The sequence below is a fragment of the Dendrobates tinctorius genome, unplaced genomic scaffold (genome assembly GCF_039654945.1).
Source record: "Dendrobates tinctorius isolate UK_male_01 unplaced genomic scaffold, ASM3965494v1 ptg000232l, whole genome shotgun sequence".
NCBI lineage: Eukaryota > Metazoa > Chordata > Amphibia > Anura > Dendrobatidae > Dendrobates > Dendrobates tinctorius.
This window is the reverse complement of record NW_027361899.1, coordinates 12,975,083-13,047,171: the sequence shown is the minus strand read 5'-3', so window position 1 is coordinate 13,047,171 and position 72,089 is coordinate 12,975,083. Positions and strand designations below refer to the sequence as shown.

The following is a 72,089-nucleotide window of genomic DNA, read 5'->3' as shown; positions in this document are numbered from 1 at the left end:
ATCAGGCCAGCCATCTGGAATTTCCACGTTGACTCGTGTGCATTTGTGAGGATTGGTATTAACTCATTAAGGACGCAGCTTATTACAACTAGAGATGAGTGAACTTGTTCAGAAAACGTTCGCCAATCTCAAATTTGGCACGAATGTTGCACATTTGGATTCGAACATTTTTCTCAAATTTGGCAAAATTCAGCCAAAGTTCGGCAAATGATCGCTTTTCCACTAATGCTTTTGTTAGGACTTTGGCTAGGATAGTGGTGCTGTATGATGAGCGGGGGGACGTGTTTGATGTGGGGAGAGGTCAGAGGAGCGCAGGGCTGTTATTCTTTTTTTTTTTTTATTAACCTTATATGAGTTGATTCCGGCAGCCAATCAATCAGGGAGCAGAAACCATCCACAATGTCCAGACACAAGGGCTTGTGTCATTGGCTGACTTGTGTCCCTCTCCATATAAAAAGTGGATATGTGGCTTCGGCGCCATTTTGTGCATGTAACAGCGTAGTAGGGCTGCTGCTGCTGCTGCACATAACAGATAGTTCAGATAGACAGGATCCTGTGTCAAATCTACCTTCCAATATATAAATCCTTTGTGCAAATTCTGCTCTGTGCAACAAGTCGCCACTTCAGCATATAAATCGTTTGTGCTAATTGTGTGTCTTTTTTGAGACCGCAAAGGATGATCCAACTCATGTTACCTGCCAACCTTGCAAAAAATGACTCAGTAGAGACAAAAATTCCAGTAAATTGCCTATTACATACATAAACTTGCACATGCGTGATTAACATGCGTTAGTCTGGGAATCTCACTGCCCTAAAATGCGGCCTAGCGGGCCTCACCAACCACCGGCCGCCCCATCAACCGCATCTGCTGCTTCTTCCTCCTCTGTTACCGTGGCTGATGTTCTCACGCAGGTCTCTGACCGCAGAGCCTCCCCTTGTTTACCCGCTACAGTCGGGGTGACTGAGAGCCCATCAGCTGTAAGGGAAGCGGACATGCCTGCTGTATTTGACCGATCTCAGAGTACGAGCACACCACAAGTTTGTCAATCCAGCAGTTTGTCCGGTTCACCATACCCCGCCCTCTCTCAGCACTGCAGCCAGCCCACGGTTCCGCAGTTGTGATCACGTACAAGATTTTTTTCCTCCTACACATGAAAAAGCCAACAGGTTGAACTCCAGCGTCTGCAATCTGTTGGCCACGGAAATACAGTTTTTCCACTGAGTTGATACAGAGTTTTTTAGAAATGGCCATCACAGTCCCCCAGTACCCGTTGCCCAGTCACCATTGTTTCTCTAAGAAAGCTGTGCCTGCGCTACACTAGCATGACGTCGACATCGCCCATTCCTCGAAAAAAATCTATGTCTGCCATGGTTGATTTCACCACTGACACCTGGACGAGCAAACATGGGTAGGGCTTACATCTCGCTGACTTGGCACTGGATGACTCTGGTGGCTACGGGGGCAGGCAGGGGAAGGCGCTGCTCCACAAGTTTCGAAATTCCCACAGCTTAGGCTACTTTCACACTTGCTTTTTTTTGCAGCGCATTTTTCCCGCAAAAAAACGCATTGAAAAAACGCATACAAACGCATACAAATGCTGCGTTTTTTTCAAGCATTTTTATGAGCATGCAAGAAAAAAACAGCGTTTTTATGCGTTTGTATGCGTTTTTAGTGCGTTTTTACCGCGTTTGCGTTTTTTTCCAACATTAGGTGGCACCTCACACTAACCCAAACCATGACTTTACTAACCCTAACCCTAACCCTGACCCTGACCCTAAACATGACCCTAACCCTAACCCTTAACCAAACCATACCCTGATCCTAACCCTGACCCTAACCCTAACCCTGACCCTAACCCTGACCCTAACCCTACTAACCCTAACCCTTAACCAAACCCTACTAACCCTAACCCAAACCCTAACCCTAAACCCTAGCTAACCCTAACCCTAGCCCTAAACCCCCTTAACTAACCCTAACTCTAACCCAAACCCCTAAATTCCATTGTCCAACTAATGGTAAAAAAAAAACGCATGCGCAAAAAAAGCATACATAAGCATGCCAATGCGCACATATGCGCACCCATAGACTTATAATGGGTGTTTTGCTGTAAAAAAACGCATTGCGCGCGCATGCGTTTTTTTGAGGCAAGTCGGACGCCCAAAAAATGCAACAGGATGCATTTTGTGCGCCCGAGCGCATACCGCAAAAAAACGCATGCGCGGAAAAACGCATACAAACGCATGTGTATGCGCACATAAGCGCATCCCATGCAAAATATAGGGGAAAAAAACGCATGCGTTTTTTAGCGCTAAAATCCAGCGCGAAAAAACGCAAGTGTGAAACCAGCCTTACAGAAAAAAACCTCTGTATCTAACACTTCCTTCACTGCTTCTGACTCCTCCACCTCCTCTAGGGCCTCCACCTGTGTTCTCAACCCGTCTCTTAATGAGACACACGTTACAACAATGCAGAGCGAATCCCCACCACCTCCATACTGCGCACCCAGGGTTCACCGCAGTCAGGCAGTGTTTACATTAATATGCCCTGGAGATCGCAGTTACACAGCTCAAGAGTTGTGGACAGCTCTCCAGAACAAGTTTGAACAATGGTTGTCTCCACTGAATCTGGAGCCAGGGAAGGCCATGTGTGATAACGGTGCAAACCTGGTGGCGACCTTACGCTGTCGCAACCTCACACACGTGCCTTCCATGGCTCACGTCCTCAACCTGGTGGTACAGCAACTTCTTGCCACTATCCTGGCCTGGATGTTGCAGAAAGCACGGTCGCTGTGTGCTCACTTCCATCATTCTCACTCCGTGAGCCATCGACTGGCATTGCTACAGCGGTTCTTTCGGCCTACCAGTTAACAGATTGATATGCAATGTGCCAACACGATGGACTTCCTCCCTGCACATGTTGCAGTGATTGTGGCAGCAGCGACGAGCCCTGGTGCAGTATGTCATTTTGCATTGCTTGGGTCTGCACCCAATTTGAGCTGTTTTCTCAACTTTTGGGCCGCCCTGAAAGCATTGTCTATGCGTTTGGTTTTGCCTCCCATTGAATTCAATGGGGTTCAGATAAGTTTTTTGAACATCGGGAAGTTTGCTGATCCAAGCCGAACCGAAACTTAAGAGGTTCGCTCATATCTAATTATAACCTTAAAGGGATTGTCCATCTCGAGAAAAAGAATCCTTCGATGCAAGAAGTATTGTAATATACAATATATACTGGAAAGTGCAACAAAATCATATATCTAGCACATCTGTAAAAATAAAGTGGACATCCCCTTAAAGGTTTTTTTTTTTCAGATCTTGAAATTGCTGCAGAAGGTCATTGTCAGTCACAGCTACCTGCTGCTGTTGATCATTCAGAACTAGCACTGCCCCAACAAGATCACTGGTTTCCTAAGTGTGTGACAATAGGAGTTTTCTTTATTACTTAAATAGATTTATTTTTTATCTAAAAATCATTTTTGTAATTGGGTTTCCTTAAAAATGTAGCACGGTTTGTCTTAGTTTCTGGGTTACATTGTCTATTCCTGGCTGTAGAATGGGGTAACTGTGAAACCATCAGTGAGCTGATTCTGATGGTTCAATGGGAGAGTATCTAACTCTTTTATCTCTCTATGAGCTCACACAGCTGATCTATGACCATTCTCAGATTTTTCTGTTTCCTCTCCCACTAAGCTATTGGTATATATAAAGTGGCCACTAACCTTTGTGCAGGTCATATTGTACCTTGACACTGGTATAAAGCGTCTGCCGAACTCTGTGCAGGTCAAATTGTACCTTGGCACTGGTATAAAGCATCCGCCAACCTTTGTGCAAGCCATATTGTACCTTGACACTGGTATAAAGCGTCTGCCATCCACTGTGTAGGCCATATTGTAGATTGGCACTGGTGTAATTAAAGCTACCGCCAACCTTTGTGCAGGTCATATTGTACCTTGACACTGTTATAATTAAAGCAGCCGCCGACCATTGTGCAGGCCATATTGTACCTTGACACTGATATAGTGAAAGTGGTCGCCGACCACTGTGCAGGCCATATTGTACCTTGACACTGATATAAAGCATCCGCCGACCTTTGTGCAGGCCATATTGTACCTTGACACTGGTATAAATAAAACGGCCACCGACCTCTGTGCAGGTCATATTGTACCTTGACACTGGTATAAAGCGTACGCCGAACTCTGTGCAGGTCAAATTGTACCTTGGCACTGGTATTAAGCATCCGCAACCTTTGTGCAAGCCATATTGTACCTTGACACTGGTATAAAGCATCTGCCAACCACTGTGTAGGCCATATTGTAGATTGGCACTGGTGTAATTAAAGCTACCGCCGACCTTTGTGCAGGTCATATTGTACCTTGACACTGATATAGTGAAAGTGGCCGCCGATCATTGTGCAGGCCATATTGTACCTTGACACTGATATAGTGAAAGTGGCCGCTGACCATTGTGCAGGCCATATTGTACCTTGACACTGGTATAAAGCATCCGCCGAATCCGCCGACCTTTGTGCAGGCCATATTGTACCTTGACACTGGTATAAATAAAACGGCCGCCGACCTCTGTGCAGGTCATATTGTAGCTTGACACTTGTGTCTGAGTGCTCCTCTGCCTCTATCAGCGAATGTCTGACTAATTAGTAAAAGTTGGAGTGAAGTCTGCACAGAATTGCTGCAGAAAATCAAACACTTACTATTCTAACACTGTGGTTATTATTTCGCCAATGCATGCCGCTATTATATGTATGCTGCGATACTTTTTATGGACACTTGTTGTTATGTTTTTTTTCTGTATAGTATATTCTTTGTCTACTCATGTACTTGATATTATTTGGTACATTATGCTCTTTTAATATGGGTGACATATAACGGTATTACGGTAGCACTTTAGCATTTGTTTAACATAGGTGAGAATTAATTGGACACTCTATGTCCTTATTACTATGACACTGTATGTGTCACGGCCCCCGTCGCACCCCGCTGTACTTACCTGCCCGCAGCCTGTCTTCTCCCGTCAGCCACGGCATCCTGTGACCGGTTCGCGGCCTGCAACGTCCTTGCATGCTTTGCGCATGTGCCGTAGGCCGTGGCCGCGTCCTGCCTTCTCTTCTTATGCTCTGGCGGTGCCCTGACCCGGAAGGACCGCCTGACCAATGGGGGCCGCTTCCAGGGTATTTCAGGCCGCCCTCCTGTAATGGAGGAGCCTGATCGTTGTGCTCGTTTCTGCACGCTAGGCCCCCGTGCCCTTGCTCTGTGCATTGTGCCCGGTCCTCACCTTTTCCTGTGCTTCCTATTTCAGCCGTCCTGCTCCGGTACTTCCTGCCCGTGCCAGATTCCTGCTGTCCTACTCCGGTCCTGCCCGTTCCTGATTCCTGCCATCCTGCTCCAGTCCTTTCTGCCTGTGCCTGATTCCTGCTGCCCTACTCCGGTCCTGCCTGCCCGTTCCTGATTCCTGCCGTCCTACTCCGGTCCTGTGTCCTTGCTCCGTCCTGCCTGTCCCTCTCTGTCTCCTGCTGTCCTACTCCAGTCTCTCCACCTGAGCCCTACGCTTTCTTCGTGCTCGTGGTACCAGGTACTCTGTCCTACTCCAGTCCATCCCGAGCCGCCCCTCTTGGTACCGGCTGCCGTGGCATTCAAACCCTGGGCCTGCTCCTAACGGTCCCTGTATAGGGGTCGGCTCCACCTGGTTGCTTGCCCGGGGCTCCTCGGTGCCGCGGTTCAGAGGGTCCACTCCTGGAGTCCTGCCTCGCCTAGCGAACCGCTAACAGTACGATCAGGCCATGTATTCCGCTGGTACTTCTGCCCCCGCTCAAAAGGAGTTGCTCTTTTTGTGGGAGAACCAAGGGCGCATAATGTCCGTATGAAATCCATGGACTCCCGTCTGTCAGCTCTTCAGGCCGCCTCTCCGGGAAATGCTGCTCAGCTGGCCAGTCTCCAACAGGAGCTGGGCCAGCAGCGTAACACCCAGTCCCATATCTTAACTTATATGGCCTCAGTAGACAATCACTTGGTGGCTCTCCAGTCCGCCGCCGCAGCATCTGCGTCTGCTCCCGGTCCTGATTCTTTTCCATCTCCTCGCCTCGCCAAACCACCCCGGTTCAATGGCGACCCCAAACACTGCAGGGGGTTCTTAAACCAATGTAGCCTTCACTTTGAGCTGCTACCTCACCAGTATCCCTCCGATAGGGCCAAAGTGGCCTTTATTATGTCCCATCTGGAGGGGGAGGCCCTGTCTTGGCTAAACCCTCTCTGGGAGAGGGACGATCCCGTGGTCTCGAACCTTCCGGTCTTTTTGGATACGTTCCGGAGGGTCTTTGACGAGCCAGGTCGGCTAGCCTCTCTTACTGAGTCCCTTTTCAACCCCCACCAGGGCGCTCTCACCGTCGGACAGTATGCTATCCGGTTCCGCACACTTTCCTCTGAATTAGGATGGAATAATGTGGCACTGGTGGGGGCATTCTGGCGTGGTCTCTCGGGCAGGATAAAAGATGAGTTGGCTGGTTGAGATACCCTCACCACCCTCGAGGACCTTATTTCCTTGGCTACCCGCATAGATCTTCGGTTTTAGGAGCGCACCCGGGAGTCAGCTAGAGACAGGAGATCCACTAGACCAGCTCTTTCTGCCAACCGGTCCTCTAGTCCACGTCCAGCCGGAGTTCCCCAGACTCCTCCGTCCGAACCTATGCAGGTTGGCCGTGTCAAGTTGGCCGAGGTCCGGCAGAGAGAGAGGGGCACAAGGTCTATGTCTCTATTGTGGTGAAACTTCGCATTTCATCCGTTCCTGTCCTGAGAGACCGGGAAACTCTTCCACCTAGGCCAGGTAAGAGAGGCCTCCCTAGGTGTCCATGATTCCTCTCAACCTCTTACAATGTCCGGTCTTTTGATTTTGGGGCAGAGGCGTGTCTCCATGGTGTCTTACGTGGATTCGGGCTCAGCAGGTAACTTCATCCGGCGTGAAGAGGTGGAGAAGTACCAGAATTCCCGTGGTTACTCTGAAGAATTGTGGCGCCCCCAGGAGTATGGCTGCCACAATGGCATTGCCTTCCTCCAGGGAGGGTGATGTCATGCCTGGAAGCAAGGAAGGGTCTCTCTCGCAGTTAACCTACACATGCAACACAGTTCCACTCCAGGCCAGCATGGGGAACTCTGAACCGGAATTAAGGGGAGGAGTGCTCTCTGAGGGCCAAGAGGAAGGAGTGGTCAGTTAGTCTGAGGAGGGTGAAGTGCGCAGACGTGTGGAAGAAGCGCGGAGATCGAGCAGAGAGGAAAGGCTCATCTCCAGTGAGAGCGCAGGAACTGGAGCCTGGTCTCCACGGTTGTATGGATACTAATGATCCTGCAACAGACACCAGAGGAGTAGGAGGCTGTAAATGCCCTACCACATCTAAGACTCAGAGGCACAACAGCACGGAGTGAGCCAAGAGAGGAATAGTGGCTACAGCTGTTTGCCATACGAGGAGTGAGAGTAGAAGAGAATTGAGAGGAACTTCAGTGTAACTCAGTACTAGGAGTACTTCACTCAAATAAGCGCTAGGAAGGAGACTGCACAGCCCATCTGCTGAGAGAGAATCCCTGAGTTGCTTCCAGGCTAGCCTGCTCCGGTACCATCTGTAATCAAGACCCTGGACTGCAATTGTCAAGTAAAGGTACAGAAACTGCACCCTGCTGTGTCTTGTCTGCTTCCTACCCTTCCGGCATCGCTACATCCCTGTGCCAACCACATCTACACTGCCCTGGGACTACAGCTTCACCTGTGGGGAGCTTTTACATCTTTGCTGCACCATACCATCAGTCCCAGCGGATCTGCATGCAGCGTCGGCTTAACACCTCCCTTGCCTAACACCACAGGAGGCATCACAAACTATTCATTTAACCACATTCCACCATTCAATCTCCCCTTTTTACATTGGGCGCCCAGGGCCACGGACCGGGTCACTGCTGCTGTGACACATCCCGCTGACACCGGCCCGGTACCGAGTATCCCACAGCTCTGGTAGGGCGATCCAGAATCCTCGGCTAATTGCGTCGGTGGACGACCGACCGCTACAGGTACCCGTCACCATGGTCACCGAGGAGGTAGACTTGCAAGTTGGCGCCCTACACCGTGAAAGAATGGCCTTCTATGTGCTGCCGAGTCTTTCTCACGCGATCCTACTGGGGCTTCCGTGGCTACGGACACATCATCCAGTTCTCGACTGGTCATCCGGGGAGGTTCTTCTCTGGGGACACTCGTGCCATGATCGGTGCCTGAACCCTATTCATTCAGCTGCTTCTTCACGTCCACCTTCTGACCTCTCGAGCCTACCCTCAGCCTATAGGTCCTACGTAGACATCTTTGATAAGAAGGAAGCGGAGATCCTTCAACCGCATCGGCCTTTTGACTGTCCTATTGAGCTAGTCCCCGGTTCCACCCCTCCTCGGGGTAGGATCTACCCACTGTCTCCTGCAGAGACCTTGGCCATGTCCGAATACGTCCGGGAGAACCTCGCCAAGGGTTTCATACGGAAATCTTCCTCTCCCGCAGGAGCCGGTTTCTTCTTTGGCAAAAAGAAGGACCGTTCTCTGCGCCCGTGCATTGATTATAGGGGCTTGAACGACATCACCATCAAGAACAGGTACCCCCTTCCTCTCATTCCGGAGCTGTTTGAGCACCTCAGAGGAGCACGGATTTTCTCCAAGTTAAACCTCAGAGGAGCCTACAATCTGATCCGCATCCGCGCAGGCGATGAATGGAAGACCGCTTTTAACACTCGAGATGGTCATTATGAGTACCTTGTCATGCCCTTTGGTCTGTGCAATGCTCCCGCTGTGTTTCAAGAATTCGTCAATGAGATCTTCCGGGACCTCTTGTACTCCTGTATGGTAGTGTACTTGGACGACATTCTTGTCTTCTCGCCAGACCTTTCGTCTCATAGGAGGAGTGTCCGCTTGGTTCTTCAGCACCTTCGAGAGAATCGCCTGTACGCTAAGATGGAGAAATGTCTCTTTGAGCAAACCTCGATACCGTTTCTGAGCTACATCCTATCCGACGCTGGATTGAAGATGGATCCGGAGAAACTGTCCGCCATTCTCAAGTGGCCCCGTCCCGTCGGCATAAAAGCTATCCAACGGTTTCTCGGATTCGCCAATTATTACAGGCAATTTATTCCTCATTTTTCTTCAATCACCAAACCCATTTCCGCCCTCACCCGAAAGGGGACGAGTCCCAATTCTTGGACCACGGAGGCTGAAGAGGCCTTTCTGACACTAAAACGGGCATTCTCCACAGCTCCAGTCTTGTCCCGTCCCGAGAACAGCAAACCCTTTGTGCTAGAGGTGGATGCCTCCTCAACAGGAGCCGGGGCTGTTCTGTCTCAGAAAACCATCTCTGGTCACCTACACCCCTGTGGATTCTTTTCCAAGGCCTTTTCTCCGTCCGAGTGCAATTACTCGATTGGCGACCAGGAACTCTTGGCCATAAAATTGGCCTTGGAGGAGTAGCGTCACCTTCTGGAGGGGGCTGTCCACCCTTTTGTGATTTACTCAGACCACAAAAACCTGGCCTATCTCCAGTCCGCCAAGAGACTCAATCCGCGACAGGCTAGGTGGTCCTTGTTCTTCGCTCGCTTCAATTTTGAGCTCCATTTTCGCCCGGGTGATAAGAACACCAAAGCTGATGCCTTATCCAGAGTCTTCCAGCTGTCTGAGGATGGAGAGGAACCTGCTCTCATTACTGAACCTTCAAGGATAATCACCGTGGCTCCTGTGAATCTGCTTTCTCCACCCCCAGGCAAGACTCTCGTGCCCGAGGATGTCAAGAGAAGAGTCCTACTCTGGGGCCATTCCTCCAAACTGGCAGGCCATGCCGGAACCAAGAAGACTCTCGCTCTCGTCTCTCGGCACTACTGGTGGCCTATCCTCCACCAAGATGTGGCAGACTTCGTGGCCTCTTGTCCCTCTTGTGCAAGAAACAAAGTACCATGACGGCCTCCGCCCGGCTTGCTGCTTCCCCTGCCCGTCCCTACGGTACCTTGGGAACACATCACCATGGATTTTATCACCGACTTGCCCAGCTCATCTGGCTGTACGGTGGTCCTAGTGGTGGTAGATCGTTTTTCCAAGATAACACATTTTATCCCGTTGACCGGACTCCCCTCTGCGCCTGAACTAGCCAAAATCTTTATCCATCAGATTTTCAGGCTCCATGGTCTACCTCGACGCATTGTGTCCGACCGGGGAGTCCAGTTTACTTCCAAGTTCTGGAGGGCACTTTGCAAACTCTTGGATATATCTTTAGATTTTTCCTCCGCCTACCATCCACAGACTAACGGTCAAGTGGAGAGAACTAACCAGACGTTGACTGGATATCTACGTCATTTTTCCAACGTCCACCAAAATGACTGGGTTGACCTGCTTCCCTAGCGGAGTTCGCCTACAACAACCATACTGGCGAATCCTCAACCAAATCTCAGTTTTTTGTGGTGTTTGCCAGACATCCTGGCCTTCCTCTCAATGCAGGCTCTGCTTCCGAAGTACCTGCGGCCAACTCTGTGTCCCTGGAATTCTCCGAGATCTGGGCTGAGACCAACACAGCACTCAAGAAAGCCAGTGAGCGGATGAAGAATCACACCAACAAGAGGAGATTGGATCCTCCACCGTGTCATGTCGGGGATAAAGTCTGGCTCTCATCCAAATATATCCAGCTAAAATTACCCTTGTACAAGTTGGGCCCCCGGTACATCGGTCCCTTTGAGATTCTTGATCGTGTCAATGAAGTCGCCTACAAGTTGAGGTTGCCTGCTTCGCTTCGAGTCCCGAACACCTTCCACGTCTCTCTCCTGAAACCTGTGGTACTAAAGCGGTTTCACTCCTCACCCTGTTCCATTCCCCGGCCTGTTGGTACCGACAACACCTTTGAGGTAAGAGATATTATCGCCATGAAAAGAGTCAGGGGAAGGCCCTTTTTCCTTATTGACTGGAAGGGTTTTGGTCCCGAGGAGAGGTCCTGGGAGCCCCGGGAGAACATCAATGCTCCCCGCATTCTCAGGAGATTCTTTGCCAATCGCAGTGGGGGGCGGCACTGTCACGGCACCCGTCGCGCCCCGCTGTACTTACCTGCCTGCTCCCGCGACGCAGACTGTCTTCTCCCGTCAGCCGCAGCATCCTGTAACAGGCCCGCGTCCTGCGACGACCTTGCATGCTTCGTGCATGCGCCGTAGGCCGCGTCCGCATCCTGCCTTCTCTTATTATGCTCCGGCAGTGCCCTAACCCGGAAGCACCGCCGGACCAATGGGGGCCGCTTCCAGGGTATTTCAGGCCGCCCTCCTGTAATGGAGGCGCCTGATCTTTGCGCTCGTTTCCGCACGCTAGGCCCCCATGCCCTTGCTCTGTGCATTGTGCCCGGTCCTCACCTCTCCCTGTGCTTCCTATTTCAGCCGTCCAGCTCCAGTCCTTCCTGCCTGTGCCAGATTCCTGCTGTCCTACTCCGGTCCTGCCCGTGCCTAATTCCTGCCGTCCTGCTCCAGTCCTTTCTGCCCGTGCCTGATTCCTGCTGTCCTACTCCGGTCCTGCCTGCCTGTTCCTGATTCCTGCCATCCTACTCCGGTCCTGTGTCCTTGCTCCATCATGCCTGTCCCTCTCTGTCTCCTGCTGTCCTACTCCAGTCTCTCCACCCGAGCCCTACACCTTCTTCGTGCTCGTGATACCAGGTACTCTGTCCTACTCCAGTCCATCCCGAGCCGCCCCTCTTGGTACCGGCTGCCGTGGCATTCAAACCCCTGGGCCTGCTCCTAACGGTCCCTGTATAGGGGTCGGCTCCACCTGGTTGCTCGCCAGGGGCTGCTCAGTGCCGTGGTCCAGAGGGTCCACTTCTGGAGTCCTGCCTCGCCTAGCGAAACGCTAACAGTATGTCTGTATTATTTAGGGATGTATGATATTCTTAGTTAGATACTGTAAGGTTTAGGGGTGCACATCTGTCAGTGCATTTGAAAGTTTCACAGGTTGGAAACCACCACTATAAGACCTAATGTAACCCAATGTGAGTACCACGTTACTTTACTGAGAAGGGGTGGAGCGGGGTAATATCTCATCTTTTATCTGTGGTGGTGATAACTTTGTTCTCTCGGAGATATCTGCGTTATCATTCCGAACAACGTATTTCAAGGCTTTTTTGTCTCTGTAAACATAATACCCTTATCACCACGCTGCATCCTTGACCATGATGTATTGATATGAGGTTTATTTTTTCAGTGTAATGGCGTTGTTTATGTGACGCATCAAAGTAAGACGTCTTGATGAGCACGATAGTTACATTGTGACATCCTGCAGTGACCTGTCACATACAATTAATCTAAGGTATAGCTGAAGCTGCACTGAATGGCTGCATTGTATGTCGGTATTATCTAGGCACTGTATGACACTAGTATTTGTGCAAGGTTTGGAGGCATTATTTGAAAATGTTTGCCAATGTTATACGTGTGCTGCATTGTAATGCACTGGAAAACACTGATATTTGGGCAAATACTGTGAAATTATATGTTGGTATTATAAAGTCGGTATTATATGGCAGTATTATATATTGGAAACGTATAGTGATATTATATGGTGACATTATTTGTTGGTATTATGTGGTGGTATTGTTAGGCACCAGATTCCTAGCACTGTACAGCGGGAGTCCAGAGCCAGACATCCTGCGGTCTCCCATGCTTCCTCGACCGCTCCGGGTGTTGCTCAGCAAACACCACGAGCCAGGCTTGCTGCTCAGACTCGCTCTGACAGCCTGGATGTTGCAATAGCAGCGCAACCTGCTCTGCAGGGAACTGCTCCTGAGGCTAAGTCCTTATGCCGTGCTACTGGGCATGCCCGCAACTTGACCTCTCACTGGAGAGCAGGGGTCACATGCTCAGGTCCTACGTCGGATATGATTGGTCCTTCCCAAGCTAATGGAAGGTCCCAGAAGCGCATCGCTATAAAAAGCCCGCATGGCGGCTCGGCGATGCGCTAGTGTAGCATATTATGCTGTGTGTGTATGGTGACGGATGTGTGGACTGGTGACTGACGCATTATGAAACCCCTTCCCTCGGATATTACGAATGTGACAGAGAGTTGGATAGTCAGTCTCAGCTTGTGGCAAGCTACACGCCACGTGATCCTCGCCTACACTAGCGTCCGTCGGCGCCCGTATCCCAGCGCCGACGTCTGCGGCTTTACCTGCCGCTGCGCTGCACTAACCGCAGCTACTCTTGGTCGCTGTTGCAACGCCACACGCAGGCCTCTGTGACATTAACAGAGCCGCGTCTCGGCATCACATTGCCTCTTGCGACTCTGTGCCAGAACAGAGCCGTCCTTAGCGTTCGGGTGACGTTAACCCGAGCGCAGTACCTCATTTATTAGGTGCATCTGCCATTGTTCAGCAGCGGTCTTGTCACCTACCGCACGGTGGACTCCGGGCGGCGAACGCACCTTCTGTTATTTTATATTTGGTGCGTTCCGCCGTCCTAACATTACACTAGCGCCAGGGTCTGGCTGACAATGGCAGACGTGCAGCAGCTGCAGCGCTACATTCGGCAGCTGGAGAGCAGGTTGGCATCTATCGAGAGTACCAACTCAGCTGCGAATGCTGCGCTAGCTGCCGCCCAGACGGTCGCTGAGGCCGTCTCACGTGTGCCCATACTTTTGCCCTCGCCAACAATCTCTTCCCTCCCGCTCCCCGATAAGTTTTCGGGTGAAAGCGCCACCTGTAGGGGATTCGTCAGTCAGTGCTCCATTCACCTGGAGTTGCTGGCTGCACGGTTTCCTACAGAGCGGGCCAAGGTGGGCTTTATTGTCTCCTTGTTAGCTGGCCGGGCATTGCAGTGGGCCACACCGTTGTGGGAACGTGATGATCCCGTGGTTCAGGGGCCTGCTCAGTTCCTCGCGGCTCTGAAGCAGGTCTTCTTGGGACCACGGGTCACGCACGATACGGCTCTCCAACTGTTAGCGTTAACACAAGGGTCACTCTCGGTTAGCCATTATGCTGTCCGGTTTCGGACATTGGCTTCCGAACTGGAGTGGCCGGACAAAGTGTTAGTCCCAGTGTTCTGGAGAAGCCTAGCTGAGCACGTCAAGGATGCTCTAGCCACCCGAGAGATTCCCACAACTCTGGAGGAATTGATCTCCGTCTCCACCCGTATTGATCTCCGGTTCACGGAGCGCGGGCTGGAGAGGACTCAATCCAGACGTAAGATTAACCTGGCTCCCACCTTTACCGAACCGCTGAGCCATTCCACTCAGGAGCCTCCCTCCATCGAGCCCATGGAGGTATCTCGCACCGGTACTAAGCCACGTCAGGTGCAGGGCTCTGTGCGCTGTTATCACTGCCGACACTTTGGCCACTCGGCTGGCACATGTCCTCAGCGGCCAAAGGGACGACCCCGTTCCATGGTTGTAGGTGGTGGCCAGTCCCAGATGGAGCCCTTTTCGCCTAAGCCGGTATTCCGGGGTACTCTGGATAATGGTTCCTCCACCTGGGAGGCAGAGGTTACTCTGGACTCCGGGGCCGAGGGGAACTTTATGTCCTCGAGTTTTGCCCAGAGTCACTCTATCCCCCTGGTATTACTCCCACAACCTCTGACCATCAGGGTGGTGGATGGGGCGCCATTGCTGTCTCAAGTGACCCATCAGACAGTCCCACTCGGTCTCGCCATGTCCCCCTCACATTGGGAGACCCTGTCCTTGCTTATTATGCCTCATGGCATCGATCAGGTACTCCTCGGGGTTCCCTGGCTTCGTTGTCACTCCCCTCACATTGATTGGGCGTCGGGGAGAATACTGGGCTGGAGCAAGGACTGCGAGGGAAGGTGTCTAAGGGACACTCTTCAGGTAGCGTCTACAGAGCAGCCTACAGATCTCTCCACGCTTCCTGAACCTTACCATCATTATGCAGACGTCTTCTCTAAGAAGTCTGCGGAGACACTCCCGCCGCACCGTCCCTATGATTGCCCGATTAACCTCCTGCCGGGCACAGAACCTCCTCGAGGTTGTGTCTACCCATTGTCTCTTCCGGAGACAGAGGCAATGTCCCAATATATCCGGGAGAACCTGGCGCGGGGCTTTATCAGGAAGTCGGTGTCACCGGCTGGGGCAGGCTTCTTCTTCGTTCAGAAGAAGAGCGGAGAGTTACGCCCCTGTATCGACTACCGGGGTCTCAATGCCATCACGGTAAAGAATAAGTACCCTCTCCCGTTGATCTCCGAGTTGTTCGACAGGTTGCGTGGGGCGCGGCTATTCACAAAGCTAGACCTACGAGGGGCATACAACCTGATCCGTATTTGCGAGGGAGACGAATGGAAGACAGCTTTTAATACACGGGATGGCCATTATGAATATCTGGTCATGCCCTTTGGCCTTTGTAATGCGCCCGCTGTCTTCCAGGACTTCGTCAACGACGTCTTCCGTGACATGCTCTCTACCTCGGTGGTGGTTTATCTGGATGACATCCTCATCTTTTCGCCAGATTTCCCCACCCACCGGAAAGATGTCTGCAGGGTATTCGACCGCCTGCGGGCGAATTCCCTGTTCGCCAAGATGGAGAAGTGTCAGTTTGAGCAGGAGTCTTTGCCATTTCTGGGCTACGTCATCTCGGCCCAGGGGTTGGCTATGGATCCGGCCAAACTGCAAGCGGTTATGGACTGGCAGGAACCCCATTCTCTTAAAGCGGTGCAGCGCTTTTTGGGGTTCGTTAATTATTACCGTCAGTTTATACCCCACTTCTCCACTCTGGTAGCTCCTTTGGTTGCTCTCACGAAAAAAGGAGCTAATCCTAAGGCGTGGACCGAACAGGTTTCTAAGGCTTTTTCCTCCATAAAGTCCCACTTGGCAGGCGCTCCCATTTTACACCGTCCCAAGGTGGATAAGCCGTTTATCCTTGAGGTAGACGCTTCTTCCGTCGGTACAGGAGCAGTCCTTTATCAAAAGGATGCTCAAGGTCGGAAGCATCCCTGCTTCTTCTATTCTAAGACCTTTTCACCGGCGGAGAAAAATTACTCCATCGGCGACAGGGAGCTGCTGGCCATGAAATTGGCTTTCTCCGAGTGGAGACATCTCCTGGAGGGAGCCCGGTTCCCCTTTCAGGTCTTCACAGACCACAAAAACCTGGTCTATCTTCAGACGGCCCAACGCCTGAATTCCCGTCAGGCCAGGTGGTCGCTCTTCTTCTCTCGCTTCAGCTTCACCCTGCACTACCTCTCCGGGGAGAAGAACATCCGAGCAGATGCCCTCTCGCGCTCGGTGGTCTCAGCGGAAGGAGAAGCTGAGCCCCAGTTAATTCTCCCTCCGGAGAGTTTTACGACTGTGGCTCCTATCGCTCTCGAGTCGGTACCGCCAGGCAAGACCTTGGTGCCCCCTCGGCTACGGCCGGAGGTTCTTGCCTGGGCACATGCCTCCAGGCTAGGTGGCCATTTTGGTAATAAACGGACCACCGAACTCCTGGCAATGTCATATTGGTGGCCACATATGGCTCGAGACGTCAAGGCATACGTAAAAGCATGCGTCTCGTGTGCCTGGAACAGGCCCTCTAGACAGAGGCCGGCGGGGCTCTTGTTTCCCCTGCCAGTAGCGGATAGACCATGGGAAATGGTGGGCATGGACTTTATAGTTGGCCTGCCCAAGTCCAGTGGCAGTACGGTCATCTGGGTGGTTACCGACCATTTTTCCAAAATGGTACATCTGGTGCCACTCGCACGCCTACCTTCCGCCCGAGGTCTGGCCGTCCTGTTCATTAAGCATGTATTCCGTTTACATGGTATGCCGGACAAAATCGTAAGTGACCGAGGTCCCCAGTTTGCATCTCGTTTTTGGAGGGAGCTCTGCAGCTTACTCAGCATTAAGCTAAATCTGTCCTCCGCCTACCATCCCGAGACGAATGGCTTGGTCGAAAGGGCCAATCAGACCTTGGTCACCTATCTACGACATTTTGTCTCTGCCAGGCAGGATGACTGGGCATCCTTGCTGCCTTGGGCTGAATTTGCCCTAAACAATGCGGTGGCCGATTCCACTGGTCAGACGCCTTTTCTCCTAAATTATGGTCAACACCCACGCGTCCCTGTCCCAATGCCGGTGTCCTCCACTGACTCCAGGGTGGCAGACTGGGCAGTGGAGGCCCGGGACATTTGGGATCACACTCAGGATGCTATCCGAGCATCTAAAGAAAGGATGAGGGCGTCCGCCGACATGCACCGGTGACCCGCGCCAAGCTTCTCCCCTGGCGACATGGTGTGGCTCTCCACCCGAAACATTAAATTGCGGGTCGAGTCTCCCAAGTTCGCACCACGATACATTGGACCGTTCAAGGTCCTCGAGCGACATAGCTCAGTGGTCTACCACCTGGCTCTTCCTCCACATTTGGCCATATCGGATGTGTTTCATGTGTCCCTCCTCAAACCAGTTCACATGGTCCGGTTTTCTGAGCCATCCACCGGGTCATCAGACTTATCGTCTGACGAGTATGAGGTTAATGCCATCGTGGGGCGCAGGTTTGTCCATGGCAAAAAATTCTACTTGGTGGACTGGAAGGGTCATGGTCCCGAGGCTCAGACCTGGGAGCCAGTGGAGAATATTCATGCACCACTCCTGGTCACGGCTTTTGAGCACAGTGAGGCTCAGAGGGGAGGGGACCCTGGGGGGGGGGTAATGTTAGGCGGCGGATTCCTGGCACTGCACAGCAGGAGTCCAGAGCCAGACATCCAGCGGTCTCCCATTCTTCCTCAACCGCTCCGGGTGTTGCTCAGCAAACACAGTGAGCCAGGCTTGCTGCTCAGACTCGCTCTGACAACCTGGATTTTGCTGCCACCTCTGGTGCAGCAATAGCAGCGCAACCTACTCTGCAGGGAACTGCTCCTGAGGCTAAGTCCTCATGCCGTGCTACTGGGCATGCCCGCAACTTGACCTCTCACTGGAGAGCAGGGGTCACATGCTCAGGTCCTACGTCGGATCTGATTGGTCCTTCCCAAGCTAATGGAAGGTCCCGGAAGCGCATCGCTATAAAAAGCCCGCATGGCGGCTCGGCGATGCGCTAGTGTAGCATATTATGCTGTGTGTGTATGGTGACGGATGTGTGGACTGGTGACTGACGCATTATGAAACCCCTTCCCTCGGATATTACGAATGGTGACAGAGAGTTGGATAGTCAGTCTCAGCTTGTGGCAAGCTACACGCCACGTGATCCTCGCCTACACTAGCGTCCGTCGGCGCCCGTATCCCAGCGCCGACGTCTGCGGCTTTACCTGCCGCTGCGCTGCACTAACCGCAGCTACTCTTGGTCGCTGTTGCGACGCCACACGCAGGCCTCTGTGACATTAACAGAGCCGCGTCTCGGCATCACATTGCCTCTTGCGACTCTGTGCCAGAACAGAGCCGTCCTTAGCGTTCGGGTGACGTTAACCCGAGCGCAGTACCTCATTTATTAGGTGCATCTGCCATTGTTCAGCAGCGGTCTTGTCACCTACCGCACGGTGGACTCCGGGCGGCGAACGCACCTTCTGTTTATATTTGGTGCATTCCGCCGTCCTAACAGGTATTATATGGTGATATTATATGTTGGTATTATATGGTAGTAGTATTATATGATGACATTATATGGTAGTATTATATGGTGGTTTTTGTATATCAGTTTTATATGATGGTATTCTATACTGATATTATATGGCGGTATTCTATACTGATATTATATGGTGGTATTATATGGTGATATTACATGGTGATAGATGGTATTATATGGTTGTATTACTTTGGGATATTATATGGTGATAGATGGCGGTATTACAGGTGCTTCTCACAAAATTTCAGTTCTTCAATGCAAAAAGTGACTCTCCTATATTCTATAGAGTCATTACACACAGAGTGATCTATGTCACGTGTTTATTTCTGTTAATGTTGATGATTATGGCTTACAGCCAATGAAAACCCAAGAGCCATTATCTCAGTAAATTAGAATAATTAACAACAAACACCTGCAAAGGCTCCTAAGTGTTTATAAAGGTCCCTTAGTCTGTTTCAGTAGCTCCACAATCATGGGGAAGACTGCTGACCTGACAGATGTCCAGAAGGCAGTCATTGACACACTCCACAAGGAAAGTAAATTTTGCATTATATATGTTTGTATTATATAGTGACATTATATGGTGATATATGACAGTGTTATATGGTTGTATTATATAGTGATATTATATGGTGATAGATGGCGGTATTATGTGGTGGCATTATATAGTGATATTATATGTATTATATATTTGCTCTTTAAGCGTTGCAATCATGATTGACTGCTGAATTTTAGAGGTTAAAGGGAGCTTGTCAAGTAAAAAAACTCTATTTAGCTGTGAGTCTTGTTGGCTGTGCACAGAGCAGCTACAGTCACCACTCACTATACTGTAAGCACTCCCAGGCACTCTGATTGACAGCCGGGTCCACAGCACATCTGTGCAGACAGAAATATCAATCACAGTGCCGGGACTGTAGCCCCCAGACTGAAGGCCAGCCGCTTTTGGGAGGAAATAAGTTCATTTTTTCCAACAGGCGCACTTTTATTACAGCTGCCGGACAACATTGAAGAGCAATTAACCCCATATCTGCAGGTACATAGCGTTTACCAAGGTGACAGGTTCCCTGTAATCTGTGGAGATCAGAGTGAGTTTCATACACAACTGTTAAACTCGGGGTGTCAGCTGCTTCCATGCAGCTGAAGCCTGGGCATAATCGTGAGAACAATGTATGGCGGTGTAATGTCAGCACTGTAAGGACGTTATTGTTTGGCAATGCATTTATTTTTGCTATTTCTTGAGGTTTTCAGCCACTGTATAGCAATATTACGTATTAGTATAAAGCACTGATATTCGGCACGTGTGCGCCATTATTTGTGCACAATAGGGTTTTTTAATGTGGCCATTGTCAGCAATTGTGCTGTATGGCGCTATCATCTGAGGCATGTTTGATACTGTCATATGGGCAATGCATGGTGCTAATATTTGTGCGCTGTATGACACTTATTTGGACACTTAATAGGACTTTATGTATGACTATAGTGATGTAGAACGTACATATAATGCTTATTGTACGGTGTTATTAGTCGGTGCTGTGTGGCGGACTCATGTGGACAGGATAACTGACATTATTTGAGATCTGGATAATGAAATTCTGCGGTGTTACATGATAGCGATTTTTAGGCAACTTATTAGTTTTGTTTGGGCACTGTATGTGATCATCTGTATGACAGTATTATACAACCACCATATGGCAGCATTAATGTGCACTGTATGACACTGCTATTTGAGCAATGCTTTGCAGTATTATTTGGTAACTGTATGACATTATATATTTAGCCCTGTGCTGTCCCAAAGCTACAACCATTTTAAGGGTGTGTGCAGACGCTGCGGAATCCGCTGTGGATTAATCCGCACGGATTTTGCAAAAACCGCAGATAAACCGCGGGTCAAAACACCTGCGGATTATCTGCGGTTTTGCCTGCGGTTTGGTCCTGCGGATTCACCATCTCCACAATGGTGGAGATAGGAACCCGCTGCGGATTCCGCAGAAAGAATTGACATGTCACTTCTTTCTGCGGTTTCAAAACCGCAGCAAATCCGCGCGGATTTTTTCGCAACGTCTACACAGCGTTTTTTTTTTTACCATTCATTTGAATGGTACTGTACACCGCAGCTAAAACTGCTGCGGGTCCGCAGCGGCCAAAAACGCTGCGGAAACGCAGCGGAATCCGCAGCGTGTGCACATACCCGAATTCTCTTTAATTCTTCTTTTAGGAAAATAAAAGCCTTATAAATAAAAGACGTCTGACTGCAGAGTCCGCAGGGAGATTATCACATCCGAGAGCCGATCTCACAAGAACAACAGTGAAACTTCTCATAAACTGCTGATTAAGGTTTTCTACGTGACATCATATAGTGACAATACTTTTATCGCTGCAGATAAACAATGGAAGTATTCAGCTGAAATCAAAGTGACACGAAAATCATTTCTATTCGAATGGTTAGAATCTGATAATCTTCCAGAGAAATAACTCAGAAATTTTGCAAGGTTGCACTTTTATAAATACACTGTGATATCAGGTCTTTATGGATTTTCAATAACTGACATCGGTATCTGAGGAACAATTAGATTTATGACTTGGGAAAAAGAACTGCAAAGAAAAAAACTCCTGATAATATTAGCCACTCAGTTATTAACCCTCTATTAAATATTATTTCTGGGCTACAATAAATGCATACAAGAATATAACTACTATAATACTGCTCCCTATGTACAAGAATATAACTACTATAATACTGCTCCCTATGTACAAGAATATAACTACTATAATACTGCTCCTATGTACAAGAATATAACTACTATAATACTGCCCCTATGTACAAGAATATAACTACTATAATACTGCCCCTATGTACAAGAATATAACTACTATAATACTGCACCTATGTACAAGAATATAACTACTATAATACTGCTGCTATGTACAAGAATATAACTACTATAATATGTTTGAAAAAGATAAAGAAAGCGGGGGAGAATGTCCATTTTGATGACGTTTATACGACCAAACCATGAGAGCTGAGATCTATTGTATTTTTTAAGATCCAATAGAGTTTTGTGTAAAAGTGGGACATAGTTTAGGGAAAAAAGATCCACTTCGTTTCTGGGGATCCAAACTCTCAAGTATTTTATAGCTTTATCTTTCCATTTAAAAGGGAATGAAGCCTGGAGTCTCTGGACCAGGTCATCAGGGAGAGATATATTAAGGGCCTCTGTCTTTGAATAATTAACTTTAAAGTTAGATACTTCTCCAAACCGTTGGAACTCTCTCATCAGCACTGGGAAGGCAATGGTCGGGTTAGTGATATAGATCAATAGGTCATCTGCATAGATAGACAATTTAACATGATTTCGACCAACCTGAAGGCCCTTGATATCAGGAGCATTCCTCAGTGCGATTGCAAGATGCTCCATTGCAATAATATAAAGTAAGGGCGAAAGAAGGCACCCCTGACGTGTGCCATTACCTATTTGTAAGCACGCAAGCATCCCATAAGCAAAGCATCACAGAAGCTAAGCATCCAGCAAAACGGCAGTTATACATGGCAGTTAATCAGGGCAGGAGTCAGGTAACCCACACTTTGCTTTCCCCTTTAACCATGTGCTTTATTTATATCCTCCTGTGTTCCCTTGCCATCCACATTCACCATCCTACCCCCCTCCATCACGACTCATACACATCAGCCCCTCTATACTTCCTTCTCCCATGTACAGCTCCCACGCACTCCTCACCTTCCTGAGAAACCTCAGCCCATCTTGCCCAAACACATCGCAGAAAAAAACTACTTACAATTCCAACAACTATTGGCTCTTTATCTTCCTTCTCCTACTGATTTCAGGGGACATCTCCCCCAACCCTGGTCCACCATCCCCCAACCTCAACCCCTACCCTACCTCATATCGAAACCACAATAATCTGATTAACATTACTTGCACTCCCTCATCTCCATCTTTTAATTGTGCCCTCTGGAATCCACGGTCTGCTTGTAACAAGCTTCCTTTCCTACACAACTACTTTCTGAACAACTCTCTTAATCTGTTGGCCCTCACTGAAACCTGGATTCAGGATTGACATCTCTCCTGCTGCCATTTCCTACGGTGGATTACAATTCTCTCACTCCCCGAGACCCACAAACAGACCTGGTGGTGGAGTTGGCATACTCCTGTCCCCACAATGCACTTTCCAGGCCATCCCCCCAGTCCCATCACTCTTACTCCCTTCTTTTGAGGTCCACACCATCAGGATCTTCCGTCCCCTCTCCCTCAGGGTAGCAGTCATATACCGGCCCCCAGGCTCAACCACCCACTTCCTTGACCACTTTTCAGCCTGGCTGCCACACTTCATGTCCTCAGAACTACCAACCCTGGGAGACTTCAACATCCCCATTAACAGCCCTACTTCCACATCTGCATCCCAGCTTCTATCACTAACCACCTCTCTAGGCCTCTCACAGCTTTCAACCTCTGAGACACATAAGGACGGTAACACCATTGATCTGGTCTTCTGCCGGCTCTGTTCAATCTCCCACCTAAATAACTCACCGCTTCCACTCTCTGACCACAACATTCTCTCCTTCACGCTCAAAAATCCTTGCCCACCCCAGCTCACTCCTATCTACCACACAGTCAGAAATCTACAAGCTATTAACCCTCAGACACTTTCAGATTCCCTACACTCATCTCTGTCCCCAATCTCCTCTCTTTCCTGTCCTAATCTGGCTGTTCATCACTACAATGACACTCTTAGAAGCACCCTTGACCAAGTAGCTCCCCTCACCCTCAGAACCTCCAAACACAGAGTAAAACAGCCCTGGCTCACATCGCAAACTCAACTTCTCCAGCGATGCTCCAGGAGTGCTGAACGCCTATGGAGAAAAACCCGCACACCAGAAGACTTCATCCACTTCAAATTTATGTTAAGAACCTATAACGCTGCCCTTCACCTTGCCAAACAGACCTACTTCACCACCCTGATCTCCTCACTAGCCAACAACCCCAAGAAACTTTTTGACACTTTTCACTCCCTCCTCAGGCCAAAAGCACAAGCCCCTATCACAGACATTTGTGCTGATGACCTGGCCTCCCACTTTACAGAAAAAATAGATAATATTCGTCAAGAAATCTGCTCCCAACCACCAAGTGCTGTGACTCCCATCCCTTCCTGCATCTCCCCTGGCTCACTCTCCACATTTGATCCCATCACAGAAGAAGAAGTCTCCAGACGCCTCTCTTCTTCTCGTCCGACTACATGCACTACCGACCCCATTCCCTCACATCTCCTCCAGTCTCTCTCTCCAGTCGTCACAACCCACCTAACTACAATCTTTAATCTCTCCCTCTCCTCGGGCATTTTCCCATCCTCCTTCAAACACGCCATCGTTACTCCATTACTAAAGAAACCTGCTTTCGACCCATCCTGCACAAACAACTACAGACCAGTCTCCAATCTCCCCTTCATCTCTAAACTTTTGGAACGCCTAGTTTACTCCCGCCTTACCCGTTACCTCTCCATTCACTCCCTTCTAGACCCTTCACAGTCCGGCTTCCGCCCCCTACATTCGACTGAAACTGCACTCATCAAAGTGACCAATGACCTTCTGACAGCAAAATGTAACGGTGACCACTCTCTGCTCATTCTTCTTGACCTATCTGCAGCTTTCGATACTGTTGACCACCATCTCCTACTCTCTAGGCTCCAGTCACTAGGCATTAAGGACACTGCTCTCTCCTGGTTCTCTTCCTATCTCTCTGACCGCTCCTTCAGTGTTTTGTTCTCTGGCTCCACGTCATCTCCTCTTCCTCTTGCTGTCGGGGTACCTCAGGGCTCAGTCCTTGGCCCCCTTCTTTTCTCTCTCTACACGGCCCCAATTGGACAGACCATCAGCAGATTTGGCTTTCAGCACCATCTTTATGCTGATGACACACAACTATACACGTCTTCCCCCGACCTTACCCCCGCTGTACTAAAGATCGCCAGTGACTGTCTGTCCGCAGTCTCCAATATCATGTCCGCTCTCTATCTGAAACTCAACCTCTCCAAAACTGAACTTCTTCTGCTCCCGCCGTCTACTAACCTCCCTAAATCTGACATTTCCCTCTCCGTGGGTGGTACCACAATAACACCCCGGCAGCAGGCGCGCTGTCTGGGTGTTATGTTTGACACCAATCTCTCCTTCACATCCCATATACAATCCCTTGCCCGCTCTTGCCGCTTACACCTAAAGAACATCTCTAGAATCCGCCCTTTTCTCACTATGGAAACAACAAAAACCCCTCACTGTTGCATTGATCCACTCTCGCCTGGATTACTGCAACGCTCTATTAATTGGCCTCCCCGTCACTCGACTATCTCCTCTCCAGTCCATACTTAATGCAGCGGCCAGGATCGTCCATCTGGCTAATCGGTACTCGGACGCGTCCGCTCTTCGCCAGTCCTTACATTGGCTGCCCATTCATTATAGGATCCAATTCAAAGTACTTGTTCTCACCCACAAAGCTCTCCACAGTGCAGCACCCCCTTACATCTCTTCTCTCATTTCTGTCTATCGGCCTATCCGATCGCTGCGCTCTGCAAACGACTTTCGACTAACCTCTGCACTAATCCGTACCTCCCACTCCCGACTCCAAGACTTCTCCCGTGCTGCTCCTATCCTCTGGAATGCTCTACCCCAAGAAATCAGGACTATCCACAATTTGCATAGTTTTAGGCGCTCCCTCAAAACACACCTGTTCAGAGCGGCTTATCACGTTCACTAATCAAAGTCATTCTCTGTGTAAGTGTGCGTGTGTAGCCCATTCACTATCTCCATCCATCCCTCACTCCCGCAAGATGGCTGGACCTTCATTGTAAATACACCATTGTAAATACACACCTGTACTCTGTATCTCACCCACCTCATTGTAGATTGTAAGCTCTCACCAGCAGGGTCATCCTATTTCGTCTTATTTTCCTTTAATTATTGTATTGTTAACGTTGTTACTTATGACTTGTGTTTTGAAACTGTTAAACTGTAAAGTGCTGCGGAATATGTTGGCGCTATATAAATAAAGATTATTATTATTATTACTATTTGTAAGGGGGATGACAAAGTACCATTAACTCTAAGTCGGGCTGTGGGGCCTTGATATAGTGCCAGAATCCTACCCTGCATGTCAGGTCCCAAACCAAGCTGTGTCAAGGCAGATCTCATAAAGGTCCATCCTAGACGATCAAACGCCTTTTCCGCATCAATGGACAATAGACATGCTGGAATTTTATGTTTACGCATATATCAATAAGGAATAAATTCTTGGACTTTAAGTGCGCTGCCAGACAGATTCCATAACCACACAAGGTTAAAAAAGTTAACCCTTTAATCCCTACGCGTTTCGAAGCATAACGCTTCTTCTTCAGGGGTTGACAAATCATCGTGTCAATTTGTGTCGTCGGGTGAAACGAGAGCAGCCCGTGACTAATTAAAAAATAATCTATCCTACTATACGAATCATGTACCGCAGAATAGAAAGTATAGTCACGTGTAGTGGGGTGGATCAGTCTCCAAACGTCAACCAGTCTATATTCCATTAGCTTAGATTTCAGACTCTCCAACTGGGAGGGGGAGACGGACGACCTACCCGAAGATGAGTCCAGGTCTCGATCCAATGTAAAATTGAAGTCTCCTCCGACAATTACTGCACCCTCTGCGAATGCAGAGAGGTCGCGTAGGTAAGCTTTACAAGTTCTGATCTGATCCTGGTTAGGGAGATAAAAATTAGCAATGGTAAATACATCTCTGATAATTTTAATCTTTAGAAACATATATCTTCCTTGCGTATCAGATTTAGAGGCAATTACTTGAGCCTGTAGCGCCTTGTGTAAGGCAATTCTAACTCCTTTGGATTTTGAGTCTGGGTTGCCGCTATGGTACCAGTGTGACGTGTGAGTAAAATTTATGGTTAAGTGAAGGTATCCGATCTGATCTAAAGTGGGTCTCCTGCAGAAGCAGCACATGAACCCGTTTCTTGTGCATGTGATAAAGAACCTGCGAGAGTTTTTCAGGAGTATTAAACCCTCTGATGTTCAAGGAACAAAGGTTCAAGGTGGCCATCGTAAACTAGTACAAGTATCAGTAGTGGGACTAGGTGGTTGTAGGGGGGAAGAGATGTTGGGTAAAGAAGAGAAAGCACTTAATAAAAAGGATATAGAAGGAAGTTCTTAGAGAAGAATCAAAGAGAGCAGAATATAGAATCATAGAATCATAGAATCGTAGAGTTGGAAGGGACCTCCTGGGCCATCTGGTCCAACCCCCTGCTCAAAGCAGGATTCGCTAAATCATCCCAGTCAGATGTCTGTCCAGCCTCTGTTTGAAGACTTCCATTGAAGGAGAACTCACCACTTCTCGTGGCAGCCTGTTCCACTCATTGATCACTCTAACTGTCAAAAAGTTTTTTCTAATATCTAATCTGTGTCTCCTCCCATTCAGTTTCATCCCATTGCTTCTAGTCTTTCCTTGTGCAAATGAGAATAAAGTTGATCCTTCTACAATGTGACAGCCCTTTAGATATTTGTAGACAGCTATTAAGTCTCCTCTCAGTCTTCTCTTTTGCAAACTAAACATTCCCAAATCCTGCAACCTTTCCTCATAAGACAGGGTTTGCAGACCGGTCACCATTCTGGTCGCTCTTTTCTGAACTTGCTCCAGTTTGTTGATGTCTTTTTTAAAATGTGGTGCCCAAAACTGGACACAATATTCCAGATGAGGTCTGACCAAAGAGGAGTAGAGGGAAATAATGACTTCACGTGATCTAGACTGTATGCTTCTGTTAATACATCCTAGAATTGCATTTGCCTTTTTTGCTGCTGCATCACACTGTTGACTCATATTCAGTCTGTGATCTATTAGTATACCCAAGTCTTTTTCACATGTGCTGTCACTTAGCCCTATTCCTCCCATTCTGTATATGCTTTTTTCATTTTTATTGCCCAGATGTAGTACTTTGCATTTCTCCCTGTTAAAAACCATTCTGTTAGTTGCTGCCCACTTCTCCAGTTTATTTAAATCTTTTTGAATCCTCTCTCTCTCTTCTCTAGTATTAGCTATCCCTCCTAGCTTTGTGTCATCAGCAAATTTAATCAGATTACCCTCAATTCCTTCATCTAAATCGTTGATAAAGATGTTGAACAATACAGGGCCCAGGACAGAGCCCTGTGGTACCCCACTTGAGACATTCTTCCAACTGGATGTGCAGCCATTTACGACCACTCTTTGGGTCCGATCACTAAGCCAGTTATGAATCCACCTAACAGTTGCCTTGTCCATTCCATACTTAGTCATTTTTTCAATAAGGATTTTATGAGAGACTTTGTCAAATGCTTTGCTGAAGTCAAGATATACTATATCTACAGCATTTCCTTGATCCACCCAACCAATATAATGTATGAAGAAATATAAACAAAAATTTCAGACGGAGCAGAATATTCCGTCTTATTAGACCACAGGTAGCTACTCCTATGGGCTAAGAATTAAGCAGAGAAATTCTCTGAAGAAAGTGTCAAAGACACACCCTAACTTGGTAGGTAACTGGACTCTAAAACAGAACGAACCGCCAGGCCCCCACAGCAAGTTACAGTAATTACACATGTTAAACAACCAAACAGATTGTGCCCCAGGCCTCAAGGCTATACTGACTATGTATTGGATCCAATCAAATACCCCACAAACACAACATAATACCAGAGGCAACTCGGAGGTGATGAGGATCCCTGCAGACTATTTTTCTAGTTATAGTAAACCACTATAATGCATAATAAGGCTCCACCCCGGGGACACAAGGCCCCCCCGTTAGTAAACCACCAATATTCCCTGACACAAGGAAAAGGACAGTGGAGAGAGCAAGTGATTAATATAGGACTAACTCCTCAGTGCTCAGGCGTCACCCGAGGGACCACTGGAACCACGGCGTAGATTTCTTCTCCTCTTCTTCCCACGTTCCGATGGTACTCTCCCACCTCCTCGAACTCCCCACGAACCCAAAAGAGAAAAAACGGGGCCACTCCCCTCAAGAATATAACTACTATAATACTGCCCCCTATGTACAAGAATATAAGTACTATAATACTGCCCCCTATGTACAAAAATATAACTACTATAATACTGCCCCTATGTACAAGAATATAACTACTATAATACTGCTCCTATGTACAAGAATATAACTACTATAATACTGCCCCTATGTACAAGAATATAACTACTCTAATACTGCTCCTATATACAAGAATATAACTACTATAATACTGCTCCTATGTACAAGAATATAACTACTACAATACTGCCCCTATGTACAGGAATATAACTACTATAATACTGCTCCCTATGTAGAAGACTATAACTACTATAATACTGCTCCTATATACAAGAATATAACTACTATAATACTGCTCCTATGTACAAGAATATAACTACTATAATACTGCTCCTATGTACAAGAATATAACTACTATAATACTGCCCCTATGTACAAGAATATAACTACTATAATACTGCTCCTATGTACAAGAATATAACTACTATAATACTGCTCCTATATACAAGAATATAACTACTATAATACTGCTCCTATGTACAAGAATATAACTACTATAATACTGCTCCTATGTACAAGAATATAACTACTATAATACTGCTCCTATGTACAAGAATATAACTGCTATAATACTGCCCCTATGTACAAGAATATAACTACTATAATACTGCCCCTATGTACAAGAATATAACTACTATAATACTGCCCCCTATGTACAAGAATATAACTACTATAATACTGCCTGTTGTGAACTCATTTTCTGGTCTCCCAGTTGAGAGTTCTCCTTCCGGGCTCCCTCTGGTGGTAACAGGAGGTAGTGAGGTTGATTTAATTAGTAGAGCTCTTCCACCTGTTGATGAGGATAACGATCACCGGCAAAGGAATAAGGGGAGCCTTAAGAGCAGGCCCCGCCCAACCCACCTTTTGACAGGTGTCACAGGAGCGGCAGTATTGTGTTACATCTGTCCCCATCTTGGGCCAATAGAAGTGTTGAGACAGCCGTGCCTTTGTTTTGCTGATCCCCAAGTGTCCAGCGATTGGAATCTCATGGGCAATCCGCAACAACTCAGTTCTAAACTGTAAGGGGATGACTAGCGGTCTTTCCCTCAACCACTCCTTTTGGGAATCTCCAGGTACTGTCTCCCGGTACAACCTTCCTCGTTCCCAGAACACCCTCTCCTTATCAGGCTCGGAGGTGGGCGTCTCGGTGAGGTGTCTCAATTTCTCCAGGCTCGCATCTGAGTGCAGAGCAGCCTGGAACTCCTTGCTGGAGGCTGCCAGAAGAGACGTCAGGGTTCCTTCTGTACTGGGACCCTCTGGAACCGGCTCTGGGGTCACCTCTGGTTCAGTCTCTCCTGTAGCAGAAGAGGGTCGAGAAGACAAGGCGCTACCTGCGATCTGGGCACTCTGACTGCGAGTGACAGCTGCTACATATGCTGTCTCCCTGGGGATTTCTACAGACCCACCAGTCGGTGCCGCTATTTGCTCTACCTCCCCATCCACCCCCAACACTTCAGGAGCAGTGCTACTTATGGGCCAGTTACCTTCCTCGGTGGCACTGGTCAGTTGCATGGCATTACCTTCCTCATGGTCCCCATGCACCTCCCCATTTCATTGAGCACCGTTGCTTGCTCCTGCCAGGGGTTCCTCAGCCGTCTCACTCCGCAGAGTGACGGGGCTGAGCACTTCGGTACCTGTGGACACATCTACCGTTTCAAAGAAATGGTTAACAGGTTCAGTCGGCACAGATACATCATCATCATTATCATCATTCCTAGGAAAAGAATGGTTATCAGATTGCTTTGGTACATTCACATCACCATCAGCATCATACCTGGGGAAAGAATGGTTGTTAGTTGCATCATTACTCATCAAGGCATTAGCAGGTAACACATTCAGTTTCCCATCATCATCAACACCATGGTTAACGTTACCCTTATTATCAGATTGGGGAAGGGTGTCAGGGACGTAGTATGCAACCATCCGCCCCAAGTCAGTCCCCAATAAAACGTCAGTGGGCAAGTTTTCAGACACTCCCACCTCCCTCAACTCGCTCCCAGCACCCCAATCAAGAAAAACCCGGGCCACTGGCAAGGGACAACGGGTGCCTCCAATCCCGGTGACAGTGAGGGTTTTCCCCTCAACAAACTCTTCAGGGGCCGCCAGTCCAGGACGGATAAGGGTTCGTTCAGCCCCGGTGTCCTTGAGGCCTGTAGCAAGACGGGCCCCCACCTGAACAGGTTGAACGTTGTCGTCAATCCTCCCAACCACACCTCCCACCAAAAGAACAGAGGCATTGCATTGGGCCCAGAGGCCTTGGCTGGGGGGGTTCTTTGGCTTTTCCAGACAGGCGTGACGGAAGTGATCAGCCCGATTGCAGTTGAAACACAGGCGACTGTCAGTAGTAGGCCTGGTGTTGGCAACAGGGACAGGGCCTCCGGAGGGACGGCCAGCTGGGGCTGGGGTTGGTTGCAGGCTTACCCCCTCTCCAGCTGGTGGTGACTGGCCTCCGCATCTCTGGCTTCCGGTTGGCCTCGTAGTTGTCGGCGATCTGCGTCGCTTTGTCCGCATTCGTTGGTTCGCGGTCCAGGATGAACTGTCGGACCTCAGCTGGGCAAAGATGCAGGAACTGGTCTTTGATCATCAGGTCCCATAGCTGCTCAAAGGAATCAACGGACAGTCCATGGATCCACTGGTCAAAGTGGGTCCTGAGTCCTTGCACCACATCACTATAGCTATCGTGTGGGCCACATTGGAGGTTCCGGAACTTCTTTCGGTATACCTCCGGTGTCAGCTGATATTTGGCGAGCAGAGCCTGCTTTATGGCATCATAGTCGTCATCATCTTCTGACGGGAGAGAAGCAAACGCCTCCAGAGCTTTGCCTTTTAGCCCTGGGGTCAAGTACCTGGCCCATTGGACCTTATCCAGCCGGTACTGTCGGCAGGCTTTCTCAAAGGCTCGCAGAAACGTGTCCAAGTCCCCGTCCTTTTCCATCACTGGAAAATGCTCTGGCTGGGGTTTAGGAGTCTGGACGCTGCTGGGCTCACTGCTTCGGGCTGTGGGGGCATTCCACCCCCGCTGGAGCACCTCCAGTTCATGGGCCCTCTGCGCCTGGCACTCGGCTCTCTCAGCCTCTCTTTCGTCTCGCTGCTCCGCTCTCTCCCGAGCTTGCTGGATCAGCGTCAGATGTCCATCACGGTCTTCGGCAGGGAGTGCGTCCAAGACCGCTTGCAGGTAGGGGTCCAGCGCGCTCTGGTTGGATGTGGAGCCAGCGCACAGGAGTGGGGCCTCTGCTGCAGCCCCATAGTTACTTGGGCCAACTTCTGCGTCCGCTGGACCCTGGGTGTTGTCCAGCTGCACCAGAGCCGCGATCAATTGATCTCTGGTTTTGCTTGTGGCGACAATGCCTCGGTACGTGCATACTGCAGCAAGGTTTTCCTTTTTCTGCTGTTTGTACCAGGGTTCTCCTTTTGCCGCCATGGTTGCCAAATAAAAGATAGAAAAGAAAAACGAAGAGAAAGGGAGGGAATACTTGCAAGTACACAAAAATGTCTCAGGACTAGTAACCACTGAGTCTGTTCTCCAAAACCTGTGATGCAGGATTCCCGCAGGAACCATGCAGGTTTTTAGTGAGAGGAATGATTGCTCAAACCAAATCACTAATGCTCTAGGATTATCCCACAGCTCTGCCACCAATATGTGAGGAACTTCCCCTGACGAAGCCGTCTTGATACGGCGACACGCGTTGGGTTTCCTCCCTTCTGCCGTCCTGTCTGTACTGTTGCCTTGGTATGGATCTTTCATGCATTTCATTATACCTGTTTCACATGTGAGCTGTTGCTTCTAACCGTGAGAGGGCTGCCATTCACTGGGCATACTTGGCTGTTTTTCAACGTTTTTTGCCTGATATCTCATTGCCACTTATTTATGTGGCGTCTTTCATGCAGATCCACATTAGTGTGGTTTTCACTTGGTATTATCATGGCTTCTTGAATAATATCTGCATGTTTGATACTTTATTACCACTTATTTAAGTGGTTTTATGTGCGCAGCTCAGCATCCAGTGCGGTTATTTATTTATTCATCTTTATGGGATTGAACCATTTTTTGCACATGTTGTGCGCTTGTCTATATATATTTTTTCTGGACCTTCATCTCAAGTATTGTGGATGTTATACACTCACTGGCCACTTTATTAGGTACACCTGTCCAACTGTGTGTTAAGACTTAATTTCTAATCAGCCAATCACATGGCGGCAACTCAGTGCATTTAGGCATGTAGACATGGTCAAGACAATCTCCTGCAGTTCAAACCGAGCATCAGTATGGGGAAGAAAGGTGATTTGAGTGCCTTTGAACGTGGCATGATTGTTGGTGCCAGAAGGGCTGGTCTGAGAATTTCAGAAACTGCTGATCTACTGGGATTTTCACGCACAACCATCTCTAGGGTTTACAGAGAATGGTCCGAAAAAGAAAAAAAATCCAGTGAGCGGCAGTTCTGTGGCCGGAAATGCCATGTTGATGCCAGAGGTCAGAGGAGAATGGGCAGACTGGTTCGAGCTGATAGAAAGGCAACAGTGACTCAAATTGCCACCCGTTACAACCAAGGTAGGCAGAAGAGCATCTCTGAACGCACAGTGCGTCGAACTTTGAGGCAGATGGGGTACAGCAGCAGAAGACCACACTGGGTACCACTCCTCTCAGCTAAGAACAGGAAACTGAGGCTACAATTTGCACAAGCTCATCGAAATTGGACAGTAGAAGATTGGAAAAACGTTGCCTGGTCTGATGAGTCTCGATTTCTGCTGCGACATTCGGATGGTAGGGTCAGAATTTGGCGTAAACAACATGAAAGCATGGATCCATCCTGCCTTGTATCAACGGTTCAGGCTGGTGGTGGTGGTGTCATGGTGTGGGGAATTTTTTTCTGGGCACTCTTTGGGCCCCTTGGTACCAATTGAGCATCGTTGCAACGCCACAGCCTACCTGAGTATTGTTGCTGACCATGTCCATCCCTTTATGACCACAATGTACCCAACATCTGATGGCTACTTTCAGCAGGATAATGCGCCATGTCATAAAGCTCGAATCATCTCAGATTGGTTTCTTGAACATGACAATGAGTTCACTGTACTCAAATGGCCTCCTCAGTCACCAGATCTCAATCCAATAGAGCATCTTTGGGATGTGGTGGAACGGGAGATTCGCATCAGGGATGTGCAGCCGACAAATCTGCGCCAACTGTGTGATGCCATCATGTCAATATGGTCCAAAATCTCTGAGGAATGCTTCCAGCACCTTGTTGAATCTCTGCCACGAAGAATTGAGGCAGTTCTGAAGGCAAAAGGGGGTCCAACCCCTTACTAGCATGGTGTACCTAATAAAGTGGCCAGTGAGTGTATATTCTATTAGACTATGTGGCACTTCAGCTGTGATTGACATGAGATCCTTGGTATTTTTCCACGTGAACGCTATTTTATTGTTTGAGTCTCCATTATTAGGGAGATTTGATCAGGACTGTGCACCATTAGGTGCTCTTTGGTGTAATTATATATTTACATCTATCATATGGATACACCTTATTGTGGATGTTTTTTCCGCTTTTTTTGTTCCTTTATGCTGATATATGCGTGAGACTCAATTCATTATTGTATTGATCAGGACTAACAGGGGGATTGTATTCCCTTTTTGTTTTTACATGTTTTTAAATTTATATTGTTGTCAATAAAGCTTTTCCTGTTATTATATATATCGGTGGTGTGCATTTTTATGTGGTCTTTCTTTCCTTTTTTGTTGCATTAACTCTTCATGTGACCATTTGCACCCCCGACATTAATTATTTCATTGAGTATTTGCAGTGCGCCCTTACATTCTTTTTCCAATATGTGAGGAACATCCCACCGCTGCCACCAATATGTGAGGAACAGCCCACCGCTGTCGCCAAATTGCGACGGACAGCGGACCCTGTGCCACCAATAGGTCACGATCCCACCACCGACACGGGTTTGTCAGCGGACGGAGGGACATGACGCACTGCCGGCACACGGCTATCACAGGCACAGTGGGGGCTTATCTTAGTTATCCCACCACTGGCACCACGTGACAAAAATACAGCAAGCTAATCTTGCTCTAATAATTTACCGCAGGGGGAGTATTTTGGATGCCCCACCACTGCTAACAACCTTCCAAGAACTGCGGGGATTTATGTATATCCCACTTTCTCAGTTCCACTTTGGAACTTGCAGCTCTTCGGCACCCCCCTTACCCTCAGGTCAGTCAGGGAACTGCACCTAGGATAATTAGTCGCCGGACGGGCTGCTTTTTGTGCACGGGCCACTAGACTACTGCAGTAAGGGAATTATCAATGCTGTGGCCGCAGCCCCTCATTCAGCATGTAAGACCCATCTGTACTGCCAGCTTAGCCTAGCCAGCTGTGCACACCACGCTGCCACCAGCTCCTGGTTTCTCCACTTAAGTTATAGACTTAATGGAGGGGTTCGAAGCCAACCCGAACAGTAGCGTAATTATCTAAAAAAGGCGCATAGTTTGTTTCTTAGAGCATGGAGTCGAACTGATAATTTTACAATTTATTCCCCAAAGTCGGGCAGTGATTACAAATACAAAAGTTGTAATAAATTGAGACATTACATATGTACAAATAAAAATATAAAACAAAGTGGATGAGAGAACAGAAAGTAACACATGTGCGTAGTTGGTATTTGAAAGACCATGTGGCTGGGGGAGGGGCGCTTAACCAAACGTCCCCACTCATCCCCACATCTCTCTGGCAGGAGGACTCCAGCTGAACTGACTGGAATTTGGTAGGGAATACCTATAGCCTAGGGTCTGTGACCTCACGAAATGGGCGGTCTGGAGAGGTCTAACCTCCCTCTCTCCAAGTTAGGATTTGGCTACAAAACTTAGAATAACTATATCTAAACAATAAAAGCCCATACCAACACACATAGGGCATCATTGTTTGTGATTTACCGAATAGAATCTGAAGACACCAAGCATGCTATACTTAGGACACTCCGTTTGGGAGCAATCCATATCTCAGTTTCTGGAGGGATTAGGATTATGAAAATTAGAGATTGGTAAGCTGCTTTCATTGCCTACGCAGTGATATGGTTATTATATCTCTGAGTTGTTTGGTTTTTGCAATATGACTTGTTTTAATACTTCCCATATACTGGCATCCAGCCTCGGCCAGAACAAAGAGATCTTTTCCCCCTAGCTGTGCTTCGAGAGGAAATGCCCGGTATCAGGTTTCAGATGCCGGCAGAAAGCACACACACAGCTGCTAAGGGGGGAAAAAGGAGGGGGCTGTAAGGGAGAAGGGAAGTGCTGCCAGCTGACAGTGGACAATGTCCTCAATAGTGTGAAATGGGAGATTTCTAGAAGGTTCTAGAAACAAACTTTATAGACATTTTACATTACAACTATAATACTGCCTCTATGTACAAGAATATAACCACTATAATACTGCCCCTATGTACAAGAATATAACTACTATAATACTGCTCCTATGTACAAGAATATAACTACTATAATACTGCCCCTATGTTCAAGAATATAACTACTAAAATACTGCCCCTATGTACAAGAATATAACTACTATAATACTGCCCCTATGTACAAGAATATAACTACTATAATACTGCCCCCTATGTACACGAATATGACTACTATAATACTGCCCCTATGTACAAGAATATAACTTCTATACTGCTGCTCCTATGTACAAGAATATAACTACTATAATACTGCTCCCTATGTACAAGAATATAACTATTATAATACTGCTCCTATGTACAAGAATATAACTATTATAATACTGCTCCTATGTACAAGAATATAACTATTATAATACTGCTCCTATGTACAAGAATATAACTATTATAATACTGCTCCTATGTACAAGAATATAACTATTATAATACTGCTCCTATGTACAAGAATATAACTACTAAAATACTGCCCCTATGTACAAGAATATAACTACTATAATACTGCCCCTATGTACAAGAATATAACTACTATAATACTGCCCCCTATGTACACGAATATGACTACTATAATACTGCCCCTATGTACAAGAATATAACTTCTATACTGCTGCTCCTATGTACAAGAATATAACTACTATAATACTGCTCCCTATGTACAAGAATATAACTATTATAATACTGCTCCTATGTACAAGAATATAACTATTATAATACTGCTCCTATGTACAAGAATATAACTACTATAATACTGCTCCTATATACAAGAATATAACTACTATAATACTGCTCCCTATGTACAAGACTATAACTACTATAATACTGCTCCCTATGTACAAGAATATAACTATTATAATACTGCTCCTATGTACAAGAATATAACTACTATAATACTGCCCCTATGTACAAGAATATAACTACTATAATACTGCCCCTATGTACAAGAATATAACTACTATACTGCTGCTCCTATGTACAAGAATATAACTACTATAATACTGCTCCCTATGTACAAGAATATAACTATTATAATACTGCTCCTATGTACAAGAATATAACTATTATAATACTGCTCCTATGTACAAGAATATAACTATTATAATACTGCTCCTATGTACAAGAATATAACTACTATAATACTGCTCCTATATACAAGAATATAACTACTATAATACTGCTCCCTATGTACAAGAATATAACTATTATAATACTGCTCCTATGTACAAGAATATAACTACTATACTGCTGCTCCTATGTACAAGAATATAACTACTATAATACTGCCCCTATGTTCAAGAATATAACTACTAAAATACTGCCCCTATGTACAAGAATATAACTACTATAATACTGCCCCCTATGTACACGAATATGACTACTATAATACTGCCCCTATGTACAAGAATATAACTACTATACTGCTGCTCCTATGTACAAGAATATAACTACTATAATACTGCTCCCTATGTACAAGAATATAACTATTATAATACTGCTCCTATGTACAAGAATATAACTATTATAATACTGCTCCTATGTACAAGAATATAACTATTATAATACTGCTCCTATGTACAAGAATATAACTACTATAATACTGCCCCTATGTACAAGAATATAACTACTATAATACTGCCCCTATGTACAAGAATATAACTACTATACTGCTGCTCCTATGTACAAGAATATAACTACTATAATACTGCTCCCTATGTACAAGAATATAACTATTATAATACTGCTCCTATGTACAAGAATATAACTATTATAATACTGCTCCTATGTACAAGAATATAACTACTATAATACTGCTCCTATATACAAGAATATAACTACTATAATACTGCTCCCTATGTACAAGAATATAACTATTATAATACTGCTCCTATGTACAAGAATATAACTACTATACTGCTGCTCCTATGTACAAGAATATAACTACTATAATACTGCTCCTATGTACTAGAATATAACTACTATAATACTGCTCCCTATATACAAGAATATAACTACTATAATACTGCCCCTATGTACAAGAATATAACTACTATAATACTGCTCCTATGTACAAGATTATAACTACTATAATACTGCTCCTATGTACAAGAATATAACTTCTAAAATACTGCTCCCTATGTACAAGAATATAACTACTATAATACTGCTCCTATGTACAAGAATATAACTACTATAATACTGCTCCCTATGTACAAGAATATAACTACTATAATACTGCCCCCTATGTACAAGAATATAACTACTATAATACTGCTCCTATGTACAAGAATATAACTACTATAATGCTGCTCCTATGTACAAGAATATAACTACTATAATACTGCCCCCTATGTACAAGAATATAACTACTATAATACTGCTTCTATGTACAAGAATATAACTACTATGATAGTGCCCCTATGTGCAAGAATATAACTACTATAATACTGCCCCTATGTACAAGAATATAACTACTATAATACTGCCCCTATGTACAAGAATATAACTACTATAATACTGCCCCTATGTACAAGAATATAACTACTATAATACTGCTCCTATGTACAAGGATATAACTACTATAATACTGCTCCTATGTACAAGAATATAACTACTATAATACTGCTCCTATGTACAAGAATATAACTACTATAATACTGCCCCCTATGTACAAGAATATAACTACTATAATACTGCTCCTATGTACAAGAATATAACTACTATAATACTGCCCCCTATGTACAAGAATATAACTAGTATAATACTGCCCCCTATGTACAAGAATATAACTACTATAATACTGCCCCTATGTACAAGAATATAACTACTATAATACTTCCCCTATGTACAGGAATATAACTACTATAATGCTGCCTCTATGTACAAGAATATAACTACTATAATACTTCCCCTATGTACAGGAATATAACTACTATAATACTGCCCCTATGTACAAGAATATAACTACTATAATACTTCCCCTATGTACAGGAATATAACTACTATAATACTGCCCCTATGTACAAGAATATAACTACTATAATACTTCCCCTATGTACAAGAATTTAACTGCTATAATACTGCCCCTATGTACAAGAATATAACTACTATACTGCTGCTCCTATATACAAGAATATAACTACTATAATACTGCTCCTATGTACAAGAATATAACTACTATAATACTGCTCCTATGTACAAGAATATAACTACTATAATACTGCCCCCTATGTACAAGAATATAACTACTATAATACTGCTCCTATGTACAAGAATATAACTACTATAATACTGCCCCCTATGTACAAGAATATAACTAGTATAATACTGCCCCCTATGTACAAGAATATAACTACTATAATACTGCCCACTATGTACAAGAATATAACTACTATAATACTGCCCCTATGTACAAGAATATAACTACTATAATACTTCCCCTATGTACAGGAATATAACTACTATAATGCTGCTCCTATATACAAGAATATAACTACTATAATACTGCTCCTATGTACAAGAATATAACTACTATAATACTTCCCCTATATACAAGAATATAACTACTATAATACTGCCCCTATGTACAAGAATATAACTACTATAATACTTCCCCTATGTACAGGAATATAACTACTATAATACTTCCCCTATATACAAGAATATAACTACTATAATACTGCCCCTATGTACAAGAATATAACTACTATAATACTTCCCTATGTACAAGAATATAACTACTATAATACTGCCCCTATGTACAAGAATATAACTACTATACTGCTGCTCCTATATACAAGAATATAACTACTATAATATTGCCCCTATGTACAAGAATATAACTACTATACTGCTGCTCCTATATACAAGAATATAACTACTATAATACTGCCCACTATGTACAAGAATATAACTACTATAATACTGCCCCTATGTACAAGAATATAACTACTATAATACTGTCCCTATGTACGAGAATATAACTACTATAATACTGCCCCTATGTACAAGAATATAACTACTATACTGCTGCTCCTATATACAAGAATATAACTACTATAATACTGCCCCTATGTACAAGAATATAACTACTATAATACTGCCCCTATGTACAAGAATATAACTACTATACTGCTGCTCCTATATACAAGAATATAACTACTATAATACTGCCCACTATGTACAAGAATATAACTACTATAATACTGCCCCTATGTACAAGAATATAACTACTATAATACTGTCCCTATGTACGAGAATATAACTACTATAATACTGCCCCTATGTACAAGAATATAACTACTATAATGCTGCTCCTATATACAAGAATATAACTACTATAATACTGCCCCCTATGTACAAGAATACAACTTGATGTATTCACACTGCGGGGCTGGGGCCTCCACAACACGCAGGCGCAATAGCCTGATGTCGGTTCTCGGACAGCGCGCACTGCGTATGCCCGAGAACTCTTGTCACAGCGCAGGCGCCGGCATTCAAAACAGGAGGATGCAGCGACGCACAGGGGTATGATGATAGCCGGATGGTAGGCGGCTGATACAGGGTGACACACCATACCTATGGAACGCATTACAGGTATGAGGAGCTATTTATAAAAGTCGATATTTCAGCGTTACTAGGGGTCAGAAATAGAAGAGCCATCTTCACAGCGTGCAGCCTTGGTGCTGCTAAAGGTGGCTCTTTTACTTAAAAACGCCCTGAGGGTGACAGGGTCCCTTTAGAAACTGAACTTTTATTATGGAAAATAATGTAAAAGTCAGAGATGTTCCCTCCATATAAATCTGAACTGCTGCACTAGTGAACCTGAACTTGCATCTGGTCTTTCTCGTCCGGGTTGTTATCGCCTCCTGCTGGCTGAACTGAGAACTGAGAAAATAAACAGCCCAAATTGACAATGAAATAAACAGTCCATACTGAGATGAGAGTCCAGAATATTCCTCATGTGATGTGGACATTGGCACAAATCCCTGACTTGCGATGAGTAAAGAACAGATGTATGCATACGAGGCGGCACAGCGGAATAGGCATGAAGCCGGGTGTATACTAATCGCTGGTCCTTCAATCCAATCAATATTAAGATACTTTTCCTTATAGGGGGTCATTCCTCAAGAACATTTATCATCTACAGATATAAGGGGTCAGACTGCTGGGACCTCTATGGGAGCAGTGGTCACCCATGTGGACCCATATAAGTGATTGCGGGGTTGTGCTGCGTCCTGTAAGGATTGGGGGTGTATGGAGTCCCCATAAGTAATATATGTCCTGGAATTCCTGGCTAGGGGCGTTCATAAAATCCATTGGATCCAATAGCAAAAGTTTTAATTAGGCTCTAAGACATTGCCCCTATAGAGGCCCCTAAGTGTTATCACCCACGAACCCCCTTAATTGGCAATTATAGCATGTATGTTACCCCACAGCCCTCACACCCCACACAGTATGGTCCCCACATTGACCTACATGGCATGATTGCCTCCCCCCCAGTATGATGCTCACACAGTATGATTCCCCTCACAGACAACCCCCCACACAGTATAATGGCCCTCAATGACCGCACCGCACTCACCATGATGGTCCCTACAGCCAATCCCCCACTCAGTATGATGGCTCCACAGCCCTCACACCCCACACAGTATGGTCCCCACATTGACCTACATGGCATGATTGCCTCCCCCCCAGTATGATGCTCACACAGTATGATTCCCCTCACAGACAACCCCCCACACAGTATAATGCCCCTCAATGACCGCACCGCACTCACCATGATTTTCCCTACAGCCAACCCCCCACTCAGTATGATGGCTCCACAGCTCTCACACCCCACACAGTATCATGATCCCCACAGTGACCTACACTGTATTTTTGCCCCTCAGTATGATGATCACACAGTCCCTTATTATGATTTCCCTCTCAGCCCACCCCCCCACTCAGTATAATGACCCCACTGTGCACACTCACTATGGCCCCTAGAGCCCACCCCCCACTCAGTATGATGGCACCACAGCCCCCACTGAGCATGACAGCCCCCATAGCCCACGCTCAACCCAGTATGATGGCCCCACAGCCCCACTGGGCAAGACAGCCCCCCATAGCCCACCCTCCACTCAGTATGATGGCCCCACAGCCCCAATCAGCATGATGGCTCCCACAGTCCACCCCCATTCAGTATGATGGCCCTTACAGCCCACCCTGCACTCAGTATGATGGCCCCACAGCCCCCCACTGAGCATGACGGCCCCCGCAGCCCACCCTCCACTCAGTATGATGGCCCCACAGCCCCCATTCAGCATGATGGCCCCACAACCCACCCTCCACTCAGTATGATGGCCCCACAGCCCACCCTCCACTCAGTATGATGGCCCCACAGCCCCCATTCAGCATGATGGCCCCACAGCCCACCCTCCACTCAGTATGATGGCCCCCATAGGCCACCCTCCACCCAGTATGATGGCCCTATGCATAGAAAAAATGGAGGGCACCACTAACACACCATGAGTTTATATTGAGGAACAAGAGGGTTCACCAGGGTATGTAAAAGACAATAGGTAGAAATGGAAAGCAGAGATCATACCCATAACAAGGGAGCACCTCAATTGCACAAAAATGTAGTGATACATAAAGATCAAATTTTATTACTAATCATACAAGGTGCATACATGACCAAACCGAAACACATAGAAAAACAATTAAAATTGCATATAATATATGCAAAGAAGCCCAACACAGTGCCACACCTTAATATAAAGGCTGTGGCAAACCACACAAGGTTCTCACAAAAGGCGCTATGTGGAGGAGAAGCCTGGCTTAAATATGTACAACTTCACAATAAACATGTGAAGTAACACACTTCATATTGACATGGATCACGTATAGGCACAAAATCAATACGTATGCAAAAAGATGTTGTGATGGTGTGATATGTTATGTGGATGTCATTTTTTGTATATTCCTATTTTTAACAATTCCAGTTATTTTCATAGTGTCTTTCTTATTACATTGTAAGTCTACCGCCTCACTGTATCGGTCTCTTGATGACCCCCTGTAGTGCATTAATCCCTAAGGCCTTTTGTTCTCCTCTGGGAGGCAACTTGTTTGACTACCCCTGGACAAGGAAGGGGGTGGGGGGAAGAACGGCAGCTGGACAGGTCAGTTCCGGTATAGACATGATGGTGAAAAGGCTGCATTTCAGAGAGAAGGATCCATTTCTATCCTCTGGATGCTAGAGCTTTGGAATCTCGTTTCCCTGGACATTTTATCCTGATACTGGACTGCATTCTTATTCTGGACTAGCTTATCTTTTGTGTGGTGGACTGAATATGGACCTTTTCGTATTTTTGCCTGAATAAAGGTCTTGGAATTGTTCACTCTTCGCTTGCTCTGTTGATTGTGTGATACCAGAGAAGGACCCCGTGACAACTGGTGGCAGCAGTGGGATCAACAGAGCGTCACCCAATGGAGAACCACCCACAGAGTGAGTACAGAAATTGGACTGTATGCAGTTTACAGGAGAGAGCCAGAGACCTGGGCCTGAACTACCAGGGACTGACTAAAGAGGCCTTAATCGATCTACTGGTGGGCGCTAGCCCGGCCACCTCCTCCCAGATGTCTGAAGGACGAGCACTGGAGACAGGGATTCCCATCCAGAAAAGCCAGTGGTTGGTGTGCTATGAAGAAGAGATGGCGGTTCTGGGTCCCGGCGTCTCTCAGGAGTACAAGGAGGAGGCTGCCCGCCGGGCACAGCGGAGACAGGAAACAATGGAGTTTGAATAAGGGAGTAACGCAATGTGGAGTGTAACCCCAACAATCCGGGAGCCTGTACGGATCACCCGGACAGAGTTTAAGCCATTCGATGAGGCTTCTGGAGATGTGGAGGGGTTCTTCAAAGACTTTGAGCAGCAGTGTGCTGTGATGGAGGTGCCCCACTCTAGCTGAATGCGGTTGTTAGTGGGGCTCCTGAACGGAAGCTTGGCGGAGGCTTACCGAACCATTGATGCACTGCGGAATCGGGATTATAACATTGTAAAGCGGACTATCCTGGATTACCATGCTATCACCCCAGACTCATATAGGGCCAAGTTCCGAGACCTCCCATGCACCACGGGGGGATCGTTTAGGATGTATGCACATAAGATGTCCGAGGCATGTCGGAGATGGCTGGAAGCAGAAAACGCCTTTACTATGGAAGATGTTATACAGGCGTTCCTTATAGAACAATTTCTTGCCAAGTGCACTGCAGAGGTATGGGAATGGGTCCGGGAGCGCACGCCGTGTACCGTGGACAGAGCTGCATCCCTGGCCGATGAAGCCCTTACTATCCGGCCGCAATGGAGGAGGCTTCTGGACAATGAACCACGACCTGCTCCCGCGCCCCGTCCCCCTCCAATTATATCTGCCCTTCCACCTAGTCGCAAGCCGATGACAATCACGCCTCACAACCCTAGGCCCCAACAGTTCCGACCACGACCTGGGGGTATCACAGAGAGGAGGTGTTATGGGTGTGGGCATCCTGGACATTTGCAGTCTGGCTGTCCCTCCAGGATTCGGAGGGAGCCCCACGCAGCCCCACCTCGTCCAGTGCATCTTGTACACTCCACCACACCTGAGGAAGAGCTACCACCACCCCCACCAGAGTGGACCACCGACCACGGCACCATAGATACCCCTCCTGGAGTGTACGGACTCCGGCCTCTGTCCTTTAGCTACTCAGAGCAACGGCAACGCCACCTGCAGGATGTCTTTATTGATGGATACAAAGTGTCAGGATTTAGAGACACGGGGGCATTCTTGACTATCGCTGACCCCCGTGTGGTTCGACCCGAGGCAATTTACCAGGGTCCAGGAATTCCCATTGTCCTGGCGGGGGGTGCCCGCAAATGTATACAGCGAGCTTCTGTGCGTTTGGATTATGGTTGTGGAGAAAAACTGTGTTGGATTGGAGTTATGGGAGGACTTCCTGCAGATATCCTCCTTGGGAACGACATTGGGGAGTTACAGTGCCAATTTGTGGGAGCAGTCACCCGACTACAGGCCCTTCAAGCACTATGTCATCCGGACCCCACCGGGGAGCAACCACCACGAACCGCATCAGAGTCGGTAAGCAATACTTTCGCTGCTACTACATTGGGAGAGTCTTGGGACAGAGAGGAGTTTAGGAGAGAAATAGAGGGTGACACTACCTTAGCAGCCCTTAGGCGAAAGGCAGAAACTGGGCACATGGGAGATAATGGGGATGGCTTCACTCGAGAAAACGGACTGTATTATCGTGTAACAAAGGGCAGTGACCAGGGCAACCCTGACGCAACGACCAGGCAACTCATTGTCCCTCAGAAGTACAGGGCACAGCTACTTCAACTGGCCCATGACATCCCCTTGGCTGGGCATCAAGGGAGAAAAAGGACTGAAAAGAGACTCACCCAAAGTTTTTACTGGTCGGGCGTCTCGCAGTCGGTAGCCCATTATTGCCGCACCTGTGATGTGTGCCAGCGAATGCGGCATCCAGGAGCTCACCATAAGGTACCCCTGCAATCCCTGCCCATAATTGAGGAACCATTTCAACGTGTAGCCGTCGACATCATAGGTCCTCTGGCCCACCCCAGCAGGTCAGGGAAAAAAATATATCCTGACCGTGGTGGACTATGCCACTAGGTATCCTGAAGCTGTGGCCCTGTCCAGTATTACAGCAGTAAAGGTAGCCGAGGCCCTTGTTACCATCTTTACCCGGGTAGGGTTTCCTAGTGAAATATTGTCGGATCAAGGCACTCAGTTCATGTCAGATCTGGTCCAATCCCTATGGCATACCTGTGGTGTTCGAGCCATTCGCACCACCCCATACCACCCGCAGACCAACGGACTATGTGAACGCTTTAATGGAACCCTAAAAAATATGCTGAGGGCTTTTGTTGACGTTGAAAAAGACTGGGAAAAGTACCTGCCACATCTCCTCTTCGCCTATCGGGAGGTTCCCCAAGAGTCCACAGGGTTCTCTCCCTTCGAACTACTGTTTAGCCGGAAGGTCCGTGGGCCTCTCACTCTTCTGAAAGAACATTTGGAGGGAGACATCTCAGATACCGGAATGCCCATCGTTCCCTATGTTCTAGAGCTCAGAGACCGTCTCGCCCAGCTAGCTACCTTCGCTAAAGAACATCAGCGAATGGCCCAGTCCAGACAAAAAACCTGGTATGACCGTAATGCCAGGAACCGGGAATTTATGGAAGGACAGCAAGTGCTCATGATTACTGCTTCCCCTGCCAACAAGCTTCAAGCAGTGTGGGAAGGCCCTTATCAGGTTGTTAAGAAAATTAATGACACTAACTATGTTATTGCCCTGGACTCTAGTGGTCGACGACAGAAAACCGTCCACATTAACATGCTGAAAGACTACCATGACCGATCTCTGCCTGTTCTAGCTGTCTGCCACCCCCCTAGCGATACCGCCGCTGACGAGTATCTCCCAGATCTCCTCCAGGTTGCCCAAGCGGGAGAATCACTGGAACAAATGCCCCTGGGCTCCCATTTATCGGATATACAAAAGGACGATATTGTCGCCGTACTAAGATCGAGGGCTGCTGCTTTCTCCTCAAAGCCGGGGAAGACTACTCTCACCAGTCACCATGTGGAAACCCCCGGACAAGGCCCCATCCAGCAGGCTGCCTACCGGGTTCCAGAGGCTGTTCAAGGCATGATAAAGAACGAACTGGAGGAGATGAAACAACTGGGAGTTATTCAGCCATCTCACAGTTCTTGGGCCTCTCCTGTCGTCCTGGTCCCCAAGAAGGATGGTACAACCCGATTCTGCGTTGATTACAGACGACTAAATGATGCCACCAAGAGTGATGCTTATCCCATGCCCAGGATTGATGATCTATTGGATCGTCTGGCCAGTGCCCAATTTGTGACCACATTAGACTTGAGCAAGGGGTACTGGCAGATACCCCTAACGGAGGACGCTCGGGAGCGCTCAGCCTTCATTACTCCATTTGGGCTTTATGAGTTCCTGGGAATGCCCTTTGGGATGAAAACTGCCCCCCGCTACTTTCCAGAGACTGTTGGATCGACTGTTACAACAATGTCAGGACTTTGCCTGTGCTTACTTAGACGACATCGCCATTTTTAGCACAACCTGGGAGGAACATCTTAAACACTTGGGCATAGTGCTGGACTGTATCCTTACTGCAGGACTGACCATTCGCCCTGATAAGTGCCAAATAGGGATGGCTGAGGTGCAGTACCTCGGGCATAGAGTAGGGGGTGGGACACTAAGGCCTGAGCCTGCCAAGGTGGAAGCCATTAGCAACTGGTGTAGACCCCAGACTAAAAAGCAGGTACTTGCGTTTTTAGGAACTGCGGGTTACTATCGCAAATTTGTTTCTAACTTCAGCACCTTGGCCAAACCCCTAACCGACCTGACCCGCAAGAACATGCCTAGGAATGTGACGTGGACGACGGCATGCGAGGATGCCTTTTCAGCGTTAAAGACTGCCCTCGTCACTGCTCCTGTCTTGGCTGCCCCGGATTATAAACGCAGGTTCCTCGTGCAGACAGATGCATCCACCTTTGGGATTGGGGCAGTACTTAGCCAAGTGAACGCCGCCGGAGAAGAACATCCTGTTGCTTTTGCCAGTCGGAAACTAATGGATCGGGATGTTGCCTATGCCACTATTGAAAAGGAGTGCCTTGCCATCGTATGGGCGCTAAAAAAATTGCAGCCCTACTTGTATGGCAGAGACTTTACGATTGTTACAGACCACAACCCCCTCACATAGCTGAATCGCGTATCAGGGGACAATGGAAGATTGCTGCGGTGGAGCTTGTCCTTACAACCCTACAGCTTCTCCATCCAATACAAGTGGGGAAGCCAACACCAGAACGCCGATGGACTGTCTCGACAAGAAGAACCATAGGCTCCCCAGGCCGACCTACCCCTGCCACTGTACAAGGAACTATAAATAACTGAACAATGTGGACTAAAGTGAGCAGGCCAGAGGTCTGTGTAGACCTCATGGCGTGCTCACTTATTATGGGGGGGGGAGAGGTTGTGATGGTGTGATATGTTATGTGGATGTCATTTTTTGTATATTCCTATTTTTAACAATTCCAGTTATTTTCATAGTGTTTTTCTTATTACATTGTAAGTCTACAGCCTCACTGTATCTGTCTCTTGATGACCCCCTGTAGTGCATTAATCCCTAAGGCCTTTTGTTCTCCTCTGGGAGGCAACTTGTTTGACTACCCCTGGACAAGGAAGGGGGTGGGGGGAAGAACGGCAGCTGGGACAAGTCAGTTCCGGTATAGACATGATGGTGAAAAGGCTGCATTTCAGAGAGAAGGATCCATTTTTATCCTCTGGATGCTAGAGTTGTGGAATCTCGTTTCCCTGGACATTTTATCCTGATACTGGACTGCATTCTTATTCTGGACTATCCTATCCTTTGTGTGGTGGACTGAATATGGACCTTTTCGTATTTTTGCCTGAATAAAGGTCTTGGAATTGTTCACTCTTCGCTTGCTCTGTTGATTGTGTGATACCAGAGAAGGACCCCGTGACAGATGTATACAACCAGAAAAAAGTGTGCATACAATACCAAAGGAGTGGAGGGGTCCAACCGCATCCGTAATTTGCAGCAAGGAAACTGTGTCTCTGATAATAAACTGATTTTTTTCTTGCAAAGGCAATAAAGGCAGATTATCGCTAAGCAGGGATTTTAGCTACATAGGTCAGATATAAGAGACTCAGCAATATGGATGCCCAACAGCTATGGAATATGAACAAAATAAGTTCATATGAATCTGTGTCTACTCTAGGATCATTATACGCCCCAGAGTGAAGAAATCAGGCCAGCAGCGCCACAGGATGGCGAGAACCTGAGTGTGGCATGAGCCCGCTTCTGTGCTTACAGCAGCAGTGGTCATTCTCCTAGGGAACGAGCTGTAATGAGAAGAGAAATGGGAATATCTCAAGAACGCTTGCAAATTTTAATAAGCGGTAAATTGCATTTATTTACAAACACTATCTGAGAATATTCATCTATGAAGATGGGGTGTAACCCTTTATTGGGGCTGTATCTGTAAGGACCAACTGTAACAATATAGAGCAGGAGCGGAACCAGGGAGAACCAATCATCAAACGCCTAATGGCTGGAACAATTCATCGCAGTCCCATCATCAGGGTCTAGTCATGCGCCATGTAATTTGTGTGCTGTGTGAGGACTCGAGCACCAGGGGGCGCTGGCTACACACTGACGAACAGATAGGTCGCCACCACTGGCCTGACGTCACCATTGATTATATATATTGTTATTAGGAGTCAGCAGCTATAAAAGATTTATAATGGATCTATTGGTCATAATTTATAGACTATAGTATACGCCAAGGCAAACAGCGCCCACTGTGATTTAACACTTTCGTGACCTGGCAGACTTCCGTTCACCTTCTTCCAGGAGCTGTATGAAGACTTGTTTTCTACCAGACGAGTTACGCCATTCATTTTACCAAGCAATATAAAGAAAAATGTGATAAAAAATACAAGTGGATTAAACACACACACACACACACACACACACACTTACTTCCAACCTAGGCAGATATCACTATAACCACCACTAGAGGGAGCTCAATACATAGATATTTATACAGCCACCACCAGGGATAACTAGGTGGCGCTCACTGCATACAAATATACTGTATATAGCCACCACTAGGGGGAGCTCACTACAGAAAGATTTATAGAGCCACCTCTAGGTGGGGTTCACTGTAAACAGATTTATACAGCCACCAATAGGGGGAGCTCAGTGTATACAGATTTATACAGTGACTATTAGGAGGCGCTCACTACATGCAGATTTATGCAGCCACCACCACTAGGGGGAGCTCACTACATAAAGATTTATACAGCCACCACTAGGGGGAGCTCACTACATACAGATTTATACAGCCACCACTAGAGGAAGCTCACTACATACAGATTTATACAGCCACCAATAGGGGGATGCTCAATGTATACAGATTTATACAGTGACTATTAGGAGGCGCTCACTACATACAGATTTATACAGTCACCACTAGGGGGAGCTCACTACATACAGATTTATACAGCCACCACTAGGGGGAGCTCACTACATACAGACTTATACAGCCACCACTAGGAGGAGCTCACTACATACAGATTTATACAGCCACCGCTAGGAGGAGCTCACTACATACAGATTTATACAGCCATCACTAGGGGAGCTCACTACATACAGATTTATACAGCCATCACTAGGGGGAGCTCACTACATACAGATTTATACAGCCAACACTAGGGGGAGCTCACTACATACAGATTTATACATTCACCACTAGAGGGAGCTCACTATATACAGATTTATACAGTAACCACTAGGGGGAGCTCACTATATACAGATTTATACAGTAACCACTAGGGGGAGCTCACTACATACAGATTTATACAGTCACCACTTGGGGGAGCTCACTACATACAGATTTATGCAGCCACCACTAGGGGGAGCTCACTACATACAGATTTATACAGCCTCCACTAGGGGAAGCTCACTACATATAGATTTTTACAACCTCCACTAGGGGGAGCTCACTACATACAGATTTATGCAGCCACCACTAGGAGGAGCTCACTACATACAGATTTATACATACACCACAAGGGGGAGCTCACTACATAGATTTATACAACCTCCACTAGGGGGAGCTCACTACATACAGATTTATGCAGCAGCTGCTGAGCTCAGTGGGCTCTGTGGATTTCTGATTACTACAGTCACATATTCATGTACAGCGACTTTACTTGTTTCCTCATCATTAGCAATAAAGCTATGAATCACCCTATTATGTATGAAGGAAGCGTGTGGCGTGTTTCCTATGAGCCTTCTTCACGCTCGGCTTCCATTGCAGCAATTTACAGAACACGACATCTCTTTCCTGGAATGTTTGTCATAGGGACTTCCTGTTTTGTAATCGTATTAAAACCCATTCACTTCTAGAGCGATCAAGAACGAGTCTGCTCTGGGGTCACCGGGTTCAGACTGATCTTACCTATAACCAAATCTACCTTGCATGTAAAAAAGTAACCACGCCACGCTATAATGAGCGGTGTGGGCGCTGGTAAATATTGTTATGTCCTGCGTACTTTATGGCAGGGAGGGAGCGGAGTATAAAAACAACCATGAAAGGTTTATGGGATATTTATGAACAACAGCAGACATTGTCATTAGAGGAGGCCAGGGCGGCTGCAGAGAGCACTAGTTACTCTGGAGGACCCCACACGTCTGCGCGTTACATCAGCTGCCAATAAGTTCTATAAAGAATGTGTAATACTTTATTCCTCCTGTGGGGGTGCTGCAGGGAGAATGAACACTTACTGCCAGGCTCTTCTGCAGATTACAGTTGATCGCTGGGGATCTCAGTAACAGGGAAACCTGTATCTAATCCTATAGTGTCTGAACCGGTCAACTGAGCCGTGTATCTAATCCTCTCCTGTGTGATACTGACTGCTGAGCCGTGTATCTAATCCTCTCCTGTGTGATACTGACTGCTGAGCCGTGTATCTAATCCTATCCTGTGTGATACTGACTGCTGAACCGTGTATCTAATCCTATCCTGTGATACTGTGTGCTGAGCTGTGTATCTAATCCTATCCTGTGTGATACTGACTGCTGAGCCGTGTATCTAATCCTATCCTGTTTGATACTGACTGCTGAGCCGTGTATCTAATCCTCTCCTGTGTGATACTGACTGCTGAGCCGTGTATCTAATCCTGTGTGATGACTGCTGAGCCGTGTATCTAATCCTATCCTGTGTGATGACTGCTGAGCCGTGTATCTAATCCTGTCGTGTGATACTGACTGCTGAGCCATGTATCTAATCCTATCCTGTGTGATACTGACTGCTGAGCCGTGTATCTAATCCTCTCCTGTGTGATACTGACTGCTGAGCCGTGTATCTAATCCTATCCTGTGTGATAATGACTGCTGAGCCGTGTATCTAATCCTATCCTGTGTGATACTGACTGTTGAGCCGTGTATCTAATCCTCTCCTGTGTGATACTGACTGCTGAGCCGTGTATCTAATCCTCTCCTGTGTGATACTGACTGCTGAGCCGTGTATCTAATCCTATCCTGTGATGACTGCTGAGCCGTGTATCTAATCATATCCTGTGTGATACTGACTGCTGAGCCGTGTATCTAATCCTATCCTGTGTGATACTGTCTGCTGAGCCGTGTATCTAATCCTATCCTGTGTGATACTGACTGCTGAGCCGTGTATCTAATCCTATCCCTTGTGATACTGTCTGCTGAGCCGTGTATCTAATTCTATCCTGGGTGATACTGACTGCTTAGCCGTGTATCTAATCCTATCCTGTGTGATACTGACTGCTGAGCCGTGTATCTAATCCTATCCTGTGTGATACTGACTTCTGAGCCGTGTATCTAATACTCTCCTGTGTGATACTGACTGCTGAGCCGTGTATCTAATCCTCTCCTGTGTGATACTGACTGCTGAGCCGTGTATCTAATCCTCTCCTGTGTGATACTGACTTCTGAGCCGTGTATCTAATCCTCTCCTGTGTGATACTGACTTCTGAGCCGTGTATCTAATACTCTCCTGTGTGATACTGACTTCTGAGCCGTGTATCTAATACTCTCCTGTGTGATACTGACTGCTGAGCCGTGTATCTAATCCTCTCCTGTGTGATACTGACTGCTGAGCCGTGTATCTAATTCTATCCTGGGTGATACTGACTGCTGACCTGTGTATCTAATCCTCTCCTGTGTGATACTGACTGCTGAGCCGTGTATCTAATCCTATCCTGTGTGATACTGACTGCTGAGCCGTGTATCTAATCCTATCCTGTGTGATACTGTCTGCTGAGCCGTGTATCTAATCCTATCCTGGGTGATACTGACTGCTGACCTGTGTATCTAATCCTATCCTGTGTGATGACTGCTGAGCTGTGTATCTAATCCTCTCCTGTGTGATACTGACTGCTGAGCTCCAGTATCTAATCCTATCCTGTGTGATACTGACTGCTGAGCTCCAGTATCTAATCGTATCCTATGTAATACTGTCCAGAGCCATACATCTAATCCTATCCTGTAGCCTATCCTCTTGAGCAGGGTATCCAAGCCTATCCTGTGTGATTGTTGTATCCAATCCGTGGTTTGCGATACTCTTTTACTGAAAAAGACGACGACAATTTTTTTTTTCAAAATACAACATTTTATTATTTTTAACATCTGATAAATAAAAGAGAAAAAAAAAAATATCTGCAAAACTGCAAGCAGTGACCGGACCTACACAATCCATCGAATCAAAGTACTACAGATCATCAGCTCGCGGGAAACGGGAGGCTCCGCCCTCCTCCGATCCTGGAGAAAAGGGGCGGGTACAAAAGATAAGACAAACGCTCCATGTACACAGCTCAGTCCTCTAGGGGGCAGCACTACCGGCGTCATCCAACGTCTAGGTATAAAAATAGATATACACAAAAAGCTGGCATTTGATTGGACGAGAGCTCTATACATGGTCTATGAGGCGCACACACTGACCTGCAGCGCGCTCGCTATGGCGCGACACCCCGCCTAGGAATGTCAAAGGCTTTTATCCAATATGGCGAAAAAACACAGAAGTACTCTAAGTGACTGTACACACATTGTAGTCTATGAAGCAATCGCAGTGTTACCATTAAAATGTCAGCCACCCGCATCTCACACGGACACAAAGTCCAACGGTTGCTCGACCACCCCCCCAAAATAAAATTCTGTATGTGGGACCGGTAGAGGCGTCATGGCCGCTCGGCAGTAGTCACGCCAATCAGTGCCCAGAGATCTGAACTTACACTTCCCAAACCCAACAGGCTATTGTAGTGATAGAAGCGTACATTGGCAGTCGTGATTTAAAGGGCAGGTCCAAATCAGGCTGATACGGATACCGGACATGCGGAAAATAATCCTCAGATACATAATATACATTTTGTTCCATAAAATCCCTTTAAATTTATCAGAATCTCATTCCCATGACGGTATATTTCGCATTCCTTTGGGGTGGGAGGAGCTTTCCCCTGTGCTCATCGTCGCCCTCTAGTGAGTAATACATTTTGTGCAGGTAACAACTGCTCCAAGCACATTTCTGTGTCACAAAAGTGGTTGTCACTTGCCAAAGCCTTTAGCCAGTGTGCAAGGCAGGGGGCTGAGGTCTGCCATCATGGATTGGACCCGCTCATGGTGTCGAGTGGCTAACCTTAGTGCAGGAGGCGTCCGGAACTTGATGCCTCAGTAATCTCATGAACATACAATGGTGATCATGTATCAAAATTGGTTTGTATGGCACTTACCGGGATTGTTCATAATTTAAAAAATGGTTGCTTTTATTAAAAAACAAAACAAACAGTATTGCTGACCTGCAATACTACCCGCAGCCAGTGTAGAGGAGTGGCGCTCCTTTTTCAAAGAACATAGGTATATTTTTCTAATTCTGTACAACCCCTTTAAGAGGCACCGCTAAATTAGGTCTCCTGAAAAAATTCCCAGATAAGTTGGTCCATTTGGCAAAAAAAAAAAAAAAACCCCACAAGAAACAGTCCTTAAAGGGGACTTGTCCCTTAGTCAAAAGTGGGCAATTTTTGCTCTTATTTTATTTCTGCTTCTTCTCGGAGTGTTCCACATTTTTGTTTATTTTTACATCCACCATACGGTTACAGAGATGTGGGAATTTTTTTTTTTTTTTTTGCTAATTTTGGTCTTTTAAAAGGTGCGCGCCTCAAGATGTGAACCTCACCCCCCTCCCCCCCCTTTGTAAAGACCATAAAAATTAGCACTAAATAAAAAGACCCATCTCTCTGTATCTGGATGGCGGATTTAAAAAAAATAAAATAAAAGCAAAAACTGGTCACTCTTGACTTGGCGACAGATCCCCTTAAAGATCATGCAGCCCAGATAATACATTTTTCTGGATGCAATATGAATTTTTTATAATGCTCATTGACAATAGACAGAAAAATCCCAAACTTGTAAACATTTTTAAATAAATAAGACATATTACAATGAAAAAAGGCTCCCAAACAATGAATATATATATATATGTACAAATTAAAAAAAAAAATTTGCACAGGTGGGTAATGAACAGTGGGCAACATGGCCGCCGGGCCTGCAATGCAGAGTGGCCGTACATATTTTTACATTTGTTGTTTGTTTTACGTGTTCTTTTATGGAGTAATGGAGGGAAGAGGAGGACGTGGTAAGAATACAGGGGCGCTAGGAATGTCAGATATCTTAATATGGTAATATCAGGATAGGAGAGAATGGGGAAGAGAACGTCAGTTCTGCTTTTATGCCAGATCGATGCCATTTTAGATAAAATGCGGTAGTTGATGGCTACTAAACAACGTCTGGATCTTCAATGGATATAGATGCCAAAAATAAAAAAAAAAAAATTTAAAAAAAAAATCTAGATTTCAGTCCCAAAGATGTAGTGTTGTTGACCCAACTTTTATATATATATATATAAAAAATAAAAAAAAATATTAAATTTATTAAAATTCACCTGATTTAGAAAAATATATTTTTATCCTGGTGAATCTCAAAATTTTCAGTCCAGTAAAAATTATTCATTGTAAATGGATGTAGATTAAGGCGTTACGCCCAGCTTGCGTAATAAAAATGGCATACGCGCAAAATCCACCAATCACACCAAAAATGTACGGCTATTATTTTTTTTTTTTACTAAATGGATTATAATCTTGCGGATTATATAAAACAGGCCCTTCACCTAGGCGCAAAATGGAGGCAGAAGGTGTGAAACAAGTCGGCAGAACAGGAACTAAAATGGCTGAAAAGATTGTACAAATCTAAGGCTCACGGCACAAAATGGCCGCCGCTCCTCAGTGGCATTGCTGGCTGGTGCAGGCAGGGATTTCAGTACCTAGATACGGTCATATTTAATACACAGAGAAATCTGAAAAACAGAATATAATTTATTTATAGTCATAAAATAGAAATAAATAGATTAGGAGAGGTTCTGTCCTCAAATTTAAGCAATTTTTTTTCTTTTTGTTTGTTTTAATGGACCCCATTTGTTTTTATAACCCGCACTATGTCAGGTCTTTTCCCTTTCTCAGTGCCATAAAAAAAAACAAAAAAAACAAACAAGTGAACTCTGGTTGCCATCGGCAACAAGGCTGCCTTTTCCTCAGATATATTATTTCTGGCCCCCCCAAAATCTGTGACTAAATTAGATGTTTTCTTTAGTTGCTGCCATAATACAGACGCTAAAAAAGGCATCATAATATGACGCTGAATCAGGCCTTCCATCATGGAGGTCTATTGTGTGGACTAGAGGGGGCAAAATGTGCATATAGATAGGAATGACTTGTGATAGAGACCAGGCCTCTACTGCTGCCAGGCTGCGTTTCTACGGCAACCATGTAGGCCTCATGTGCTTTACTGCCAGAATCTAACAATGAAAACAGCGATAATTACTAAAATCTTTCCAGCAGGCCTATAACAAGGAAAAAAAATAAAAAATCTATCATGGTCACCAGCAGCTTCAGCCTAAATACGCACCACAAAATAACCCTCCATCAGGTTTCTATTCACCTATATAAAAGCACACACCATACTGCGAAGGACGTGAACTCCATTTATAAAAAAACCCATCTCCCACCGAGGAATGTAGGAACAGGGGTGCGAGGGCACTAAAAGACACAACTACCTACTGTAAACATTTCCGGGGTGTTGAAAAGGGGGCTGCTTTATTTAACGGTGCCACAACGGTCCCATCTGGTATCGCAGCTTAGGCCTATAGAAGTGAATGGAGCCGAGCTGTAATACAAAACGTAACCTATGGCGCTGGTTTTGGAACAAAGCAGCCATGTTTTTCTATTCCTGGACAACCCCTTTGAGTCATGGTGGCTATGAACCAAAGCCACCGAGAGGATTACTGGGAGAATTCCCTCCCCCCCCCCCCCCCCCCCCAAGAACCATAAATCGATCTTTACCTATTAATTAGGTAAATAAATATGTACATAAAGGGTTTTTTTGAGGAGAGATGATGTAACCCGGGAACGAGGCGTAAGGCGTAACTTGAAGCTCCAGGACCCCCAGTGCAAAATCTGTCCCTGACCCCCACCAACGCCGACCGCATGCCCCCTTTATAACACTGGTGTCGATGAGAGGCCAATAGGCCCCCTTAGGCACCATGGCTTGGGTCTGACAGTACGCCCACCACGCCCGTCTGGGAAGATTACAAATTCCAACGACAATTTTACACAATATTAAAGATGGTCCTCGAGGGAGGAGAAGTCACACGGCGACACGTCCTACGTTTACGACCATATACAAAAGTGTTAGAGAAATCCCACAACAGAGCGTTAGCTGTGCATCGTTCTGACAAAGAAGAACTTGCTCATTCCGAAGGCACAAGGGCTGGTTGTATTGCCAAGTTTTTTTTGATTTTTTTTTTTTTTTTTTTTTTAGACCATTTTTTATAGATCACTCGCTGCCAAATCCTTATTATCCAAGCAATTTCCCATGATTTACCAGAACAGAGCGTCCCGGGGAACTGTCTTTGGCGTGGTGTTTAATATCTGCTGGTAACGCCGTCTTCTCCGATAATGACTGGGTGCAACCAACAATTTTCCATGGCTGTTTTGTTCCTTAATTTTTTTTTTATTATTTTATTTTCTCAGTTACATCAAAAAGGCCTTGGAACAACCTCAACAAAAAAAAAAAAAATCCAAGACAAAAACATTTCTGTACCTTCATCCAGTGAAGACCAATTTCCTTAAATAGATAAACCCTTAAAGTGCCCAGAATAAAGAAGGGGTGTCGGTGGAGGGAGTAAAGGGAGGCGGTGGGGTAAAGACAGTAATCATCAACCATTTGTATTGGATGAAATGTCCTGGGAACCAGGAGGCTGGAAACAATTTAACCCCTGGTCTGGCCCATCCGGGGTTCGACACAACGAACAATGGAGGTTGAACTTGTGCTTGTATGCAGCCTCTTCCAAGAACCCAAGAAAGTCAAAGCTACAATGAAGCATTTGAAGTGTAAGATCCAGTTATGAGAATTCAACGTCACACACCATGTCCATAGTTGGGAAGCGCCTGCCACCAGCTATCTGTCCTCATTGACATCGCCTGATATGTAAGCTCAAGTCACTCCTTAGTAGCAATTGTTACAAGGCCAGCAGGGTCGGGGAGTTCAAGGAATCAGAAGATTGGTCCCCACTGCTGCTGCTCCGACGATGAGCCTTAGAGCAAGACTCCGAAGGAGAAGTTGACGACTCCTGATCTAACACGCTTGGGTAGGTGAAGACGAGGTTAGGGGCGCTCGGAGTGTTCGGAGGAGTTGAAGACATCACAACGGGTGTATTGAGAGGTTCCTCGTTGAAGAAGTTTCCACCAATGTTGATTGGTTTAATCACAGACCTCTGCATTTTGTCAGTGGGGGCGACGGAGGACGATCCGACGTCCTCATCAATGGGTTCTTGTTTAACAACCACTCGGCTTCCCATCATGGAACGGGCAACATGAGCATTGTGAGTGGGGTTGATCCGATCCTCAATTTGTATTTTACACATGGGTGAGTGGGCGACCAACATGAACTCCAATTTGTCCTTCTCCTTTTGCAGTTCGGCTATTTCTTTTTGAAGGCCAGATTTTTCTTGTTCCAGTTTTTCAGTTTCCTGAAAGCAAAAATAGGAAGAATTAAATTTAAAAAGGCACCAAGAAACCAAATTTAACAAAGGAATTTTTATTTTTCCAAGCGGATGATGGTTCGGCTGTCAAACTAAACTCATGTACATCGTGAACACGTCACATGGAAAATTCGTCTAAATAGACATGGGGACATGATGGGGTGCCAAAAAAATAAAAGTGCTAGACCACAGCTCCATACCCTGACAACCAGAGAAAGAGGAGAGCTGAAGAAACACTTAGGAAAGGTCCACCACTCATCTGTTCTTGCACCATTGGGGCATTTTTTGTGTGTAATCTAAACAATTTTTTCAGTGTTTTTTCAGCAAAGTTTATTGATTCATTAGGATACTTTATATGTATGCAGGTAAATACCACTCCCTGACCCTGGGCTTAGAAATGTAGGAGAATGACACTAGACTATTGTATTTATACAGTAAGATGATGAAATCGGGAACTCTTATGCCCAATTACAGAACTTCAGTCAGCAGAAATGAAGGAAACAGATTGGTTACGTACAGCCTGGAGTTTGTCCGTTAACTCTCGTCTCCTGTTGCGACACTTTGCGGCGGCCAGTTTGTTCCTTTCTCTCCGAACCCTTCGTTTTTCCTCTTCTTCGGGTGACAGCTGCGGATAAAGAAAAAGAAAAATTTAAAACAGGCAGCACATTGCGGTCAATACAAAACCCACAAAATTCAAAAGGCCGTTGGCTCTGTAGGAAGCTGTGGTGTCATGGAATTGAGCAAGTGTCAGGAGTGTGCGAGTCAAAGAGAAGGAGCGCGGAGAAGTTCTGTGGTTAGAACAAAAACATTTCACAATTTGCTAATCAATTGTAATCCTGAAAGGAAAGAGGATTTCTGTTACAGAAGCTGGGAGCAAAAATGAAGGGAGCAATATGGTCTCTGAATAATACAAGAATATTATAGTAGTTATATTCCTGTACATAGGGGGACAGTATTATAGTAGTTATATTCCTGTACATAGGGGCAGTATTATAGTAGTTATATTCTTGTACATAGGGGCAGTATTATAGTAGTTATATTCTTGTACATAGAGGTCAGTATTATAGTAGTTATATTCTTGTACATAGGGATCAGTATTATAGTAGTTATATTCTTGTACATAGGGATCAGTATTATAGTAGTTATATTCTTGTATATAGGGGGCAGTATTATAGTAGTTATATTCTTTTACATAGGAGGCAGTATTATAGTAGTTATATTCTTGTACATAGGGAGCAGTATTATAGTAGTTATATTCTTGTACACAGGAGCAGTATTATAGTAGTTATATTCTTGTACATAGGGGGCAGTATTATAGTAGTTATATTCTTTTACATAGGGGGCAGTATTATAGTAGTTATATTCTTTTACATAGTAGTATTATAGTAGTTATATTCCTGTACATAGGAGCAGTATTATAGTAGTTACGGTATATTCCTGTACATAGGAGCAGTATTATAGTAGTTATATTCTTGTATATAGGGGGCAGTATTATAGTAGTTATATTCTTGTACATAGTAGTATTATAGTAGTTATATTCCTGTACATAGGAGCAGTATTATAGTAGTTATATTCTTGTACATTGGGGGCAGTATTATATTCTTGTACATAGGGGCAGTATTATAGTAGTTATATTCTTGTACATAGGGGCAGTATTATATTAGTTATATTCTTGTACATAGGGACAGTATTATAGTAGTTATATTCTTGTACATAGTAGCAGTATTATAGTAGTTATATTCTTGTATATAGGGGGCAGTATTATAGTAGTTATATTCTTGTACATAGTAGTATTATAGTAGTTATATTCTTGTACATAGGAGCAGTATTATAGTAGTTATATTCTTGTACATAGGGGGTAGTATTATAATGGTTATATTCTTGTACATAGGAGCAGTATTATAGTAGTTATATTCTTGTACATTGGGGGCAGTATTATATTCTTGTACATAGGGGCAGTATTATAGTAGTTATATTCTTGTACATAGGGGCAGTATTATATTAGTTATATTCTTGTACATAGGGACAGTATTATAGTAGTTATATTCTTGTACATAGTAGCAGTATTATAGTAGTTATATTCTTGTATATAGGGGGCAGTATTATAGTAGTTATATTCTTGTACATAGTAGTATTATAGTAGTTATATTCTTGTACATAGGAGCAGTATTATAGTAGTTATATTCTTGTACATAGGGGGTAGTATTATAATGGTTATATTCTTGTACATAGGAGCAGTATTATAGTAGTTATATTCTTGTACATAGGGGGCAGTATTATATTCTTGTACATAGGGGCAGTATTATAGTAGTTATATTCTTGTACATAGGGGCAGTATTATAATAGTTATATTCTTGTACATAGTAGCAGTATTATAGTAGTTATATTCTTGTACATAGGGGGTAGTATTATAATGGTTATATTCTTGTACATAGGAGCAGTATTACAGTAGTTATATTCTTGTACATAGGGGCAGTATTATAGTAGTTATATTCTTGTACATAGGGGTAGAATTATATTAGTTTTATTCTTTGATATAGGGAGCAGTATTAGTTATATTTCTGTTCATAGGGGCAGCATTAGAAAACTAAATGGTCATAGAAAATGTCTTCCTATCAGTAATCAGTCCTTTCCTCTAAAAAAGACTCAGTACATTGGACTTTGAGACTTACATAGTGCAGGTTTCGGAGGTGGTGGAACATTGCACGGTATGGTATCATGATTAGCTATTATTATGACTAATGATGACATAGATTATGTATTTGTAGTTTTAATGTAGCAATAAAAATACCAGAAATATTTTAAGGACAATCAAGGCACTTGAAAGGGGCCAGGTTGACTCCTTGCTGCAGTCCCATACCTGCTCATCTCTTCTTCTCCGGCCAGCGGTGGTACCAATGCTTTTGATGACTCCTGGTCGTTGTAGGGCTGCATGCCCACCTAGTGACGGGTGGTTCGGTACTGGATGCCCGTACGGATGTGCTCTGCCATAGGGATTGGACATAGAGGTGATCACAGTTGGTTGGACCATCCACTGTAAGTCCTGACTGGTGGTGATGGCGTTAATGGTGGGAATAAAGGCACTGCTGGATCCTGGCATGTCGTTACGGTATTTCTGCTAATAAAAAAAAAAATATATATATATTGGTCAAAATATAATTCAAAGTTGAAGTTCTAGTGTAAAGAAGATATATTGGGAGGGACCAATCATTGACAATATGGCACAGAACTGACTCAATAGTCACCTACTACTAATACATTAAGAGTGTACCGCCTGATGCAGAGTCCAGAGGCAAGACCCCCCCGACGTGGGAACCCGGGAGGTAAGGCCTCCCCGACGTGGGAACCTGAGAGGGAAAGCCCCCCCAGGCGTGGGAAATCGGGAGGCAAGGCCCCCACCACAGACGTGGAAACCCGGGAGGCAAGTCCCCCCCCCCGCCCCGAGGTGGGAACCCAGGAAGCAAGGCCCCCTCCCTGACGCGGAAACCCAGGAGGCAAGTCCCCCCCCCGATGTGGGAACCCAAGAGGCAAGGCCCCACGACACGTGAACCCGGGAGGCAAGGCCCCACGACACGCGAACCTAGGAGGCAAGGCCAAGGCCCCACGATGCGCAAACCCAGGAGGCAAGGCCCTTCTCCCCCGACGCGCAAACCCAGGAGGCAAGGCCCTTCTCCCCCGACGCGCAAACCTAGTAGACAAGGAACCCCCCCGACGTGGGAAGCCAGGAGGCAAGGCCTACCGCCAACACTCATTGGATATGCCATCAGTGCGTAGTTCTGACATAAAAGATATGCAAAGGAATTAGTCTGTCTTTTAAAGGCCATCCCTTTTATGCTGGTAAAGGACATGATGATCTTCAGCTCACATACAGGGTCCCACAACCTGCAAGCACAATATAAATCTCGTCCCATGAACTCACAATGGGCACCGTGGTACATGTAGTTCATCTACATAGGCTGAAGGCGACATAAACCTGTAACTTTTGGTGAAGGAGACAAGACGCTGGCGAGTCGTTGTCCTTTCCGTCTAGACACCGACCACATTAGAGAACTTTCAGGAGTGAGGTCACAGTTTCCTCTGCACCTGGCTGAGAATGAAGGTACATTGTGCGAACAACACCCTGGCTCAGCGAGAAAACAAGGATCCGCCGCCGGCTAGATCACCACCGGGCGGAAAGCATCTGCCCCGGCCAACACCAGATTAACGCCGACACCTGAGCCCTTAACCCTTTCAGATGCTGTCTCAAAACAGACAAATCCTATGAGGGGGGTCAGTAAATAGGAAGACCAGCAGGTGCAAGTGTCCCCTGGGACTGAGTACGTACTCAAGTCACAAAGCCATCCTGTGCCAGGGACTTAGTTGTGGAATGGTTTAAAGGACCCCACAACTAGTGCAATATCCCTGGAACCCCAAAACCAGCAGGACTGGACCCCTAACCAATAATCCGGCTCCCCGAGGTGCAGTCGCACCTGCTGTTCATATAGCTGCCGCGGAGGGCTCATACATGACACACGCCATAGTTACCGCAGACTGTCAATCACTCCGGGCTCATCCTGCTCGGTGGAAACTTCCTTGTCCAGGCAGAACGGCAGCTCGGGAGGGAGAGGCAGGAAATCTCGATTGCATAATCGCCTCCCACTGTAAAACCAACTTCCCCCTCTTCTCCTTCCCTTTTTTTTTTCTTTTTTAAAACACAGCTCCATTTACTTAATGCCCAGGTGTGGTCCCAGTCACTCCCAGGGCTAGGACACTTAACCCTTCCCTAATCAGAGACAAAGAACAGAGGTAAAAAAAAATAAATAAATAATGAACTTTTGTTGAGTTTTTTTTTATTTTTTTTATTTAAGGGCATCTATAATGAGAAAAGTTAAGAGGTGCAACTGACATGGGAGAGGGATTACTGGAGGCGTATGCCCCCCATTACACCCACATGATCCCCACCCGATCCACTGGGAGGGTCTAAACCCCATCACAACATCTGATTGGATGAGAGGGTCCTGTCTCATTTGCATACAGCACATGAAAACTCTCAATCCCCACCCCCGCTTATGTTCTCCTTGTGATGTCTATTACCCCATCTCTGCCACTCACCGCACAATAGTGGGCTTCCGAATGTCACATAGACAGAGCCTTAGTTTAGCCCCTTTTCCCTGGCCCTATGTTACCCCCTGGCCAAGGTAATGCGGCTTGTTTGCCCTTACCCTGCACATGCATTTTGCCCCCTGAAACCACAGCTAAAGATGCACCCATATAAAAAAAATCAACACGAGTCCTTGTGTTGCCACTGGGCCACAACAAGACACCCCAACATCTTGGGGCAGAACTCCAGGACTTGTTGCCCTCTCGAACCCCCTGATGCCCACCTCTGCTCCACGAACATTATATGTGACCATATCAATACATTTCTTCTTGGCATCACTTTACGGATAGAGGGTGCGGTGAATTTTCTTCATTTTGATCCGGGGTCCTAAGGGCCCATTACACGGCACCTCACTATTGGACAAAGTGCAGGCCACCAGGAAAGGGCAGAATGGTCAACCTCCATCGCTCGCACACCCTGATCTTACCCCATGACCTTTCCAAGTCCCCCAAATCTCATTTTTCCAAAGAAGCCTGTGCTATTTCAAAATATTGCATCTTCTCTAAAAAGTTGAACCCTTTCCCGCTCATTCATGCCGGCGATGATGTAACCCAGATCCTGTGACTCAGTGATCGCCAAACATTCCTGTCCATTGATTGCACAGAGGAGAATGGAGACAGCCAAAAAACAAAGTAGCAATTCGTCCTCTTTCCCATCCCGGAGTCTCCCACACATCCCCCTCCGGTTACTGGAATCAGAAACATGATTTCCCCACTTGACACAATCTCAGGAAGCCGCCCCACGGTGACCTCTAGGGGGCAGCAGTCCATTGGATTTCACATGGAGGTGGCTGGGAATTCTCCCATTTCTGGGAAAGTCTCCTTTGAAGTGTGAAGTATTTCACAAGCCTCCAGCAAATCATTCCCCTCCTCTCCTGGAGGCAGACGGGTCCTTTCCCGGAGGCACTTTGGAGAAATCTGTGGATTCTGTCATCACGCCTTTTGGGGGATGGAGAATTTCATTTTGCAATAAATAGAAAAAATAAAAAATAAACTCCAGGGAGTGAAAAGGAATTGAAGAAATTTGGTGAGAACATACCGACAGGACTGCAGAGAAAGGGTCCAAATACTGCGACAATCCAATGGCACAAAGGAGGCACCGGGCACCTCACTTCTGCTGCATCGCCAGGCAGCCATAACCCCCCCCTCCAATCTGCTTTTGTGGTTCATGACTTGGGGAAAGTCATAGTAGTGGTGGAAAGTATGGTGTAGACATAACATTTCTCACAGCTGAGGGTTTGTTACAATTGTGCCCTGTTCTGACAGTTTGCTACATTGAATCAGTGCAAAACTTACGAAACAAACAAAAGGAGCAAATACCCTACAGCAAATTAGTAACATGGAAATAACAGGAGACATCATTAATGCAATCTTGATTTAAAAAAAACAAAACTATAAAAACCATTGGACCGCAACAAGATGACCGCACAGGGACGGTCCTAATCGGTCTTGCCATGTGTCGAACAACTTGAATGTGAATAACAGCCGAACAGGATGGGCCCCGACTGAGACGCCTGTCTATGGGGAGCTGTACAGAGAGAGTACTTAGCTCAGAAAAGGAGGCCACATCGCGGTGGGTTCACCTTGTCGCAGTGGGTTCACCTTGTCGCGGTGGGATGGTTTTTATGCTTTTTGATCAAAATAGCGATAACTAAGTCCCCTCTGTTATTTACATGTAGTATTACTATTTACTTACTTATTTGCAGTAGGGTATACGCTCGTTTTGTCTGTGAAGTGGCCACAGTGTGAACGTGCTCTTACACAAGGTACCTATACCGGCTTATAGTCCGGCTCATTTCTTTGGTTTTAATGTATCAGTGCAAGTAGAGCAATGTCTCACACCAGAGTCCAGAGTGATACATTAGGATTCTCTTGAGTGATACATTGCAACAAATCCCCAGCTTATTTTCTATGAACGATAGAATGAACAGGTAAGGATTGCGGACTATTAAGGCCTCTTTCACATTTCATTTTTTTGCCATCAGTTGCAATGCCGCTGGATCCTTTTTTTCTCATAGACTTGTATTAGCGACGGATTCCGACTGATGGCCGCACGTTTCAGCAGTCGTTCGCCATATCCGTCGGAAATGGTTTGTCCGGCGGCCGGAGACAGACAAAGTAACGTCTTTTGCCGCTGTTGAAAAGTCGGACAGCGACAGCAAATGACAGAATCCAACGACGGATTCCTTTTTTTTTTTTTTTAAACTGAGCATGCTCCAATATCCACAGCCCCAAATGTATATGAACCTGCCAGGTAGGGCAGTCGGATCCGGCGAAAAAACGGATCCGTCGCATCAGTTTTTCACAATCCGCAACGGATCTGAAGTGTGAAAGTAGCCTCATTGGTCTCATTTGGCGACATTTTTTTTGCTGGTCGATAAACTGATCTTTATGATTGCGATCCCTTTTTGTCTGTCAGGGCGATGGGGACGGTGCTACGGGGACTATCACCGGATTCGTGTGGCCACGATTCCCAATACTCTGCTACACTGGCCCCTTGTTCAGACAGAGGGAGACGGCCGTGGATCTCCGGACAAACCACAAGAGGTCGGGGGACCGGCGCTCCAGGCTCGGTTGGGCAATCGTTCAGAACAGGAAATACTGCACATACCCAGACACTGCCGAAATAAAGGCGCTGAGGGCAGACACGTGGCCGTGCTGATCCCCTCTCCGGGAACAGGTAGGGATTTATAATGGACTCACCGTATTAATGAAAAACATCTCAAAGTCCACTAAAAATGACATTTAACTACATCTTGGCCCTATCCGCTACTGGAAAAGCTGGGTGACCCTACTCTCTCTAACTCACCCAGCTTTCCCAGTCTCCAGCCTTTTGTCCTGAACTTTTATATAACTAAGCTCATACATTATTCAGGAGTATGGGAAAGCTGGGTGAGAACCTCTGACGGAGTTGTATAGGTGCTCAGGTTGAATTGGCTGATAACAGGGAACAATAGACTGCATTCAGCTTTACTCCTTTGACAGGGTTAACTGCTCAGCTATTCCTTCTTTGGGTGTGTCCATGTCCATTGCCAAATTCCTTCCCATTTACTCTGCTGACACAACAGGGCCGCTCAGGAATACGCCCAGCCTGACTTCCAGCCAGAGGAGAAAGGGGGTCACAAGTCCCCGAATCTCAGGCAGCTTCCAACCTACAAGACTGGAGGAAGGTGATTGAAATTAGCAATAAAAAAAGGCATCTGATACTCCAGAACTTCTGTTAGTCTGACACACGGATTGGAAATAGTCTAGAACTGATCTCTACAAATTCTGTTCTCTAATCCAAAATATGTCCGATAATCCGGCGCCAGTAATACTAGGCGGCCATTACTTCTTCAGGGCTGCCACTCAGCTTTCCTAGAGGACGGAGGGGCAAAATCTGCCCAGTTTCCATGTCACAATAAGAGACTTGGGCTGAATTACTGCCCATATAGGAAACATGGATGATCATCTATATAAAGGAAGCCATATTTGCTGTCACCCAGCTTCCCCCCCCCCCACAAAAAAAAATCTGATCCCCTAATATACAATTGAATTTTTGTATTATCGAGAGCTGACAATGAATGGCCACTGGGTCTTGGTCGGCCCTTGTTCTGCCCTTCTTTATAGCAAGCCCCATTAACCCTGTAATGTCTGGATGCTTTTATACCACGTACAGGCCTGTCCTGTTTTCCTTGGTCTTATCTCTACATCAGTCTCGTTGTTTAATTAGGTCATGGCCATAAAACATGCAGCTTATCGAAAAGGTTCATCTCCAAGTAATCCATGGGCGCTGCCATGTTGACTTTCCATACAAACTGTAAAGCGCTGCGGAATATGTTAGCGCTATATAAAAATAAAGATTATTATTAATAAAGATTATTACTACAATGACCATGTCCTATGTAATAGCAATGAGCACCTGTCCCCAGTGGAGGGCAGCAGTGACCTACAGGCCCATTAATGCCGCCTCCATGAGAGGAGGCCTGAGCCCCAGCCTCTACCCTTTCCCGTAATATTTGCACCAGTTGGCAGAACTAATTATCTGTATGAATGTTACCATTCCTGATTAGATACATTTCCATGCCTAATGAGATGCAGGGCGCGTTCCGACAAGTTGCCCCAATCAAGGCCTTGGTGGCCATAAATTCACTGTAATTAAATTAAAGGGGTTTCCAAGTTATAAAACTTTCCAATATACTTTGGATTTCAAGTAATTATTTCTTGCTTGCTGTCAGTGAGTGGAAACATTAATTGTTATTTTAGATTCCTTCCTGTACAGAACCATTTCCTCCCAGCTGAGGGTTTGCTACAATTGTATCCAACCTAGACCATCCTCTGTTACAATGTAGCAAACCAGTGTCACGTTTTTGGCTGTAGAGATCCAGATCATGATGGGTAACTGGGCAAGTGGCGGGATAATGGGGGTCACTAAAACGTGGAATAGTTAGGTGCAGGCTTGGACTGGCCCTCGGGAGAACAGGAGAATCCTCCGGTGGGCCCCTATGTAAGAGTGCGCCACTATCCGCTTATATGGGCAGTACTTGGCACTATGTACTTGAATCACTATGTGCAGACAGAGGCGGCATCTTATTCATTTCACAATCTTGTTATATAAACTTGTGATTGAGGATAATGCACATTTGTGGGGCCCCGGAGTTGGTTACTGGCGGGCCGTTGACACCCCAGTCCGACACTGGTTAGGTGGTAGTGACAGGGTTAACAGCGGCATCCCGGTTCATGGGTGAGGACAGTGGCAAAGTATTGTCATTTGGAGGATCCAACGCGGTAATTTACTAGAACCTCCTCCTCCTTAATATGACTACAGAACAAAGACGCCAACCCTCCCCCATTGGACCGGCACCAAGAAAGCCTCGTCTAGGGGTCGCAGCAGGTTTGAGACAAATGCACAAGGATTCTTTAGGCGTCTTCTTCTCCATACAATGACCTTCAGTCCGGACCCCTGATTCCGTCCACACCCTGTACCAGCGCTCGCCCTGCAGGGGCACCAGGTGGGCAGGGTGTGTCCGCAGAGTGAACTTTACTATTTGTAGAAGCGCCTATAATCAATAACACAAAGTACAGCGGGTGCTGCGCTCGGGAACATAACCCCCTTCCAGATAACCGCCCAGCAGCCCCATGTAAACTTATTATTATATATATATATATATATATATATATATATATATATAGCACCATTGATTCCATGGTGCTGTACATGAGAACGGGTTACATATAAACTTCAATAGATCTTCGAAACATCATGAGTCTATCTTGGCACCGGCGGAGATTGCGGTGTTGTTCTCTAACCAGTTAGTGTGCGGTTCAGGTTATGGCATGACGGCGCAGTGTCACATCTTCCCTGGTTGTCCTGACACCTGATATACACAGAAAACATACAGAGGGTTGCACAGGGAGAGCATGTGCCGAAAAATAAAGAGATGTGGCGATATGAAGGGGCTCAATGTGTCCTGAGATGCCGCCAAGCAAAGGTTCACCTTGCCACCCTTGTCCCTGGCAAAGACACTTGTTGGTGACCCCTCGGTACTGAGCACCAGGGTTACATGCCCGGGAGCTCATCCCCTCGCTACAGCCCTGCTCAAGATACTGATATAATGGGGGCCTTATCCCCATGTCCTCAATTCACCGACTCATAGTCAACAGCGATTCAAGAAACCAGCGCCTTCATCCAATGCTACCGCAAACCGTGATCCCAAGCCCCTGAGCGCCCCATAATGTCCCTCCAGCAGTGATTGATCTCACAAGTGACCCCGCATGTCTACAGTTCTTCAAGAAGCCGTCGTGGGTGTCCTATATGTCATAAGGGGTTAGATATCCATGTGCTCTGGTATACAAGTCACCAGTGCTGGTGAATCATTTGTAGAACACAACATGGGCAACCAGGCTCACCCCAATGCCAATGTCACACAACAGATCTACATATCAAGGATCCAATAAGTGAGAACCCACAGGACTAGAATCAAAATAAAAGAAATCAGATCCACCATCATGGAACCGAACCCAACCACAGGTGCTGGATCTGAAGAACACGCTGGTTCTAGAGGAATTACATACTGTATGTGTGGGTCTGGTGGCTGCACCTCCTCCCACACTATGCAAGATAAGCCAGGACTTGTCCACCTAGTACAGGTCTGATGTGGACTCTTCTACAATCGAGGCAGTGACCTCAGTCCTTTCTAGACCCTGGAGAACCACCTGAAGGGCTGATGGTATCTCTGCAGGAGGCCAGTCTCATGTCTGTACTAGATGCATATAAGCAACACTCCACCATACACACACACAGGAGAGCAGATCAGATCTAGGACTGGTCAGCTATAGTCCTCGACTGGCAGATCATTGGACACAAGAATGGTCACCTATGCTGAACATTTCAAGATGCAGTGGAGACCAATGAAAAGCAGCCTTCAATTTAACCCCAAAATCAGGACTGGCCAACCTAACTTAATTTATCTATCTAGTATGGAGGGGGGCAAACGCAACCAAAACTGTAACTGTTCAACTTAACCCAATTTATGACCCATATACCTGCTTTAGTGTTGACTAGCCAACTCAACCCAAAACCGATTAGGTCAACTCCACCCAAAACCGATTAGGTCAACTCCACCCAAAACCGATTAGATCAACTCAACCCAAAACCGATTAGGTCAACTCAACCCAAAACCGATTAGATCAACTCAACCCAAAACCGATTAGGTCAACTCAACCCAAAACCGATTAGGTCAACTCAACCCAAAACCGATTAGGTCAACTCAACCCAAAACCGATTAGGTCAACTCAACCCAAAACCGATTAGGTCAACTCAACCCAAGCTATCAGCTGCCAACACAACCTGAAACAGGACTGTTGAATTGAAACCAACCCCATATAGTACCCATATATCTACTTTACTGTAGAGTTGACCAGCGAGCTCAACCGAAAATAGGACAGGTCAACAATCTCCGAAACAGAACTGGGCAACTCAACACAACATAGGGCCCATATATCGGTCCAGAGGAGACCAAATGAACCCAAACCGAAGTAGCCAACTGAAACAAAACCCGAAAAGGTCCACTCAAAACCGGACGGACCAGCTTAGACTAAAACAGGTCTGGGAAACGCGACACGACTTGCGGTCTTTGCTCTGGTGTCGGATCCTCACCTGTCGGATTGAGGTAGATAAGGCGCCGCCCGGGTATCCGTCTGGCTGAGCCGGAGAGCTGCTGCTACCACGGGAGGAACTGTCGAAACTCCCTGGATAATCCTGGTACATGATCCGACCTCTGAACACCCTTCTAGGTGGTCTTCACAAGCCTCAGCCCCTCTTGTGTGGGGCTGGAGTCTGTCCTGACACTGGGCTACAGGACACCACACCTCTCCACATCCAGCTGCTGCTTCCAGTGTAGACAGGTTCTAGCCCTCCAACACTAACAGTGCAACATTGTATCACAAGAAAAAGTCCCAGCAAGAACAACAAGTGCAACTTTGTGTGAAGAGGATCCACAGCAGCAGCTGCCTATGGGCTGTGAGCAGCCATGGCTGGAGGAGGAGGTCACACTGTGATAAGAGTGCAGTGTGGAGCTGCTCCTGTGCTGGGTGCTCACCTCCAGGGACTGGGCTGATGAGTCAGGCAGCTCCTCTCTGCTATTCCTGTGCTCTCACTGGATGACTCAGTGGAATGGTATTAGTTCAGTCCCACTCTGGTTATCTACTGGGCTCCATCTCTCCTCCCCCACAGCACTGCAATGGGAGGTTCCAGCTGCATGCACGGCCCCCAGCACTGCCCCATGCACAGCAGGAAGCTCCAGCTCCTCAGCCCGACCTCAGGCAGGCAACTGCCCCAGCACCTGGCTCACCACTAACACCTCCTGGATGTGACCACTAGAGAATTCTGCCCCCACCACCCCCACGCTCTACAGCGCTTGGTCTCGTCCATTGACGCATGTTGCCATATATGGTCATTTGCGTATGCTGACGCGCGCGGGTTTCCTTGGTTCTAGTGACGTCAGCCGGCAGGGATTCCCTCTCTGGCTGCCTGTGCAATGTGCAGAGCTGATGGCAGAAGGGAGGGGGGGCAGGACCCTGAGGGCTGTACCAATATTACTGATGTAGGGG

The 72,089-nt window shown here is 46.4% G+C and overlaps 1 protein-coding gene across 4 annotated transcripts; it reads right to left on the bottom strand.

The window, feature by feature from the left end:
• Nucleotides 1-54,713: 54,713 nt before the first annotated feature.
• FOSL2 (FOS like 2, AP-1 transcription factor subunit) lies at nt 54,714-71,872 on the bottom strand. Of its 4 annotated transcripts, none has more exons than XM_073556338.1 (4): nt 71,579-71,872; nt 61,720-61,974; nt 59,377-59,484; nt 54,714-58,847 (listed from the first exon to the last, which is right to left on the bottom strand). In XM_073556338.1, exons 2-4 carry the CDS (start codon nt 61,957-61,959, stop codon nt 58,338-58,340), a joined length of 858 nt encoding a protein of 285 aa, XP_073412439.1. In that variant the 5' UTR covers nt 61,960-61,974; nt 71,579-71,872; the 3' UTR covers nt 54,714-58,337. The 4 variants fall into 4 exon arrangements, with proteins under 4 accessions (XP_073412439.1, XP_073412438.1, XP_073412436.1 ...); XM_073556337.1 differs by having other exon boundaries at nt 61,720-61,977; nt 71,579-71,871; XM_073556335.1 differs by lacking the exon at nt 71,579-71,872 and adding an exon at nt 71,137-71,572 and having other exon boundaries at nt 61,720-61,977.
• Between the last annotated feature and the right edge of the window lie 217 nt (nt 71,873-72,089).

Bases quoted from the DNA above. Each gene is read 5' to 3' on its own strand.
- FOSL2 (XM_073556335.1), bottom strand. From the start codon at position 71,247: ATGTACCAGGATTATCCAGGGAGTTTCGACAGTTCCTCCCGTGGTAGC. The intron at 59,485-61,719 runs GTATGGGACTGC...CTTTATCCGCAG, and splicing joins GGAGAAGAAGAGATGAGCAG to CTGTCACCCGAAGAAGAGGA. The intron at 58,848-59,376 runs GTACGTAACCAA...TTTTGCTTTCAG, and splicing joins TAACGGACAAACTCCAGGCT to GAAACTGAAAAACTGGAACA.